The 61,314-nt window shown below is 35.2% G+C and overlaps 4 protein-coding genes across 14 annotated transcripts; 3 read left to right on the top strand and 1 right to left on the bottom strand.

The window, feature by feature from the left end:
- The first annotated feature begins 1,426 nt into the window (after positions 1-1,426).
- LOC108990577 (mitochondrial inner membrane protease subunit 1-like) lies at positions 1,427-12,310 on the top strand. 7 transcript variants are annotated; one of them, XR_004801068.1, is made up of 6 exons: positions 1,427-1,625; positions 1,710-1,934; positions 2,440-2,550; positions 10,658-10,721; positions 11,798-11,888; positions 12,185-12,310. XR_004801068.1 is itself a non-coding variant. In XM_035688062.1 (5 exons), exons 1-4 carry the CDS (start codon positions 1,500-1,502, stop codon positions 10,718-10,720), a joined length of 525 nt encoding a protein of 174 aa, XP_035543955.1. In that variant the 5' UTR covers positions 1,438-1,499; the 3' UTR covers position 10,721; positions 12,185-12,284. The 7 variants fall into 7 exon arrangements, 3 of the variants coding, with proteins under 3 accessions (XP_035543955.1, XP_035543956.1, XP_035543954.1); XR_004801069.1 differs by lacking the exon at positions 12,185-12,310 and adding an exon at positions 11,552-11,709 and having other exon boundaries at positions 1,438-1,625; XR_004801070.1 differs by lacking the exon at positions 10,658-10,721 and having other exon boundaries at positions 1,438-1,625; positions 12,185-12,300.
- A 555-nt stretch (positions 12,311-12,865) lies between these two features.
- LOC108990576 (tobamovirus multiplication protein 1-like) lies at positions 12,866-29,361 on the bottom strand. 5 transcript variants are annotated; one of them, XM_018964583.2, is made up of 13 exons: positions 29,088-29,361; positions 27,027-27,077; positions 26,420-26,453; positions 23,953-24,039; positions 23,817-23,868; positions 22,440-22,617; positions 22,192-22,287; positions 21,584-21,644; positions 19,665-19,729; positions 19,410-19,484; positions 19,234-19,309; positions 16,275-16,432; positions 12,866-13,110 (listed from the first exon to the last, which is right to left on the bottom strand). In XM_018964583.2, the coding sequence occupies exons 1-13, from the start codon at positions 29,190-29,192 to the stop codon at positions 13,087-13,089; spliced, it is 1,062 nt and encodes a 353-aa protein (XP_018820128.2). In that variant the 5' UTR covers positions 29,193-29,361; the 3' UTR covers positions 12,866-13,086. The 5 variants fall into 5 exon arrangements, with proteins under 5 accessions (XP_018820128.2, XP_035544694.1, XP_035544693.1 ...); XM_035688801.1 differs by having other exon boundaries at positions 12,866-13,124; positions 29,088-29,343; XM_035688800.1 differs by lacking the exon at positions 12,866-13,110 and adding an exon at positions 13,139-13,407 and having other exon boundaries at positions 29,088-29,343.
- Positions 29,362-37,182: 7,821 nt separating this feature from the next.
- On the top strand, positions 37,183-37,904 carry LOC109019868 (agamous-like MADS-box protein AGL62). Its single transcript, XM_019002242.2, has one exon. The coding sequence runs from the start codon at positions 37,215-37,217 to the stop codon at positions 37,902-37,904; it is 690 nt and encodes a 229-aa protein (XP_018857787.1). The 5' UTR covers positions 37,183-37,214.
- An 11,669-nt stretch (positions 37,905-49,573) lies between these two features.
- Positions 49,574-50,130, top strand: LOC108990492. Its single transcript, XM_035688850.1, has 2 exons — positions 49,574-49,926; positions 50,026-50,130. Exon 1 carries the CDS (start codon positions 49,704-49,706, stop codon positions 49,920-49,922), a length of 219 nt encoding a protein of 72 aa, XP_035544743.1. The 5' UTR covers positions 49,574-49,703; the 3' UTR covers positions 49,923-49,926; positions 50,026-50,130.
- The last annotated feature ends 11,184 nt before the right edge of the window (positions 50,131-61,314 follow it).

Below are 61,314 nucleotides of genomic sequence, written 5' to 3'. Positions count from 1 at the left end.
TGAAAAATGAAATTTGGAGAAAATCTATTGTCCATACATTTATAGCCTCTTTTATAATAGAATATAAATATTGAATTTTTTTTTAGATGCATTTAGTAAAAAAGTTAATTAATTGTTTTAACTTTAATTATTTTTTACATAATATTTAGTTTTCCATTTGAAGTCCGGATTCTGGATTGGGTATATTCGTTTATCATCCGGAATCTGGATGAACAATGCTATAAAATATAATAAATAATTTAATTTTTTTAATTTTTAAAATAAAAATAATATTTTATTTAACTATTAAAACAGCTCTGCTCTCACCTTCCGTTGGACAGTGACTTCCTCACTCTACCGCTTTCATTCTTCAAACCAAATAAACCTATCACTCAAGGCTAGCTCACCCGACGAAGACTTCTTTAGTCTGGAGTAATCTGGGTACAAAGCTCCATTTTGAATTTTATTTTCATACTTGTTGAGGTAGTATTTGAATCACTTGATTTCCGTAGATCTTTATTTGTGAGGTAATTTATTTGCCCATTTGTGAACTCTTGTATTTAGATTGAACTGAGATCATTTTATGTGAAATCGATTTGTGATTTCACTGCTATTCCGTTGTAGTGATAGAAATTTCGTTAACCACAGATAGATGTCTTCAATTCAAATACAAACACAAACAGATAAATGTACAAAAATTTAGAAATGCAAATGCAAAGTAGATACAAAAATGCACAAAAATTTTGAAAATGCAAATACAAAAAATTTTCCAAATGCAAAGTAGATGTGGTCCTTTACGTGAGGTTGAAAGTTCACAGCTTTGCTTCACGTCGGTGGGAACAAAATGCACAGCTTCGGTTTATGGTTTTGTTGGCTGCTCTTACGGCTTTTTCACCCTTTTGAAACATGAGGGGAAAATCTCTTGCGTTTTTGGTTCCCTGGTTTCAACAAGACTGAGCCCACAAAGATCTCCTGCTAAAGCCCAATCGGGGCCTTTTAAGCATGATGTAGTTGTTACCTTAAAGCATTGACATTAGACTCATTGAATGAGTGTCATCTTTAAAATTTGATAAATTTATATTTAAAATCACTGTATTAAATTTAACATATACTAAAATCTCTAATTTAGAACTACAATATATTGAAGTTTATCTCTAAATTTAAAGATTAACTGTTCATACTCTATAATAATTATTTTATTTATTTAAATTATTATTTATTAATTTTAAGTCACAATATATTTAAATTGAAAAATAATAATTTAAGTATTAAATTAAATTATTAATTAACATATAAATATAAAAAAATAAATTAAAAATATTATTTTAAAAAAATAATATTATATTATTATTTTAAATAATTCAAAGATTAATTTTATAGAAGTTTTAATACGTAATTCATCAAATTTTAGATATAAATTTAAAGAAACGAATGCCCATTAGTCCAATAGCTACCGCAAGTTTCGGTCACAACCTAATTACAAAGCTTTTTTCCAGAGAGAGAGAGAGAGGGAGAGAGAGATGGTGTTGAGGAAGCTGTGGCACCATAGGAGTATAGTAAGAGAAGCATGGCATCGAACCATGGCGGTGGCGAACTTCCTCTGCGGCCTTCACGTTACCAACACTTACCTCTGTACTGCCGCCCTTGTAAGTAAAAACAACCTGTTCCCTCTTTGTGGCAACCAAAACGGACCAGAAGTATTGAAATGATGGATGATCTTGTGCCTGCAGGCCTACGGTCCCAGCATGCTCCCGACCTTCAATCTTACCGGTGATCTGTTCCTTGCCGAGCGGCTCTCCACCCGTTTCGACAAGGTGCGACCTGGAGATGTCGTCCTCGTACGGTCCCCTGAAGATCCTCGGAAGTTGATAGTTAAGCGCTTGCTGGGAATGGAGGGTGATTCTGTCACGTACGTTGTCGACCCCAAGAACAGTTCTAGGTGCGACACTGTCGTGGTATGATCAATGTACCTTTTTCTTTTTCCATTTATTTTCTTGGGTTTTGTTTTGCCAGGTATGGTTTTCTGTTTGATGGGTTTGATCTCTTCCGCTAGTGATTTTGAAGATTGGATATGTCCTGTTTTGTCTGGGATAATCATTCGGTGAATGGGGTTTTAAGGCTGGTATTTCTCGTGTATACCCTAGTTGGGTACTTCTCATCCCTTGTATACTTCCTTTGTACTTGGGCTATCCCTCCTTCTTCTTATGAATAAAACTCTTGATTGCCTATAAAAACAAATGGTTTCTTTTTTGTTGCCTTAATGGTTTGGGAGGTTTCCACTTTTTTCTTTTCTATTTTATGTATTTTTCTGACTTTTACTTCACCGGTAAAGAGATTGTGATTTTTATTCCTAATTTATTGCTATTATTATTATTTGCTCATAAGGGGCGTATATTCTTGTTGAGCTAATAGGTTGTGCTTTGTTATGATAGTGTTGCTCATCTTCCTATCTCTCTATAGGTTCCAAAGGGACACGTTTGGATTGAAGGAGACAACATCTACGCCTCAAGAGATTCAAGACAAGTTGGGCCTGTTCCTTATAGCCTACTTGAAGGCAAAGCATTTTGCAAGGTGTATTTTCTTACTGTAGACCCTTTTGTGTTGAATTGAAGCTTTAATTAGTATAATTCACTCCAGCCACAAAAATGAAACAAAATAACAGATGGTCAGCATGGTCTTATTTATTTTCTTTGTACAGGAAGAGTCATGGACTTTCATTCCCCTTTTCATTCAGTGACATATTGAATAGCGTAGCTCAAGTAACTTACCAATTTGGTTCTGTGCCAATTTGGTTCTGAGTTTGGGTATAATCCTCTGCCTTGGTTTTCAATGAATTTACAAGGAATAAATCATGGAAGATTCAGTTCTAGTTGACAAAATTAGAATACATATTGAATTGGCAGTCTGAAGATGTACATTGTAGGGCTTCAGGATAGGTTGGCTTAAATTCAAAATATAGGAAACATTTCTTAAGTAGAAGCTCAAGCATGAATGTAGTATTAAAAACTAATGGCCAACTAATGCACATTGAAGACTCTTTTTTGTTACATCGGATTGCATGCGGTGCTTAAGCAGGATGTTTGTAATTAGAGAGTGCATTTAATTTGTTTATTATTGCTGATTACTAGTTAAAGGGAATGAAAGGATAATGTTTGCATGTGCATGCATATCCTTGTATATATATCTCTATCAACGCATGCATGCATGTTTTTTTTGTATGTAAGTAGGAATGCATGTATGTATCTGTTTGTATAGCATAAGAATTGTCTTTTGTGGAAGACCACATCTAGTCTTATACACCAAAAGGATTAGTCAATATTACAATTTTTTTTTTTTTTGATAGGGAACAAACATTTCATTAAAAGAATAGAGTTTATAGACATTTATCAAGCCAAATGACTTGAGAAAGAAAGTCTGGAAAACAATCAAACCACATTGTGATACTCTCAACAGTCCATGCATAATGGGCAAGCTTGTGGGCTACCCCATTTCCTTCTCTATAAACATGTTGTATTTGGCATTCGGTATATAAAGCCTGAAGCTTCCTAATTTCAAGTACCAGAGCCTCCAGCATAGCTGCAACTTCAAGTTCTGCATTCAACACTTGCACTGCCATCAAACAATCTAACTCCACTACTAACTTGTTAATTCCCATACCCACACACAGTTGTAAGGCTCGAAGTATAGCTAGTAGTTCAATAGCTTCCACATTAATCCCTTCCTCGTCAATCTTGGTAGCTGCCCAAAGAACTTCACCCTTATCATTTCGAAGCACCAAACCCACACCAGCTTTGTGAATATCCCCAAAAACAGCACCATCAACATTGACTTTTAACCAATCTGTGGGAGGTGGCTTCCAGTCATAAAAAGCTCGAATCATAGGCCGTGGAAGCAGACGTATTTCCTTAAAAGAATTGAACACAGATAATGCATTGTTATAAGTCACAAGAACTTCTCCATTCCAAATGTCAGATCTCATTTACCATCCTCCCCTACTAAATCTTGAGTATCGTATTCTCCCTTATTAAAGCCTTGATTTTCTCATTAGGATATCACCCAAGGGGTTGGCCCAAGTTGTGAACGCCTTGGTCTTGGGGTATCACTCCCTTCAAGGTCCAAGGTTCAACACCTCATGAGTGCAAACAATTCTTTGGAGCCATGCCCCTAGTGAAAAGCTATCGATTTAACCAGTTATGTGTAGGGAAACTTCCGAGGGTGCGGTGCACAGGACTGAGGTTTACTCAGCAGGGGTGGGTCTGAAGGGCCTTGCCTTGGAGAGGTTCCCTGACATAAAAAAAAAAAAGTTCTCGTTAGGTCTTCTCTTTTTTGTAGGTTGTACTACTCAAGTCCCACACTTTTGTTTGGAGTTGTGTAACACCCCATTCCTGTAGGCTAGGAGTGTCACGTTTTTTTCATAAAATAAACCCGACAAGAGATCTCATATTTCATAAATGAAAATAGAATTTATTTTGTAGAAAAACTGTCTAATAAATTGTCTTCCAAAATCTTAAATGAATAAACTGAATAAAATTTATGTCATAAAAATATGTCTTATTCTAGAAGGTCTGAAACTAAATCAACGACTCTCTCAAATCCTGGCTTGTCTGCTCGTATTCATCATCCTCATCTGGGTGGTTAAAAAATGAAAACAAACTAAAATGAGTTTAAGACTCAGCAAGAAATCCATCACAACGTAAACATAATAAACATAAGGTTTTCATAAAAGTTTTCATGCTGAGAGCTTAAAATCATGATTGTTCATACTATGCATGGCTTGATTTATCTGAATTAAATGATTGATCTGACTGATTTAACTGATTGATCTGACTGGCCAACACACTTAACCCTGTGTGTGAGGTTGTGCACTGACCCCACGTCCCGCTGCAGCAAGGGGAGCCGCTGATAGTATTCTGACATACTATGGTGGACCACGATTGAGTTCGTGGCTTGCACATCCACCCTGAAACTGAACTGCATTAGTACCATGCATCTGAATGGTCATCTTATTAACTGATCTGATCTTATTTTGCACTTGAATCTAATATGGCTTACGTGTCTTATACATATGAGATGCATGACATATTACTTACATAATCATAATTTCTGAATTTAAACATGATGCGGAATGAAAAAATCGTATGTTATGCTGGATGACATGTTTGCATATGATGTGAGTGGTGCATAAATAATTGGCTGGAAATGAACTGGCTTGAATAATACTTATTTATAAGCTAAACTATGATGATCCTAATTTATGATCAAATTACTTATCTCGCTGCACTTCTTGAATATCACTTTGTAACTCGTCACCTATACGCAATATTAACCATAACTAAATCTGTTTGGGAACAAAATGTACTAATATCCTACTTAATTAAATTCACAATCTAAAAGATAGTCAAGTAAATCTCTTGTTTAACACCATAATCGATAAATCCTGATATTTTAAAATTACTTAAATACTAATACATATTATAATTTAGTAGAGTACATGGTCTATTTTAAATAAGTCATAAAAACCTCCATTCTTAAAAAGTTTCATTGCTTAACATAATTATTAAATCTTATAAGAAATCTAATAAATATTAATATCATTTAATTATTCTTAACATATTTCTTTATTTTTCTATTAAAACAATAACATAATAATTTTATTAAAATCCTACTAAATCGACAAAGGAAATATTAACTAAAATATTAGGCTCAATAGTATACTTTAAAATATATTTTCAATTCTTTAAACACTTTCTTATAAAATAAGTCTAGGACTAATATATTTATTTAAGTAAAAATCCATCTTTAAAATATTAAGTCCAACATCAGAGTGCAGCCCATAAAACTACTAAACTTTAGGATAAAATTATCATAAAGGTAGAGCCCACGTAATAACACAACTCAAGCCCACTTCACAAAACTTTATGTGAACTTAAAACATGTGTTTAAAACTTTAAGGGCTGAATTGGAATTGCACCTAATCAAGGCTTCTAGAGATTTCTACTGAAAGCTATCTTGGAATGTTTAAAGGGCAGTTTTGTAAATTCAATGAAAAACAAACATGCAAAGCTTTAATGAAAAGCAAATCTGGAAATCTGTTAACGCAGAAATGAAAAGTTTCATTGAAGAAGAAAGGTATCACGCGACAGGGAGAAACCAACTCACCGTGAGAGGAAATTGATGCGATAGATCAGTGGAGACCAACGACGGTGAAGCTGAAAATGGGCTTGAGAGGAGGAGCTGACGTGCGGCAGCTCTGGGTGGCTGGGGAAAGGGTGGTCTGCGGCGGTGGCTGCTGGACAGAGTAAAAGGCTTATGGGCATGTGAGTTTCTTCGTATTTTCGTGTGTTTAAAGCAAAGGGTTTTCGTGGGATTTATAGACGATGGGAAAAGGAACGTTTGCTGATAGGATTTTAGAGTTGGTTCCGATTTGGATTTACCAAATTAGGGGATAAGGATGAGGATGAGGTTAGGATCATAAAAAATCAAGAGATGGGGTTCGGTGGAGATAGGAAGAACTAAGATTTAAATTCAAACTAAAATTCTAGTGGGACGTAAAATTTGATAATAATAATAATAGAATATTTATAGTTATGAAAAATACATAAAACCTATCTTATATCCTAATCTTAGGATCGGGTTGTTTCAAGTTGGCTGATACTATTATAAGCTGTAAGAACCAAAATTTTGAATTCCGTTCCGGTGATAGTTTCGGTTGAGGTACTGAAACAGAATATTTCGATAACGGTACGTTTCGAGATAGTCGTTATGTGGATAAATTATATATATAAAAAATTATATATATATATATATATAGAAAAATTTTGTTCCAAAATAACATCAATCCAAGTCTAAAAAATATACATACCTAAAAAACTCAATAATACTTCTCAATACAAGTTTTAAAAACATGCATATCTGAAAGTGAAAAACTCAATAATACTTATAAGTTTCAAATCTAACTGTTAAAAAATATAATCACTCATCCTCATCTAAAAAACAATAAGGATCAAAATTCAAAACATTAATCAAAATATGTTTGTCACAATCACCACCATCATCATCAACATCAAGACCAACATTATCATCATCTTCCAAAATTTATTGAGCCTAATGGCTCCTCAAGATTTGCCCAAGCCAAGTCTTCGCCATCAATAAGTTCTGATTCTTCACCCACCCATTCCTCCATCAAGTTGATATTTTCAAGGTTGATTGGATCCAAAAAATCTCTTCCCTTTTTTATGTTTCTGCCAAAATAAAAGTCGCACATAAGTAAAAATGTTAAAATTGAGTTTTCCAAGTTTGAGTTTTCTCTCCGTACGACTGTCCTTTCTCAATGATTCTTGCTGGTGTTAGTAATTTTCTTAGCATTAAGGGGTGTCATCTTTTAAGGATGAGACAATCAAAGTTGATCCTCTTAGAAGCAAAATTTTTTGAACTATCGGTGTAAGTGGTCGATGGGTGTGCATTGTAGAGAGAGGCAAAAAGGTGATGGAGGAGCTTGTATTGGGGTACTTTCACTGTGAAATGGGTAGTAAAGACATTAGAGGAGTGCTCCCGGTTTGATGAGAAGGAGTTTATAAGAACCTCTCATGATGGCAGTAGAGCCTTTATAGCATAACGTAGCTCTAATGAATATGGGAGGTATTTGGTAGTAATAGAATACAATGGGGGTTGGAAAACGAGCCATCCTTATGATCCATGAAGAAGTGGAAGGGAAGGTATGGAGGAATATGGCCTTGGAGCTTAGGGAGCTATGTGACAGAGCCCAAGAAAATAGTATTTTAGGTGTGCCAAACAGAGGAGAGGGAGAAAAAGAAGGAAGAGCACTACTAATAAGAGAAGATGATAAAGAAAAGCTTCCAATAGTAGGGGAGAGCATGGTTGCAGGAAGATCAAACAAGTCGGTGCTGGAAGATTTGACATGGGTGCAACGTCGAAATAGGGGCAAAAATGGAAATATGGAGGGTGGGGTTGTATCTGTTGGAAAGAGTACACAACACCCAAAAAGGACATATTTTGAATCGGACGTGGTTCAAAGCTCCAAGGCAAACATGAAAATCGCAACTGCCGGCTGTGCAGGAGTGTGTCCAAGGGCCTTAACTCTTTGAAAAAGCAACTGCTGGAAGTGAGAGAGGCAGTGAATAGGCTTATAAGGAGAGTGGACGACAAACTGGGCCATGGAATGGCCGTGGCCCAAAAGCAAACAGGGCAATTTAATGGTTCTGGCTCTTTGGACTCAAAACTGGGCTTGGGAGTAAAAATGAATTCAAATGGGCCCCGTTATTCATGGGCCGAGAAAGGGAAACAAAAAGTCCATATACCAATCTGAAGTTGGCGGGTCAAACTTGGGTTCACACAGCTCGAAACCGGGTCGTCCTCTGGAAAGTCTTCAGTGTTGATAACTCTCTGGGAGGGGAATGCACAATAATCATCGCCAGAACACCGTGAGCAAGTGGCTGGCACCCCTATGGATGCTTTGACGGTGATAACACTGATGACAAATGTTATGGCCGTAAAACGCAAATCCGATGTTGAAAACTCATCGGAACCAATGATAATACCGGACAAGGACATCATAGAACCGACTGATGAAGGAAGGTGAGCCAATGGCCAGTATCCCAGCTGATGTGGGGGCGACGGCGATGCCAATGAAAACCACAATGGACACCTGGCTTGTTTTAAACACAGAATTGTCGGTTGGACTCTCCAAACTGATGGGAACACCTTTGTACCACTCCAATATGTCATCGTTGGAAATGGGAGGTCTTTTGTGCCCAGGAATTGATCAAACAGAGGAGAGTCAGTCATGAAGAGTATGACACAGTGGTAATGGAAATTACAAAGGCTGTGATGGTTGTGTTTGACTTGGATGGACTTGAGGGGAGTATTTCCAAGTGTTGGGCCTTGTCTCGGACAGAGTGGGTGTGGTACAAGTGAGCCCCTTGGTAAGTGAAGATGTATGTTGGGAACCAACTCCACTGTTTTCCCTACATACAAGCAAAAACAGTAGCATCCAAATTTCATATTGGGTCTTACACAAAGCAAAGGAGGTTCAACACTGCATGGGAATCTTATGTGACGGCTTCGAGGACCAAGTCATAGCTCTCCTTGCAGCCATAAAGGCTGGATAGACCCGTTCTGCCTCACCTGGGGAGCTCACATCAGCTAAGAAGAGAGCTAGAGAACTAAAAAAGACTTGACTAGGTAGTAAATGATGGAGCAAGAGAGAAAAGCTCAAACCCTGGAAGATTGAAGGGAAGGGCAATGGAAAAATCATTTCATGGAATGTAAGGGGGTTGAATGAGAAGGAAGAACGCCTTAAAGTTAGAAATTAGCTTTGTAAATGAAAATAGACATTGTATGCTTGCAAAAAACGAAAGAGAGAGAGAGAGAGAGAGAGAGGAATCGGCAGAATGGAGATCGATGATGACCTACAGTGGAGCAAGAGGAGCTGTGACAGAGTGGACTGAGTCAATGAGTTGTTGTGGCCGGAAGGTTTCTGGCGTAGGGTAGGAGAGAAATTAGGGATTAGGAAATTGGGGGAAAGTGAAATTGATTTGCCTTCATCGCAGGCTCACAGGGAAAAGGAGAAAAAGAAATAAGAAACTTACAAGTTCGTCCCTACTATTTCAAAAAATTTACCAAATTGCCATACACATTAATTCTGGACTGAAACACATATTCCAGCCGAAACACCGGAATTCGGCCGGAATGTAATGGAATTTGACCCGGAATGGAACATCTATTTAAACTGCACCAGTTACTGATCCAGCACAGAAAATTCCGGCCATTCCCCAGAACGGAACGTAAATCAAAACTTTGGTAAGAGCTTTTGCCCTCTCAAACAACGTGGGGTTTCTTTCACCACCCGATCATTCCCGCTAGAATGAAACAAAAATCAACACTTTTGTCAAACTTCTGCCTTTCAGGCAACGCGGGGTTTCATTCACCACCCTCATTCTAAATCCAAGGTATTAGTTCGTATGTTCTATAAAATAAGGGTAGCCAATTGAGATGGATGAGGCATTACAGGAGAACTATGCAAAGGTTATAAATTCCCTGTATATTTAGAAGTTCATGAACAGACTTCAAGCTTGATATAAGTCTTATAGGATGAGGTGGCATCAACTGAAAGGAAGTGCTATATCGCCTATTCAAGGTAGTTATGTAACATGCGCTCTTCAATACGATATCTATATGAAGTGCAAAGTAAATTATGGTGTAATTCTCACGTTTAAGTACCGATCAGCTTTTCTAAATCATCTTATTTGTGATTTAACAATTGTAGGGCAGAAGTGAAGTCTTGACTTCTTCACATAATGAAAACAAGAAAAATTATCAAAGCCTTGTTTTATAAAGGTGTAACCTAAGAGGATGATTGCATAAGGTTGACAGCAAATGACAAAAGCCACTGGTTATAACCTATATTAGAGATCCTGAAAGCATGATGGCTATCGATGCAATTAGGATATCATCTTAGTTGAGTGACTGAAACTATCTCTTGCTAGATTTTAGAAGCTGAGGCCCATGTGATGACCTCTGGGACTTTCGTGTTGTAAGTTGAGGCTGCCAAAAAGACATAATATTGTGCGGAAGAGCTATCTTTTCTTAGATTTTACCATTCCAATTCTATGGTTGCAAGGGTTTTCTTTTTTTAGATCTCTGCTCACTTTGTCTGTAGATATGGCCACCTAAAGAATTTGGTTTCTTGGGACAGAGCGGAATGAAGAATCCAGATCTCTAAGGTACTCTTTATAAGCAATCATGCTTTTGAACCACCATTTAGGAATGCATGTATTTCTCTAACCTTCATTGTCAGGGCTCATGTGCTTAATTATGAGGCCTTATCGTAAAAGGTGCAGTTGCAGTTATTGTTCTATAGATAGATATAAAAGCTTATCTTCCTCACAAGTAACTATTAACAAAAAAAAAAGTCTTTTTTTTTTTAAAGTATAAACAAAAAATAAAAAATAAAAAAATCTTCACAAGTAATTATAAGTAAAATGCTTTTAGTTTTTTAGTTTGACTGTATATGCAGACATCGTCTTACACGTTCTTGCTTGCTTCTTAAAACCTCTCTTGACGCCTACAGTTCTAGTTGTTGATATTCCTTTATTTAACAGGGTGTAGAACAACAATGTTTCGTTTAGCAAAAAAAGAAAAACAACAATCTTTCTGTGAGGGATTGTCAATGTCAGAGTCTTTGGTTTTATGATGAAAGAAGCCAATGTTTTAGTTGCAGTTAGGCAAAGTATGGAAAGCCTTTTTCTGTCTTCTATCATATCACACACTTCATAATGTTAATACAATTTGCTTTTTCTATAAAAGCATTAGATCTTTGTTTTACAAAACCAAATTCTCTTTTTATGAAGAGAAAATTATGTTAGTTCTGGCTTTTAATAGAATAGTGGTTAGAGTACAGAAAATGATGTGAGGAAAGGAAGGGGCAATAATTTCTACATTTTGTGAAGTTTATTTAAAACCAAACTGGAAGGTTGGAAGGATAAACGTATATAGAGATTGCTTTGCATTGTAAATCTCTAATATTTAGAATTTTTATGATTATTATGTTCAGGATCCAAGAAAAATGGCCAATGCCATTACCTTCCCAGTGGTCGTAACGTGAAGCCCTGCAAAGTTTAAAGTTATCAATTTCTAAAGCCATTAGGACTTAAATGGAAATAAAAGTTTTAATGGTTTAGTAGCAAATGGAGATCGTGAAGAACCTGCATGGTTTCTCACCGTTTGTTTGTTCCAATCTCACTTTATTTTCTTTATCTTTCCTAACCTGAGAAATTAATTTGTCAATTGCATGTTGCAGGCTTTTGGTAGCTGCTTTCAGTGATCTGATACTATTGAGTTAGTTCTGTTTGGTGCCTAGCACATTTTTTCTTGTTAATCACATGAACCATGTAAGCACTTCTAAGATTTAGGCGACTTTCTTATGTGTCATAAAGGTTATTTTTCTTTTTCTTTCCTAACCGGGAAGTTGATTTGTCAAATGCATGTTGCACATTTTTTGTGCGCTTGGCATGGGTTGTGTTTCACGTCTCTTGAGAATCTTTTGTGAAAAAAGGAGGATAAGATTTAAAAATACGTTTTTTTTAATTGGAGTTCATTTTCTTTCAACATTAAGTATAAAATTGATTGTGGATAATAGGCTAAAATTAACAATCGATATACTCATTGAAAACTTTTGGAAATGCAGGTACCATCTCCCCTACATCTGCGGTGCATTACAGTTAACCTGTTAGGAGAGGCGAATTATCAGCTCTGTTGTAGTCTTTGGATTTTATACTATCGCAAAGGATTATATGAATATACTTAATTGTGAGTTTTTTTAAGTTTTGAGTTATTCTATTTTTAAGCTGGTGTTTAAAGCAAACCATCTATATGGTGAGATTTGATTAGTAAAATTTAAATTTTAAAATTTATCTTCTAAATTAAATTATGTTATATAAGCACTCGTTATATAACCCAGCTTAGAGTAGAATTTAGGATCAATTTTACGCAAGTTGAAAATGTAGACCTCATTTACCAAATTGTGAAAACCGAATTTGTAATTAATCTTTTATTTTTTTTCCCTTAGGAAAATGGAATGCATTTTGTTTTGGGAGAAGTAAAAAACCTTCATTATAAATGCAGGGGGCCCAACGTAAAGTTGAGAACCTCATTTGCAATCAATGTAAACCAAAACCAAGTCCAGGTTTCAAAAAAAAAAAAAAAAATGTAAACCAAGTCCATGTTTTGTCCAAGTTTTGCAAGGAGCACAAATCAGTTTATAAAGCAAGGTCCATGAAACAACAAAATATAGGAAAATCAAACAAAGACGATGGATTCCCTCATTAGGAAAAATCAGCATTTAAAAAAAATTTTGTAACTGGAGAAGTAGAAAATCCCTCGATTAGGATACTGTCACTATATACATTTTGACAACATACTGTCAGTACATGCCAATAATGTCAAAACTGCGGCAATCGGCAACCTTGAGGTCGAATTCCGACTGCCATCAAAGGATGTAACTCAGCAGTCTATTTTAATACCATCTCAGTGTCACATTCACACCATTCTCCATTCAGAAATGTCAGTCATTTGCATTCAGAAAGTCAATTATATAGGACTGGCTCTTGATATCTGCACGGGCAAACCTAAAAAATCACAAATGGTGGAGAAAAGCCTTGTACTCGTGATCTTACACATAAATGCATTGCATACATACATAAATGGAGGGGAGAAAAAAGAAAATCTTGTTTCTGGTCCATGCATACATCTAAATGACTAGACCAAAACATGCAAAATAGTATTTCACAGTTAATAAGAACGGTCTCAAAAAGCTTCTCTCCCTTTTCCTTCCCAACCTCCTACCTTTCCGGACCAACGCATCATATTGGAAAAAGCTCCTAATAGGCACCAAAGAATACGAGATATGTACTGCACCAATGCATAATACAAAAGGAATACAGGTCTATTACTTCAGGCAAACTTGTAAGAAAATAATCAACCAACGTGCTGCATCTTAACTGTCAAGTATAGAACCAAGCTTGTTAGAAACACCATGTTTGGGATCATGAGCGTTAGTCTAGATTTGTGTCTTTTCCCTAAATAACTGCAATGCTTTTAGTAGAAATACGGCTTCATTTGTAGACCTTGGCAGCAAGTCAAATGGATTTTTGTCATTGATTCAGATGTCTTTTGGCAACCATTATATCTATAGCTTACAACTTGACTCCAAGTAGTGTTGTTGCATAATCACTGCAGTGTAAAATATTGGAAACCAATCACTCTTTACTGGTTCCTTCTCATGTTTCCACGTTTTATCTTGCTTTAACACTAATCCACTCTGATATAGATGCCATTTCATCTGACTGTTGTTTCTGCTTCTAACTCAATATATTCAATCTTGTCTAGAAGAAAATATTATCATTTGTTTTGGATTCCACCATCACATACTGTTTTAACTATCTCCTCAAAGGGTGAGGAACTTAATATGGAGAGGAATTCGTTTTGGAGGGAAGTATTTTTTTTTTTTTTGATAAGTAATCAAAGATGTATTAATAAAGATAGGCAAAGCCCAAGTACACAAGATGGTATACAAGAGATGAAACCTATCTAGGTCGAAGTAAGGGAAACTAGAAAGTCATGAAAATTCAGGCCATTAAAATCTAAAGCAATGGCCCATAGAAATAAAGTACGGAAAAATAGCGTTCTAAGTTCCTCCAGGAACCGCTCTTTGTTTTCAAAAGTCCGATCGTTGCGCTTTTGCCATATACATCACATAATACAGATCGGGATCATATTCCACACTGCCTTGATTTGTTGCGCTCCTCTCGGAAGTGTCCAGCTAGCCAATAGATCTACCACCGTTGTAGGCATAACAAAGGCTAACTCTATCCGGCTAAAGACTTCGACCCACAAGGCTCTAGTAGTCTCGCAACGTAGCAAAAGGTGTTCCACTTTCTTGCAAGATCTCTTGCACATGCAACACCAGTCTAGTATAATTAATCGGCGCTTCCTCAGATTGTCGGTAGTCAGAATCTTTCCCAACGCTGCTGTCCAAGTAAAGAAGATCGCTTTCGGAGGCGCCTTATTTCTCTAAATTCTCCTCCACGGGAACAGGGTGGTGGCGGCTTGGGAAAGGGACTTATAAAAGGATCGAATTGAGAAAATGCCCTTACCCGCGGGAGTCCACCACATCCTATCGACTTGCTGACTATTTGGCTTCACAGAATAAAGAAAGCTGAAAAAAGCCTCAAAGATGTCCACTTCCCAGTCTTGCGCCGCTCTGCTAAATGTGACGTTCCACTGCACTTGATCATAAGTATGGTAGTGAGTGGGGAGGATGGTGTTCTAAGGAGGGTAGAGAGTCTTATGGAGTAAGTTTATGGAAATTTATTAGAAAGGGGTGGAACACTTTTGAAAAACATATTAGGTTTGAGGTGGGGGATGGAGCAAGAACTCGTTTCTGTTTAGATGCTTGGAGTGGGGAGAGTCCTCTTTCTATTGCCTTTTCAACTGCATTTAATTTGGCTGGAAATCAGCAAGTTGCAGTTTTAGATGTTTTGTGTCGTCCCAACGGGACGGTTACTTGGAATGTCACATTTACTAGAAATGCTCAGGATTGGGAACTTGATGAGATGACAGATTTTTTCAGCTACTTGTATTCAGCAAAGTTAGGAGGAAATGGGGATGTGACTGTATGTTGTCAATTCGCATGGGGAGAAAAAAGTTTACAGTTAAGTCCTTCTACAAGGCTTTGATAGGCTAGCCGTCCACATTCTTTCCGTGGAAGAGTATTTGGAAGGTCTCAGTGCCGTCTAAAGTTGCATTTTTTACTTGGACAGCTGCGGATGGGAAGATCTTGACAGTTGACAATTTGAAAAAGTGGGGTATGGTGGTCACGGAGTGGTGCTATATGTGTAAAAGGAATGGGGAATCGATAGATTATTTGCTTCTACATTGTGAGGTGGCTGGAGAGTCATGGGATGGTATCCTCAATAGAGCTGGACTGAGTTGGGTCATGCCTAAGAGTGTGGTGGAACTACTAGCGTGTTGAAATAGGAGGCATAATAGTGCTCAACTGGCAGCAGTGCGGCGAATGATACACTTGTGCTTAATGTGGTGTATATGGTTAGAAAGGAATGATAGGTGCTTTAACAACAAGGAGCGTGCAATGGGGGAAATCTGAATTTTTTTTTATATTCTCTCTTTTACAGTGGTTTTCTGCTATTGCACTGAAGGGTGAGAATGTCTGTGAGTTCCTATCTTCTTTTTAGTTTAATAGAATGTAATTAGGTGTCTCACTGTGTATACTTCCTGTGTACTTGGGCATTGCCTAGTTTCATTCTACTCAATAAAGATTCTTATTTACTTATAAAAAAAAAAAAAAAAAATCTATCTCCTCAATTTTATGCCACCACCAGATGATACTGGCTAATTGAAAATCCTAAACTCAATCATAATTAAATAGGTATATGTGACTACTGCAAATATGATTTACAATTTCATTTTTATTTCCTTTTGAAATACTAACCATTAATTTAGTCCAAGATGATCCTAACCAATCTTTTTTGTTTAAGGGCGGCCAGTAAGAATTTATGGATCAGCAACCAATGATGCTGACTAACTTGGTTTCTTCCATTTAGTGCCCTTTATGTTTGAGAGAGAGAGAGTCCTCATTGAAAAGATAAGCACCCCACAAATAATGTAGTTAAGGTTGAGAGTTCCACATCAGTAGTCATAAAAAATTTAGTTCATATACATTGCATTAATGAATGAACCAGCAAAAAGGATGCGCAAACCTGATTCTGTGTTGCAGCTGTCCAGCACCAAGGATGATGCACTGAAAGTGAACTATCAGCAATGAAAGCTATTGTACTTGCTTCTCGTATGTTAGCTACTACTGATGGCGGTAATTCTCTCATGATCCATAATATAAAGGCTGAGGGTATTGATGAACCTGACAGCATGATCTTCATACAATAAGTTACTGTTAAGTTCATTACTTCTTCAGAAAGATTGTATTGATTGATCCCTACTATAGAGGAGTAAGTTCATGTTATGCCCTGCTTAAATGTTGTCAACAATACCGTATTTCGTCCACTACAATGCCATAATGGTAACGTCAAAAGAAGTAGACATTGCCCATGTACATATTCAAGAGGAACACCAAATTAGAAATAGAAAAAGATACTAAGAAATCACGTAAACTCGGCCAATTAAAATTTATAGCAGATGCCCAAAGAACACCCGGCACTACTTATTTTTGTGTTGGAGCAACAACTGGCATGTAACCAGATACAATTAAAACTACTCAATCAAGTTTCATAACCAGAATAATAGAATAGCCTTCTTATTTTTAACTTCAAAATATAAGATGTGAGCTATTTGTGTTTACAGCAATTGTGTGAGGTTGAGGCAAAAAAGAATTGAAAAAAATATAAATTAAACCAAATACGCAAGGGCTTACCAAAAATTAACAATAAAGATACACATAAGTGTGAGGTGTGGTCTTTGGATCTGTGGGCTAATTTTTGCAAGAGCTTTTAGCTTTTTATCTTAATAAATGATGAAATTTACATCTTCTAGGAACGAGCTGAAGTTCTCAACTATGTATATCTAAAGTTTACACAAGCATCATTGATGCTCTATTCCTTTGAATGATTCCATATTCACTACAAACCTGGCTAAGTAATCACTCTCCACTGTACATGGGCTATGCCTATTCTCATTTATATTAATGAAACTTACTTTTTACTGAAAAAAAAAAAGTAATCACTCCCCACCTCACATACCTCTTTGGCAGACAAGTAAATATTCACAATCTTTCCAAAAGTAGATACAGATCACTGCCTCTGATTTACCTCCTGCAATTCGACAAACCTTATGAACTCCTATCTCCAACCAACTTAATTTTTTCCTCCCGTGATGATGCAACTGATCTCTTCCACAACGAAAATATTTAACTCTCTCCAAGGTAGCCTTCGCTCATTCACTCTTACATACTGCTCCTTCAAAACACTATCTTCTCTTGAAAAACAAGTCACTCTCTTGAACAGAAAATCAATCGATGGACATTTTCATATAAATCATAGTTTTTTTTAATATCATATCGAGGACAGTCAAATATGCCAATGGGTTCTGTTAATTCCTTAATTTGCACAACAGACTGCAAGGGAATAAAGGATTATCCCCGGCTCATGATGGTGATTCGGGCTTCAATACGGTGTTCTTGGCATTCATCTATAAAATAAATAATAAATAAGCGAACAAAAATAAATAGAGAGAGACACAGATTTATGTGGTTCGGCATAATGCCTACGTCCACAGGTTGTTTGGAGACGAAATCCACTATAATGGGTGATTTTACAATCTCTCATAGTTCACATATCTCACAATATAATTGAGGGATTTAGAGAAGATCTTTTGGAGTCGCTATGTGTGGTGGAGTTTGTACATAGGGAGCTTTTGTGGAGAGCCTGTGGAGAGTTCATTCGATTTGTGGGGGATCTCCTCCTTATATAGAGGTCTATTTCCTTGGAGTGATTGACTCCAACTTGCCTTGTCAAGCCTTTTCCTTTTAAGAGTACGAATCTTTTTCCTTTTAGGAGTGTGTCTTTCCTCTTATGAGTCTGAGTCAACTTGTCTTATCTCTTCTTGACTTTATCTCTTAACTTGGTTTTCGGCCTTATCTCTTAGCTAAATTATAGATTGCTGATTTGACCCCTATAGGTTGAATCCTTGACCACTCTAGAAATTGATAAGTGCAAATATAGGACTCATCCTTAAGCAGATATAAGAACACTTAGTCTAGTTTGGTTTCACAAACCGTTAAAACCATCTCATCCTATCTCATCTTAGCATCCAAACACCATTCAAACACAAACATCTTTCAATTTCAAATTTTCAAATTTTTCATTTAATCATTACCCAATCATTACAATTTTTCCAAACTTCCAAACAAAACACAAAAAACAATTCAACTTTTTCAAATCTCAAAACAATTAAAAAATTATATTCTAATAATATTTTTATTCAACTTTTTCTTTCTCATTTTACAAAACTCCATAAAAATCTTAACTCAAACTATTTCACTACTATTCACTAATTATCTCACTATTATTCACAGATTTCTCATTTCATCTCATTTGTGAATAGTAGTAAGATAGTTTGTGAATAGTAGTGAGATAGTTTGAATTGAATATTTTTTTGGGTTTTGGGAAAGGAAAGAAAAAGTTGAATAAAAAATATTATAACATTAAAATATTGTTCGAATATAGTTTTATAATATTATTTTTGTTTGAGAATTTGAAAAAGTTGAATTATTTTTTATTTTTTGTTTGAAAGTTTGAGAAAATTGTAATGATTAGTTTGAAAATTTTGTATTTGAATTATGTTTGGGAAGGAGATGGGAGATGAAAATTTTGGAATGAGATCTATTTCCAAACAAGCCCTAAGTCAGATCTGCCATAGGGTTATGGAGAAATTGTACCCTCCTGCAAAGCATAGTGCAAAATCAACCAGGATAGTTGCAGGTAGCAGAAATCGAGGGAATGCCACCAAGAAAAGAAATAAAGGAAGAACAAGATAAGATGTGAAGAGATGGGAGGATTAGTAATAATGTGAACAAAACAGAAAAGGTTCAAAATAAACCAATTCTGAAAATGCCCCATCATCATTTTCAGCCAAATCGATAACCTGGGATGGAATTTTTTTTTTTATAAGTAAAATAAAGCCTGGGATGGAAAATTAGAACCATACCTATAAAATAATAAACAATCAGTAAAAGAGACGCACAAACAACATTTACGTGATGTTGATACCAGTGATATAGCATCTGCAACCATAATGAAATTACAAAGTTAGAGAAAGTTATTAGACCAAGTTGGCAATTTTTTTAATATTGAAGGAATTTAGAGCAATAGTCAAGTCTGTACCGGAATATCAGTTAAAAGAGCTACCAAAGAACTTGAAGTGAAACATAGCACAGAAACAACAGCTACACCTGCAAACTGTGCAGAGAGAAGAATACTAGTATAACTATACAAAGACAAATTACCCTAAATACACAAGTCAATAACAGGCTTTTTGTAATACCACGATGGAGCCACCAGATGAAACTTATCTAGTATTGGCTATCGTACTCACAAAAGTAATGATAACAATACATGAAACACCAACGGATTTGATACCTTCCACATTTCAGATGAAGCTTGCTCAGATCTAACTTTGCTAATCTTCAAGCATAATAGAAGTCCTGAATGAATCTCAAAGCACAAAGTTAAGAAGAAAATTGTCAAGAAAATCAGCAACAATGGAGAGAAAAAAGATTAAAAATGAAAAGGGCAGCCATCAAAAACTAAAATTTCATTTTGATAGGACACTAAGCGGAGAGCCAAGGTGCCCTGCTAGTCCTACGACATATTGTCAGTTAAAACTAAGCCTTGCCGCTAAATCACCGCATCCTGCATACTGGTTCTTTTGTGTAGTGAAGTAAAAAATTGTATTAAGAAATGTTGATGGGAAGATAACATAGTTGAACTTTGTAATTTGCCATTGTGATGTAAATTTATCAGCTGCAGACATCCTCATTGGGAGCAATATCATTGCAACATTTTTTAATCTTATGCGGATGCTTAATAGGTTGTTCTTCTTTTGAAAAAGGAAAAACCAAGTACTAATTTGCATTAAAAAGGAAAGAAGGTTTCCATTCATCCATCCACAATATGTATCATTTCAACCATTTGTGCTTGCCAAAATCCTGTGCTGGAAGATAGTAACTCATGAAAAAGCAAAATCATTCATCACCAAGTAAGGCACTAGATGTCTTGTCATCATTGCCATCACATCCATGTCAACTATTCAATTGTCATATCAACAAACCTAACTCATATATACTTACTGACTCTTAAGGCCAAAAACCACATCCAAACCCACTTGGTGAGTAATGATCTATAATACCTTCCACTGTTTTTTTTATGAGCAAATTTTAGTTCATTATAAAAAAGGCACTATCAAAGTACTATGGGAGTATACATCAGATATACCTAACTACAGAAAGTAAAAAGATCAAGTAAGTCCTCAGAACTTAAGCTAGAGAAACTTAAATCAGAAGCCAGCCACAAGTATAGCATGTTGATGAATAAAGCTTTGATATCCTCCAATGTCCTTGTCAGCTCTTTGACACTTCAATAATTTCTTTCATGCCAAATGCACCACATTAAACAGTTTGGATTAATTTCTCATAATATTCTGCTGCATTCACTCTCAGATTGACATCTTGAGCAGGCTAATAGATCTACCACTCGTCCCGGCATCACCCATACCTCTCACTGTTAAATTATCTATATTCTGATTTTTTTGGCTATATCTTATTAAATGAGGCGGCATATTCCTAATCTTGTATTCGGTAATCCCACTCAAACATTTTAGTTTCTAAATTCCACCAACTGATTTTATGAACATGTTCTTGGTGTGCAATGTTCTATCCCTAAAGCACTGAGTTTGTTTCAGGTATGCATCATCTAGCTCCAGGAATATCTAGAAATCAACACTGACGGTTAACATTAGTCGACAAAAAGCCATGAGATATGCTACCCTCTCTTATTCCTGAACTCCATTCCCATGATTGATGACTCAATCATGAGCTCAGAATTCAAAGAAAGGATCAAATATGGACAAGGGAATATTAGATTAAGCTAATTTAATAAAAAAGGATCAAGACTATACACAACTAAATACCTAGGACAAGTGGAAAAATATGCAATAAAGTCATTATATAGTTCTCAGATTGTTTTATTTTATAAGATTATAAGGTCACATAATAAGATCCTAATAGAAAAAGAAAGGGCATATCTTAATCTAATATACAAGAGCTATGCAGGGAAAAAAACTAAGAAAGAAAAATACTGATGAAAAGCATTATGAATGAAAACAAGTATCCCACTATTGATTAATTTTTACAATTAGCATTCCGAGGAATCTTCATTTCTTATGCCACACTATACAACAGGGTGAGAGCACTTGGGCATTACATCAAAGAAAGCAACAGGCAATATGCCACATACAGAAATCGCAAGAGAAAACTGACTACTGAAATGTAGTTGCTCACCATAACATGCTAATGCTCCTCCTAATAAAAGTATTGCTATGGCAAAAAAGTCTACATACACCTGCATTGATGAGTAGATTATTGCACCATGGTTTCACTTTTAAACAAAAACCAAAACACTTCAATACCGTGTTGGAATACTCAACCTACTTTTTACTATAGGAAAAATAATTTAATTTATATTTTTTAGCAATTCATTTCACTAGCAATATATGGTTAAGTTAATAAAGTTGAGAACATATCTTTAATAAAAGTAGTTACTTTTATTTTAAACGACAAGTTATATAAATAATCACACAACCTCTCTCCAAAGTTGATATACAAAATGCAAGAGGAAACAGACTGGCCACCCAACTAATTTACGGCATTAATTGACAGTAGCTAAGTGCCCTGAATAGGTTGCTAGAAATCCTTCCAGCAGCCTGGAACAACATTATTTATATCCACACAGAATAAGTACTGGATTGAATTTTAAGTTATAAGCGTCAAGATGCCTTGAATCATGTTGCAATAGTGGTGATGACAGGCATTCTGTTGAAAAAACACTAGAGGGTGATCTTTGACAACATCAATGTGGAAAAGTAGAACTGTAATTAATGTGTCCATACCCGAGCCACAACTGCAGAATCAATAGGATTCTTTCCCATCCCAATCCAGATTATAAGAGCACATGCCATCATTACAACAAAAACTAGAACAGTAACCTGGTAAATAAGAAGTGAGTTAACAGAGTTGAATAAATTGATCTCTCTGATGAATAGATACTCAATAAGCAGTCTGTATTAAGAGGTATAAGTAGATACTCAAAGGATTTTTTTTTAATAGGTAACAAGGGATTTTTCACTGTTGGGCATACCAATATCACGATCTTTTGGCGGCTTCCAACATTGAAAAAGCGGAGGGGAAAACACTTTCTATGACCATCTGTTTTTGACGAACTTGGTTTATTTAAGGTCTTATCCAATAAAGCTTCCTGAGAACTGCTTTCTTCATATTCATCATCCTCATCGTTTGCCTGATGGCAAAGGTCAACCCTATAAAAAGCATCCACCAGAGAAACATAGAAAATTGTCATAGGAAACACTAGCCTGAAAGAAGTCTTTTACATCGATCAAATGCAATGACAATATTTCACATACAATGGAAATATTCAAAATCAAACAATTGATACAATACTTTCACTTGTCAAACAATTGATACAAGATGACAAATGAAAAACAATTTACAGAAATTTGTAACTGGCATCATTCCCAAACTCAACTTCACCCAAACTGTTTCCTCTCCCCCCCCAAGGCATACATCTAGTAGCACCAACATTGTTGATGGAACTTAATTGAACAGATAATGACTTTTTTTTAACAAAATCTTTCCAGTACTTTAGGTGGCTTCGTGAAATGAATGACCAAAAAATCATGTGCACCATGGAAAAGGAAAAATAAAACAGATACATCATCCAAATGCTACTCCTTTATATATTGCAGAAAAAAAAGAGGTCATTGGCTCCAAATTGTATCCAGCAGCATGTGATAGTGCTAGACAATAGATAGCACTTCCCTATCAAAGCAATGTAGGATACACAAACAACTACATAATTCATTTAGCATTATTGACTGCCATAGCATTTCAAGCAGAACTTTGTGAATTGTGGACAAAAGCAAAGTAAGAAATTTAAAATAAACAGAAAAATTTGTGCAGAAAGCTCCAACCAACAGAACCCCAACCTCAAGGTGAAGGAATCAAGAAAGATAGACCACCCTCCAAAAGAGCTTTGCATTTCAGTATCCATCAAAGATTAATAAAGCAGATAATGAACATTTAGGGAAACTGGCGACATTACTAGAAAATGTCTTCCTACCCAAAAAAATTGTCCTTGAACAGTCCTTTTCAAATTCTATGCAGGTATAGATAAAACATGGAAAAAATATCTCCACTCCCTTCAGTTTTAAGATAAGGTGCAAACTCTGGGACAGATTTTTTTCCTTGATCAGAAGGTGGGTAGTGGAGATTGATTACTTCCCAGATTTGCCATTTAAAATTTGTGAAACAAAGTCCTACTGAAGTTATTGGTGATTCTTCTTCTTTTAAGGAACCCTTTTGGATGAAAGATTGTACTTTCGACATTCAAAGATTGGTGATTGCATTCATGACTCAGAGGAAAACTAATGAACTCCAGACTTTCATGACTATTACAGATAAATTTAGAATAACCAAATGATAAAAAGGAGAAACATACCAGAATGATAAAAGTAAAAGAAACGCCGCAAAAAATAGAATTTTTGGGAAAGCTGCAAAGAAAAAAATTTGCACGATTCAATACTTCACAATCCTTAACATGGGTATCAAGTCAGTAATTAAGATTGAAGGCATACCCATGACGATAAAACCACAAGAGTTAGACCAACACAGCCAACCCTTGCAAGCAGCAAGGAGAGCTAATACAAAATAAATGAAGTAACCTGCAATGGTGGAAATTCATCTAAAGCTTCAGTTTAAATCAAGGATTTAATCAAAATATTAAGGCTATCATAAACTAATACCAGGCATATCTTCGAAAATGACAACTAAAAGAAACAAGGGAAGAGGGGGGAAATAAGCAATTAAGCATGCATGAAGGTCTTGCAGTGTCTTAGTGATGCACAAGTAAATTCCAAGCTGTTCAAAATCATACAACAACGTTAACCAAAACTAGTAAGATATGAAGAAACAAATGGTGATGATATGATATTCAACTGAATCAAATATGGCTAATAGTCCAGAGAGAGGGGTATCTTGCCTCCCTCAGAAAAACACACAGCAAGGGCAATTTTGCACAGAAGTAACAAAAAAAAAAAAAATTCAGAATTGAAGTCTTCGCTGCCAAATGCAGTATAAGGACAAGCATATGTCTAGCTTATGAAAAGAAGTGCTTAGTGTCAAGGTATAAATAAAAGCAACAAAAGAGCAATAAAATATGGAAAGAAAGAATGTAGGGGAAAAAAGTATAATCTGCAGGTCCATGTACTCTGGAAAGGTAAGATACTAAAGTTAAAGCACCTAGTATGAAGATGCTTCATGAAGTCATGATGTGAAAAATTCTCAAGTTCTTTAGAACAGAGATATTACAGTAAATTAGTTACCTGGTATGCAAAAACTACTTGGAGACCCTGAAGCATGTGTAATATCCAAAAATAGTAAAGGACATCCAAAGTCCTTAGGAAGCAAGAGACCAGGATTTACAGAGTTGCAACCTATATTTAACTAGTAAGTTTCAACTTCAGGAACCAGAGACAAGAAACTGATTCTATTTATGTTGAGCGAATAAATCTAGTATGGAAGAACTATTGCCCATCATTTTACATTCATACAGAACCAAGGGGTTGGCCCAAGTGGTGAAGGCCTTGGTCTTGGGGTATCACTCCCTTCAAGGTCCAAGGTTCAACACCTCATGAGTGCAAACAACCCTTTGGGGCCACACCCCCCGGTGAAAAGCCAACGATTTAACCAGTTCCGTGTAGGGAAACTTCCAAGGGTACGGTGCACGGGACCGGGTTTACTTTGCAGGGGTGGGTTCGAAGGGCCCTGCCTTGGAGAGGTTCCCAAACATTAAAAAAAAAAAAAAAATTATTACATTCATACAAGACTCAGTATACAGGTAGTGCATCGGGATCATCATCAAAGCACCAAAACGGTTGCCAGCAGTCCCCTAGATAAACTAAAGATTAAAGAGATCAGGTCATAGTCTATTCCTTTTTTTTAATAGATAATCAAAAATTTTATTCATAAAAACAAAAGGTTTAGCTCAATATACACGCATGATGTGTAGCAGTACAGGACTATTCTTATTTTTAGTGTGTACAAGGCTATTCCAAATTATTATTATCATTAAATTATTCATATGCTTTCTTTCTATCTAGCATCTACGTGGACATCAATCATCATCATCATCATCATCATCATGAGTTCGAACGGCATAAATACACAAGAAATGCCAAGCTATTAAAAGTAAAGACACCCAGAACATTCTGATTTTTTTATGAGTTCGAACATTCTAGAAACTAAAACTAAAGTGACAAAAATGTGCAGCAATCAAGTGATACAAAGTTCAGCGCACGGAAGTCCACAATCTTCGAATTAACGGCCATATATTTCTCTCCAAGGGCACAAAATTGAGCATATTGGAATCATTTTCCAGTGTCTTGCTTTGATAGCTGCCAAATTTTCCTTCCAAATCTTGGAATTCAATGACACTTCAAGGCATAACTCAAACTAGTCTGAAAAGACCGAAGATAAAATTCCACAGGGAGTTGGCTACTTCACAATGGAGCAAGAGATGGTTCACTGATTACCCGTTCCTCTTGCACATGCAACACCAATCTAAAACAAATACTCGTGAATTCCTCAAATTATCCAAGGTGAAGATCTTTCCCAAAGCGGTCGTCCATAGAAAGAAAGCCACTCCCAAAGGGACTTTACTCCGCCACATATTCTTCCATGGAAAGGTGGAGCTCTTATTGAAAATAATTGATCATGCTGATTACTGGATAAATTCAATCTATCTTTTTATCTTACTTATAAAAAAATCAATCTATCTTTACCAGCCCACACTCATCAAGCATGATGTATGATGCACTTAAAACAGTCATAAAACTAGTATTATATGCTGAAAGCAATTATCAAATGAACTTTTAACACAAAATTGAAGATGGATTAGAATAAGATGGCAAAAAGGCTGATTATATTCATAAAAAAGAGGCAATCATAAATTAAATATCATCAAAGGGTCACAGTGAACAATTTACAATAGAAGTAAAATACAAAACGGAGAAGGCGATAGAATGAGAAAACACAATCGCTTACCCATACTAGAAGATCCAATCATTAGGTGAAACACCTGCAGTTTTGACAGTCATAAGTATCAAAATATGCCAATTTGATTAATTGGAACTCAATATATAACTAGTTATATTTGCAGGTATACAGATTCATAAATGTCTACATATGTGAGTCCACATGCACATATGTATGTTGAAGAGTTAAGTCTTAACCATACACATTCATCATATATCAGAGATTCCTCTTAAACTAAAACAGCATTTACAGACAGCACCATTTAATTTACCTTACCATTAGTCATCTTTCCCATGTCTATCCATCTATCCCATGAAGATTGTGCACAACATAAAGTGATTGGTGACTTCAATTGTTAACCTAAATCTTGAAATCAATATTTATGACATGCATTTAATATCTGAGATTAGTCCCAATCCCATCAGGACAAATAGATTTCCCAAAATTCTTCAAATTTAGACAGGAAAGTAAACAAATTATGCATCATTGATGTGCATGTATCATAACTCCTAGATTGATCTAGCAAGCCTGTTGATTATTAAATTATAGATACGCATACATATTAACACAGACAATTGGAGGTGTGTGGTATGATGATATGTAGCATATCACTCACTTTTTGGCGAGTCCAGACAACTTGTGAATTCCTTAAGTGAATCCTTATCAACTGGATCACAATCAGGCAAAATGACAATCAGAAAAAGAACTTCAAATGACATGCAGGATTAACATAACATCTTCAGACTACTAACATTATACCTCAAAACCTTTACAATTAATGACAACTATTGCTATTCTTTGTAGACATTAGAAGTATGTGTTCCAATAATTTTTTTATTTTATTTTTTTATAGGTAATCAAGAAGCTTTATTCATAGAATTCTATACATGAGAATAACCTAATTAGAGTTTACAATCAAAAGTAGAAGATCATGGACATTTAGCCCATTACAAACTATAGCCCAATAAAGTTTTGAAAAAGAAAACTTTAAGCTCATCCAATGTTCTCTCACGATCTTCGAAGCCTCTATCATTTCTCTCCTGCCAAATGCACCGACTAAAACTGATGTAAATAATCAATCAACAATCAGAAACAAATGAGGGTAAAACTAAAACTGAAAACTTCCAGCATGATGGAATCAGCACTGACAGCATAATTGTGCCTAAGCAATAAATAAAAAATGAGTACTATATTAGGTGAGGCAGTCCCTTGTTGACAACATGATCCTAAGTGCACTTACCATTGTAATTTTAGAAACTCAATACGCTAATAGAAAGTAGAACTTTTTCAATGAAATTTTAATTAATCATAATTTTTGGAATGACAAAAATATATAGAAAAGTCCAGCCAGAACCCTAAAATTAAATATCTCTCGGCCAACCCAAAATGAGAAGGTGGACGGAAAAGAAACTGAGTTGACATGGTGGTCCTTTAAACTCACGATACAAATAATTCAACAGGAATATATGATCCCGAAATAAATTACATGTAAAGCAAGGACAGCATGGCATACCCTGTGATTTAAGCCTTTGTCAGCTGGGGAGAGTTCTTGAGAAAGCAAATGGAATAAGGGGACTTTTATTGGTAAGTTACATGTGCATTCAATGGATCTTGAATCCACAATTCAACTCTCCACCTCTTTTATGGGTTAATGGGCAGTCATTTGAAACAAAGCTCAACGACACAAATGGAATAAGAGTATGTCCCAAAAAGAAATCAGACACCCGACCATAGTCTTTCTTGTGTTGAGTGAAGTGGTTCTAAATGCCATGGTCACAACAATAGCGAACATTTCTACACAATCAATTATTTGGTATTTCTTCAAGGTCCAGCCCAGCAAACCTCAAATTGCATCTCTTGTATTAAACACATTGACTTTCAGGCTGTCAGGACAAGATCTCAGATGGGTTGAGTATTCCAAAGATAGCTTATCATATATCAATTAACAAATAATAATAATCCTCTGACTGGTACTTTAACAAATAGATAAAGAATATAGCAAGCAGGAAATACCGAACATATAATGCAACCAACCACCTAAGAGCCAACTAAAGTCGGCTAGCAAATACAGTTTCCAGGTGGCATTTAGCATACACATATCACATACAAATAAGAATGACGAGGTTATTCTTATCAGGAATACCAGGCTTTACGATTCTGTCAGCAGATATAGCCACTGCTAATTCAAATTGCACAGTCTCCTTAACCCACTTTCAACACTTGAATGGCAGTTCACTCAATTTCAAATGGAAGTCCACTAACTTTTTACATAAAATCCCTTACTTTCAATTGAATGTCATAAAATCAAAGCAAACCCTCCCTCAACATGACAAATACTCTTACTCTTTCACCCAACCGTCCCAACCATTAAAATGAATGGTACCCGCATTCACAATTTATCATACAAACGCAAAAGGCCCAGCTCAAACTCTAAACCACCCAAACCGACAAGCAAAACCAATTTCTTTTTATCAAATTCCACTCTTTAACACTCTAAAACGTTCACACTCACTCTGCAAAACCAACTCCATCAATCAAGTCCCACTCCATACAGATTTACTATCCACATTCCGTATCATATCATCTTATCCAAGAAGCAAAGAAGACACAAAGGACTCAAATTTGAAAACGCAAGAGAAAAAAACCTAAAACCGAAATCAAAAGGAGCAGAACAAACCTGATAAAATGCAAGAACAGCAATAATGGCATCAACTAGAGCAAGAACCACATTGACACCCACCAACACCCGTGGCAAGCAGGCGCCTCCTCTCAATTCAAGCATCTCTTTCTTTCACAATGACTTTCTACGACAAGGAATGAAGAAAGTGTCTGATGGCGACGCTTTTCCTTTCAAACAGTCGAGCGTACGGCCTGAAATACAAGTCCTTCCAAAGGTATATGTCATGGCAGATCTGCTGCGCGATTTTATTTGCTTCCTTTCCTAGGATTTCACAGGACTTGGGGGGAAATCTTGAATTTCGGATAAGTTGGTGGGTACTAGGGGAAATTAGCTGAAATTTAAGAGGTCAAATTAGTAATTTGGGGGAGATATTTGTGTGAGAAAAAGATACGGTATTTTGCCTGATACTGACACGCTGGTGTCCTCCAGCCGTTGAGAAATGAGGTGGTTTTTGACTTTTTGACTTTCTAGTTTGACCTGTGAATACCCCTAAATTATTTTTGAGCAACACATCAACCAAAATTTGTGCCGAATGTGTTTCCATAAAAGTAGATTTTATATATATATATATATATTTTAAATCATCATAAATATTTAAAAAATAAATAAAAAATTCACAACTTTATTAAAAAATATTTTCTTAATTATTAAATAAAATAAAAAAACTTCGAAACACACATTCAGGATAAATTTTCGATAGGTTTAGTATTTCTTATTATTTTTAGGGAAATGTTTTTCCTAGATAAGGTAGTCACACTGAAGGTGGCCACCGAAATTTTTTTAAATTTTTTTTCTTAATGATTAAGTGAGTTTTTTTAATGAATATGTGATTTTTTTATTTTTAAAAAATATCAAAATAGTTTAAAAAATGGTGAAAGTACCAATTAAAAAAATAAAAAAATATATTTTAACTAATCGGTCAAGGATTTCGGTAGAAATCCTCTGTAGATGTAGCAACGTCCTTATTTTTATATTTTGATTAGATTCGTTTGAACAGATGAAATCTTATCTCATCTCAATGTTCAAACACTATAAATATAAATACTTTTTAATTTAAAATCTTGAATTTTTTCATCTAATTATTACAATGTTTTCAAACTTCTAAACAAAATATAAAAAATAATTTAACATTTTCAAATCTCAAAATAAAAATAAGATTAAAAAATTATATTCTAACAATATTTTAAATTTATAATATTTGTATTTAACTTTTTTTCTCTCATTTCTCAAAACCCTATAAAATATTTTAACTCAAACTATTTCTAACTCATCTAATTATCTCAACTCAAACATCTCACTACTATTTACAAATAATATCAATTCATCTCATCTCAATTCATTATCCAAACCAGACCTCAAGAAGTTTTTACATTTGAACGCAAAAAATTATCCCCATCAATATCAAGAATTTTCTTAAAAATGATATTTGTAAATTTAGGACACATAAATATTTCTACAGACAACCGTGAAGTGCGTAACCGCCGCGTAATCACTTTGAAAAAGAGTGAGGTCCACTATTAAAAAATTAATTTTTTTCATGTAAGTCTCATGTTTTATTCATTTTTTTCAAAGTGATTACGCGGCGGTTACGCAATTCACGGTTATAAATATATTTTCTCTAAAAGAAATAATGTTGGGCATGCATTGAAATAAAAATAATGATATGGGTACAATCTTTTTCATAATCATGTTCTAAATTAAAGATATTTTTATAAAATGATGTCACTAATTTTATAAGTTATTTTACAAAAATATCACTCATTTAAAATATGGATATGAAAATAGTAGTATGCGTATCTTTTTTCTTCAAATAAATATTTCAAGACGAGATGGCAATTAATGGAGCACTTTAATAGGTAATTTAACTAAGCCGTAAAGTAACGCATTATATAATAAGTGCTAGGACTAATACATTGGTACAAGTGGATATATATCCTTTGTTAATTCTTTTTAAGAGTGTTACAATTTTGGTTCTATCCTTAGAGCATTGGCAATGGCCTAACCATTGCCAAGTCCAAAATTTAGCTAGAATCTCAACTTTTAACTATGACATCAACTTTTAGCTAGGTGAACCCACATTGGACTAGCCATCTTAAAATTAAAATAATAATATTATATTATATATTTTAATAATATTTGACAATTTATTTTTTTTATTTTTTTTTATTTTGCAAATACTCTTCATATAATACATTTTGCCAACCCTTCACACCCAAGAATCATATATACAAAGATGCCAACCTTTCTTCTACCCAACCCTTCAAAGAGTTGTTACTGTCACAGGGAAAGATGAATCCATGATATCCAGAATTATACATAAAAGGCTCAAAATCTGTAGAGGTCCCCTAAAACCACCTTTATTATCAAAGTTCACGAGCTGCCTTCTCAAGAAATTCCTTGGCAGCTATTTGAACCGATTGTTTTTCAGATGATTGATACTTCCGCTTCTATTGGACACTCCTCTAGATACTTCATCTTTGGCCCCTCTCCTCTACTAATATTTCTCATACTTAGCTTCTGGTGTACAAAAAATGAGCAATCCCTCAATGCAAAGAGCTAAAAATGGTTAAAGATTCATGAACATAAAAATTAGAAAAGAACAATTTACCTGGGGTTAGGTCAGGGAAAGAATGCTCAATAAAACGTGTTGCAGCCTGATAATTCAAGGTAGTAGAGGGTCGAAGTGGTGCTTGAAGAAAAAATTCAAAATCATGCAATGATCAGTTAAGAGGAAAATAAACTACAGCCAACACAAGAATATTGTCATTAGAAAATGAGATTCTAAAAAAAAATCAAATTTGAGCATATGATAGTATGCTCTGCATATTAAATGACCCAGCCCAGTCACTTTCATCTTAAAATAAAGTAAAATCTTCATAGTAAGATTAAGAGTGCCCTTGCACTTGCAGCACCATTCACGATGACATTTTAAGATGAGAAATTTACAACAAATGTCAAAATTTCAAAGAGACAAATGTACCTTTACTCAAGTCTATGAACCTCTCTAGTTTGTCCTGATACAAGCTTATATTTCCTACATCACATGGGCAGGGGAAAAAACAGTTTTAGCAAGACCTAACGTCAAAAGTTCAAAATAGTTTGAATCAAACAATCAAATCCAAAAAGCAAATTATACAAGTGCAAATAATGAGCCCTTTATCTCCCAAATGTACAGACCAACAGAGAAACCAGAGCATTATGATAACCATACTCTAACATCAAATACAAATATACAAATTATCATATGTTGAAGCAAAGAATCAAACACAAACAATCGGGCACCAGAGCTGTGAAGATTAATTAGCAAACTAACCTCAAAAGGGAAAAAACAATAGGAAGAACAGATGCTAACATATAAGAGATTGTTTCATATCACCAAAAATGCAGTCAAAACATATTTGTTGAGATAGTATTTTAGCAGCTTTAAAAGAGACATTATTATCTAAAATCACCAAACAGAGTTCTGCATAAACCCAACATAAAGCTGAACTTTTTAGAAATGGACTGTAGAAAACCCAAGAGCACTAAGGTAATGGGTCTTTCTTTCTGATTTGGTCAGACCAATAACCACCATCACAAGAACACTGTTACTGGAAGAATGGTATAATGTTCCTACATGCAAAACTTTCTTTCCTACAGTTTCTTTACATATCTTCACACATGTCTTCAGACGTATTTACACACATATCTTCACACATGAAAATGAGATGGGATATATATGTTTTAAATATTTTTCTTCAGGTCAGCAAACAGAAAAATGCCCATTTCTAGACAACAAACAGGGTTGGTATTTTCATCTTCACTCTTGAAACCAGTAGTAGCATGCAAAATTAATTAAAAACCATACACTCAAGAAACAAATAAGAGCTCCACTATAATAAGACACTTGATTCACCACTAAACTGCATCAAACAACCACCTGCAGCCACTTTTCTAGGACTATCCAATATAAATAGCAGCATATTATACACCAAACAGACACCAATCATTCACAAAAAAAAACAAACCCAACAAAGTCAATTCCCTTATCTCAAGGTGAACCACATTATTAAATTAGTAGAACATGCATTTGTGTAGTTCTACTTCATGACTTCATTATGGACCTAGATTGAATATAATTAGTACTGACTAGCAAAATATAATTTTTTATTTGTATATATGTGTGTGTATATAGTTCATCAGAGTATTAAAACTTTGGAGGTGGATATTTCATATATATGTGTGTGTGTGTGTGTGTGATGATGCTGGAAGATCACCAAAAATCCATGAGCAATGAGCATGAATATCAAGTAAGAGGCCTCTGATCTTCTGTTTGATTAACTAGCTCTCAATTAATTTAATCTGGTGGTCCAAAGACTATATATACAACTTGATGGCAGATTACAGCTCGATCGAGCTGATCATGGCATTAATTTATGGGCGTACCCTGATCACGACACTGTTCTTAACCCATATGCACAGATATATGCAGCCTAGCCAGTAGTTATACATATTAATCTTAGAATTTACTTAATTTTCAGAGATCCAGCCGTACTTACGTTTCGTGGATGTTGTATAGGGTAGAGCCCAGCCGATTTGTGGATGAATTTGTAGTGCCTTCTGGACGATTCGTGGAGCCAAGCCGATTCAATAATTATTTGTCCTGGGTAGCAAATTGGCAGGTGATTTACGTTGAAGAATCGGAGAAGAGGGAGAGAAGAGACGGCATGGAGAAGAGGGAAAGAAGAGTGAGGAAGAGAGACTTACGTTGAAGACCACGAAGACGACGGCTTTTGGCTGGAGAATGTGACCACTGGAGAGAAGGGGACGCTGCGGGCTGGGGAAGAATGGGGCTGAAGGAAAATTTCTTGCGGAGAAGAAAGGAGCGAAGACAGTTTCGGGAGAAATAAAAAAATATAGAAGAAACGAGGGTTTTGAGATGAAGAAGAAAAAAACCGAGGGAATGAAAGAGCGGGCAGAGAAATGATAAAAAATTAATTTGGTGTGTAAACAGTCGCTCTCCATACTTGGCGAGCTGCTAACAATTACTGTAGCAGATATGTTAAACTTTGTAAGTTTAGCTAGGCCAATGCTGGAGTTTTTTTACACTTTCCCTCTTTAATTTGAACTTGCATTGGCAAATGGCTAGGCCATTGCCAAGCTCTTAGGGTTTTGATTGGATATTATAAACTGGTATATAATCATAAAATTTTATCTATGGAACGAGCTCTCTATAATAAATTTAAAAAACTAATAAAGTTTGAACATGTCGATTAAAAAAAGCGAGTGAAAAAAAAATCAATTTCACCAATAAATCAGACCGAGCTAGTGGGTTGGATCCAGTACTAGGTTCAGTTCAGTCCGATACTAGTTTCATTTTTCTCAAAATCAATCAAAATCGATCTGATTCCGATTTTTCTTTTTCTAACACTAGACTGGTTCATATGTATATATTTTGATTTTTTATATTGTATAAAATATTTTTTATATTATATATAATTATATATAAAATAATTTTGTATTATATGATAATTACTGATTAATATAATAATAAATTTTAAAGTCCTATATAAATAACTATATATTATCATTATAATCTATTTTATTAATAATTATACTAATACTATATCATTATATATTATAATATATTATAATGTATTATTATATACTATAATATATATTTATATATTATATAATATATAATATATTGAAAAAATCGGATTGAATTAGACCGAATTCAATAAAATAAAAAATACCAATTTAAAGATACAATCAATGCAACATCGATTCTTCAAATTTTATAACCGGTATAATATCGATTCGATTTTAAAATATGTCTAAAATTAGACCAAACGAACCGTCTTAAAAAGCGATTCTTTGGAAGCAATAGCTTTCCATAATAAATTTGAAAAAGGAAGAAATTTATGTGCAACTCATGACACAATTGATTAGGCTGGAACGTGTAAAAAATATTAAACAAAATCAGATTTAGAAAAGGAATGAACCAATAGAAGAGAGGCCGATCTAGTTAGTCTACGTACAGTTCTCAAATAAAAAATGTTCATGTAAGTCTATACGATTATGTTTAAAAAAAATTTAAAATTATAATAATATATTTTTTAAAATAATATATTTTTTCCTTTTATCTATATTTATTAATAAAATTGCATATATAGTTTCATTGCAAATAAAATTTTTACTCCCTATAATAGTTGAGAGAATTTCCCTTCCATGATGGATACGGGATGGATGGTCGTCGATTCACTACAAGAAAATTGTTTATTTGTAACCATTTAATTTCAGCGAAATGACTATTTACAACTAAAATGAGTATGTTTTGATCACAAATAACATTTTCGTCGCAATTAAATAGTCACAAAAATCCATTTTTCTTGTAGTGATTATAAGATCTACTACTTACCGACGGTCGGCCCTCACCCTAGACGTCCTCTAAATGCGAAGAAGCGATTAAAACTCCCGAAATAGGTTAAGTAAATGAAGCAAAAGCAAAAGAGATAGCAAAACAAAGAGCCGCAAATAGAATATTCGGGGAGATTGAAAGGAGAATATATAGTAAGAGAAGCTGGAAGGAGACACAAACTCATGCATGGTAGGGTGACGGCTCAACGCATGATCTACATGCATCACCAAGAGCTAGGGTGAGATCAGAGATCATGAGAAGTCTCAACATGATCGACGAGGCCAAAGGTCTAAGTGTAAAATATTTTTAATATTATCAAAACTATCAATATATATTTCTCAAGGATCTTGATACTCCATGATCACCACTACAATAATATTGAATCTCTTAAAATAATATGAAAAATAATTAACATATTTCTCTTTAATTATCAAAGTTAATGACGTTAGAGAATTGATCTAACAATAAGTTAAATTGGTTTTTTGATCGTCAAAGAAAACAAAAAAGGTCATTTTTTTTTAATTTTTGAAAAGTATACCTCAATTCTCATTCATATCATTTACGTACATAGTCACTCATTACAATATTTCTCCTGCTGTAATGTATTAAAAAAACTCTATAGGGCCTTCTTCAATCCAAACCCTTTCTATAGGAAAATTGAAAGCTAATCTAGCAAGCTTATGAGCAACGTTATTGGCCTTCCTATGTACAAACCTCGCTCACCTTCCAATCCACTCTGGTTTTTAGTAGACCTCTGATCACCTCATCCACCACATTCCCATAATCTGCAAAGAGAGATTCACTACTGTTGGCAGCCTTGACTATAACTTGTGAATCCCCTTCTAGTACAATCTTGAAACCAAGCTCACCACAAAGCAAAACAGCCCTTCTCAGTGCTAAAGCTTCCCCATTAACCGAAGGATCTTGCAAGCACTAGTCCACCCCAGATCAATTCAAGAAAGCCAGAACCTCCCCTTCATCATCCCTTAAAACCACCCCAATTAATACCCAATTTATTAAGAGAAGCATTCACATATGCATATATCCCAATTAGCCTTAATATCAGGATTTTCCCATTTATCTTCCCTACTGCAACTTATCACAGACCCTGCAAACACTGCCTTTGCTCTTTTGTGCAGCAGCATATTCTGAAAAAAGGGCATTTAATTAGTTCCATATATAACTCATAATATAAAATCTTTTATTTAGGTTAACATAAACTCATATAAATATTATATTAATTAAGGATTTTTAACTCTTACAATTAGAAGGTTGTATATGTTATACCATGAGTAGTACGTACGTACTACTTGAATTGAGTGGGAGTAGTCGTACGTATATACGTGGGATTATGAAGAGAGAGAGAGAGAGAGAGAGAGATGCGCGCATGTATAAGATAATGAACTGTGCAGAAATGAACATTTATTCCAGGTGGGAAAGACAGAAGCAACATAATTAATATCTCATGATGACATGGGTAAACAGAATTAAAAGTGCCAACGAAAACCATTCATTCTGCATGCATTAAGACAGTACTACTATGAAAAGGGCAACTTGAAAGGGAGAATTACTATACGTACGGACTCACAAACAATTTAATTAATTAATTGCCCAAGTTTTCCCTTTTTCTATATAAACACCTTCAACCAATTAACCAGAAGGGCCATCAGTTCAAGACATACAAAAGGCCAAACTCACTTTCTCTCGTGTTTTCTGCAGGAGTTATGGCAGTGGAGGGCAAAAGGACTAGGGGAAGACAGAAGATCGAGATGAAGAGAATAGAGAATGAAGATGACCGCCTAATCACTTTCTCAAAACGCAGATCTGGTGTCTACAAAAAAGCAAGCGAGCTGGCCACCCTGTGCGGTGCTGAGGTGGCAGTGGTTGTCTTCTCACCAGCCGGAAAACCCTTTTCATTTGGTCACCCTTCTGTCGAGTCAGTGACCAGCCGTTTCCTGAATCAAAACCCTGATCCGCATGGTGACAGAACCCACCCGCTCGTTGAGGCTCACCGGCGAGTGAGAATAAACGAGCTCAGCCAGCAGTACACCGAGCTCGTTAGCCAACTGGAAGTTGAGAGGGAGAGAGGAAAGGAGCTCCAAAAGTTGACAAAGGCAAGACCGGGAGACGACAAGGGCTGGTGGGAGGCTCCTATTGAGGAGCTTAGCTGTGAAGATGTACAGAAAATGGACGCGTCGCTAAGGGAGCTTTACAATACTGTTTGCAACTGTATGAAGGAGAAGCATGCTGCGATTGCTGGGACATTTCCTTCTTCCTCAACATTTCTTTCTGGATATTCTGCCCAAGGAACGACGTCGTCCAACCCCTTATTTGCTGCTAACAATGCCAGTGGAGCTGATCCTTCTGGTTCTGGCTTTCATCCTGCCTACGGCTATGGAGTGGGGCACTTTTGAATGAATCTACCTAGCTATATGTGTGTGTGTGTGTGTGTATATATTTGTTAATATATATACATATACACACACACACATATAGCTAGTGTTGTCTCTCAATAATGTTTTGGATCGTTTTATTTGAAGAGAGAACAAATGGGAGGTCTTTTTGTTTTTGAGGGAAATTTTATGTTGGGATAATCAAAGATATCTTATGATTTGCAGATCAAACTTCCATACAATATCAATTCTACCAAGTTCATGTGATGTTTTTTTTACCATCTGTGATACTCAAAAACCTTTATAGTACTTGATTTTGATCTGTTTTGTCATGTCTCTCGAAAGTGATAGTCTTAATAACATACTAACAAAAGAACAAAAAAGCAGAAAAAAGAAAAAGACAAAGGGACCGAAGAAATCAGAACTATATATAATACAGCACAAAGGAAATTAATGAAAAAGTAGCTAGCTAGCAGAATTATTTAACCGATGGAATATTGCCGATACAAAAAGATTGTACCTCTCTCACGACCACGCAGAACATGACTAGATCAACAGTGTCCGGATCCATAGTATCATTTAACCTAGCCATACTACCGAAAATTATATAAATATATACAAGCATTTACATATATATATATATATATATATAAGCATTCCTTTACCACCATTAATGCATGGTGGTAGAGTACTACAACTGAACTGATGATTTCAGGTATAATATTATATATTGTTGGTAAAGGAGACGTGTGTATATATATATATATATCAATTTTTGAAATGACCAATTAATATGCAACCCCAATACCACCTCGTGATTTCCAACCTCGAATTTTGAATCAGTAACGTACTCAACCATTCATGATTACTGCATCATCCTAAGAAAATTTGAATTGATTTCTTAATTTTGTAAGTAAAGGTTGATTGATCTTATCTTCTTATAAAGTACTATTTGTCAGACTATTATTAGAGATATTGAAGGAGAAATATTGACTGCATGCTTTGAGTGCTCATACTAAAGTTTAACTCCCAATTAATTACCTGTTCTTGCCGAGTGTAAGGCACTCATGTGGAGAGCGAGCTAGCTTTGGATCGGGTTGTGTGCAGACTTGCAGCTCGGAATTGTTAGTAATAGATGTTTTAGAGCCCATTTATATATATATATATATATATATATATATTTTTCATGACTTGATACTCTCAAAGTTTGGATAAAAACTAATTGATATAGGACTTAATATATTTATCCATGAGTGTTCGGAGAATCGATGAGATGAGGTGAGATGGTTTTCCATCTCTGTATCCAGACGAACCCTTAGTTTTATTGGGAAACAATAGTACCATTTATAGTACTCTTCAACTGGTGGGTGTTTTTACATGAATTTGTATCCTAAAATATATCATCATTAGCATATGAACCATCTAACTATAAAAAAATAATTGGTACACTCATTGAATTCTAACCTTAAGATGAATAAGAAATATGTGAAAATGCCTAATATCATTACAAGAAAAAAGCTTACTTCTAGCAAGCCTCTTTGTCGGAAATAGCACTAAAAGTTGCTGGAAGTGTCCATTTCCGGCTATTTTGAGTCACCAAAGGATCGCCGCTATTATAAAGCCAAGTAAAATTTTTTTCTGGCAATTCTGAGGGCAGTTGCAAATAATAAGCCTTTTTCGGCGATTTATCTCGCCGAAGAAAGTATCATATATTGCCAGAAAAGGAAGCCAAAAAGTTTCTAATTTAGTCTTAGAATATTTCTGGCAGTAAATGTCTATTTGCGGCACAAATAAGATCTAAAAACAAATCCAACGAGCAAAGCTCGTCGAAAATGGTCTCTTATACTATAAGAAATAACGTCTTTTCCAGCGATTTTACTATCGCTGCAAAAAAAAAAAAAAATCGTTGCAATTAACCCTTATTTGCGGCGATTTTCTTATCGTCGCTGAAATCTAAAGCAATGTATACGAAAATCTGGTGTTGCAATTACTGTTCACTCATTTGCGGCGACTATTGGATATTTTGCGGCGATTTTTTATCGCCGCAAATAACATTAGAACTGTAGCCATATTTTAATTGTGGTAAATGGGAAAATCGCCATAATAGCTAGTTTTGCGGCGATTAAAAAATGCTGGAAATAGTCTTCTAGAAAATTTAGGCATTTCCCAACGATTTTAATATCGTTGCAATAAAAATACCACTAATAAACATTATTTCCAACGATTTCTAAGTCGCCGCTTACTTTCCTTCTCAAATTTTTGAGCTAATGGAAAAGAAATTACTTTTACCTTTTGCAGCGATTTTAATATCGTTACAAATTGAACAACAGATACTATTTGCGGCGAATTCACTTTGTACTAAGACAGATTAAATACATCAAATATTGTTTCAAATACTATTATGAAAATAATTGACTTCCAATACTTACAGCAGGTCGTATAAAGGACAACAACAACTTTAAATGAGGCACTCAGGTATGGCACCTGCATTGTGGCAGTGCTGCATTATTACTACTAGATAGTGAAATGTATCCAAAATTGAATGAGTCGGGCTACACTGCCACCCAGAGTAGCCCGCTCGGTTTGATCGCACAGTATTAGGGTTGAGGTGCACAGTATGGGCTGGGACAAACAGTGACACTCAGGTCAAGGCTCGGGTATGATGCCCAGGTCGAATCCTGTTCACAATGAGAAGCAAGACAGGAAATGCAGGCGAGGCTTGAGAGGGAAGGAACCTAACACTCAATACCAGACAAAAAGACTTGCGACGGTTTACACCTAGCATTAATGAGAAGGCATGCCGCATTCAATACGACCCAGAGCAGAAGGCATGCCACATTCAATGCAACACAAGGCCCGAGCGATACACAACAACCCTGAGCACTTCATAGCTCGGTGAGGTGACAGCATAAGGGTAGCTCGACGAATTGACATCACAAGCATATTATCTCATGCTATGCAACACCCCATGACTATCGTGGAGACCAGGTCCGTAACTAGAAATAAGACACTACCAGTAGCAAACAAGGTAATCTATCACTATCACCATACATTCTTGTCTTTACTACTATTCATCATCTCTTTCACCAATAACTGACTTAAGCATTGTAGGATCAATAGATCCCAAGGTCACCCCTTTGGTTACTGTGTAGGTGATCGCTTTACATTGCCTGCGTGGAGTTGTCCAGGCCCGCGAAATACAACGTCAACAGGTGGTACTGTCGAGACGACGACTGGGTTGCATAAGGAAGAGAAACCCACAAGAAAGAAAGATAGGAGTACTCGGCTGGGAGGGAAGGAGAGAGGGGAAGAAAGAAAACACAAACCTTCGAGATGAGGAAAAAAATAGAATGTGGGATTTTGATATCGTAACTTTTTTCGGCAACTATTTGTCGCCGCAAATATACCTTTGTAATAAGTGTTTTCCCACTAGCCAAGTATCGCGTCATAAAAAGGTTATTAATCGCTGCAATAAGTCTCAAAGAAAATTTTCTCACTGCAAAATTTCATCATATCGTTCCATTCCCAGCGAATTTTTTTGTGGAGACAAAAAGTCACTTCAGTAAGTTGCAGTGAAAATTTTATAATCGCAAAATTTCTTCATATTGCCTCATTCTCAGCGATTATTTTTGCGGTGACAAAAAGTCGTAAAAAGTCAAATTCTTGACAATTAATTCTTAAAGCAGGTAGTACTATACATTAAAACCATTTAAATCCTTAAATATTTCTTGATTTTACACCATGACCACTTCCCATGAGTTTAATTTGTAAGCAACAACACCAAAATTAGATCACAGTCTTTTTTTTTTTTTTTAATGAAGAGCCGAAAGTCACATGTCCAATTGTGACTCCGTCCCAAATTTTATTAATCAACCCTCACTTGTGGCGGAGGAAAACCGTGGTTACAACCCAAGGCCTGGGGGCTATAAATAATATAATAAAACCAAAACCCAAGCCTAAAAACCAAAAAACTCAACCACTATACAAAAACCTCCAAAAAAAACCTTCAAAGAACAACCTGCAAAAACAAAATCTGCACGAACATAGAGTGAGAAATAAATGATCAAATGCAAAAAAAATACATACCTCTCAAACAGCCAGCTCACAAATCTTTTAATCAACTACTTCGGATTCTACGTAAGTAAGGGAGACCCCCTCTATCCAGCCTAATGTTACCTCTAATAGCAGGAGGCAACTCAGGAAGAGACAACCATGATCCCGAAATACCATTAGCACCCATTTTAGCTAAACCATCCGCAACCGAATTACATTCTCTATAACAATGAACAAATGAAACATTAATACCAGCTATACGACTCTGAATTTCATCCCAATAGTCTTCCATATACCATAAGCCACATCTCTGATTCTTCAACCAATTTTGAACTATCAAAGAATCTAGTTCAATTTCCACAAATAGAAAACCCATCAAACCAATATATCGAAGCCCATGAAGTAAACCCATTAGCTCAGAATAATTGTTCGAATGATGCCCCATAGCAATAGCAAACCCACAAAGCAGATTACCTTTTTCATCTCGAATAATACCTCCCGCACCTGAAGGGCCCGGATTACCTAGAGAACAACCATCAACATTCAGATTTACCCAACCTTGCTTAGGCTGATTCCACTTTACCGGAATGACAATCTCTTTCCTCATGACATTTAACGGCATATTAAAACATTTTAAAATACCTTCATCTCGCCGATTGAACAAATTAACCTTGTTAAGTTTAACTGCAATCCAAGAAATCCAATATTTGATGGAACACCAAACTTGTTGAACCGATTCCATTATTCCTTCCATCCGGACTTTACAACGACGGCCCCATAACCGCCAAGTAATGATTGCCGGAAGAAGACCCAACAGTTGACCAGGACGATTAAAAATGACTTTCGAATAAGCATTCAATCCAGCGGGAAATTATAAGTAATATTGCACGATGCAAAGTAATACAGATCTTTATTACATTTTTTTTAATCTGCATTCATTTTCTAAAAAATATATATTACAAAATATCAACTGTAACCTTTAGATTACTTTATTTTCTTCCTTTATTTTTTCTCTTTTATCTTTTTAGTTATTTAACAGAAACTTTTTTTATTAATTGTACTCTCGCATCCTTTTCCACTTAAAGAGAGAAGTTTAACCAAATCAAGGTTAGGGAATATAAATTAAACAATTAAATTAAATTTATATCTTTTCGTCAACTTACACTTTTAAGACAAGCAACAGATTAATATAACAGTATCGAAATAAAGATTCTGAGTAGCGTCTTGAATTTGACAAAGAGATTAGAGATAGGGGATATCATTGAGAGAATTAATTACGTGTCGGAAAACTTATTTTGTCCTCTTGATGTGTCTTTATATGAAAGTAGAGTTGACGAGCATTATAACCACATGTAGTACTGTTCATCCGTGTTCTAGTCTGAAAACCCGAGTATACCTAGACTAAAACCCGGGTTTCAAAACCGGGCCGGAACCCAGATTGAAAACCAGTTTTTAAAAATCCAAAACTTGAGTTCCCGGGTTGTACCCGATTTTTCTTTAAAAAAAAAATAAAAATCAAATCTTACATGTTATGAATATTTTTTTTATGAAAAAAATGGTTATGCAGCATTCAAACTCTATTTATTTAATTTTTTAAATCAAGACCTACATGTTCCTTGACTACAAATAAAAAGCCATGTGGAGAAGAGAGTAAAAAAAAAAATTATAAAATGGATAATTCATTGGACATAATATGCACTTTCCTTTTAAGTTTCTATTTGTTTAGTTGCTAGAAAGAAAAAAAAAAATTCAAACCGGGAAAAAAAAAAAAAAATGCCCGGGTTCCGATTTTAAAATTCTGTATTCGGACTGGGTGTACTTAGATTTTTCTATGTAAATACCGGTCCGGATTTGTTCCGTGCCCGAATCCTATTATTCGGGTTCTTATTGGATCGGGAAAAAATCCGGTCCGGATTAACAGGCCTCCACATGATCTTGGTTATATTATTCCCTCGTTGATCTTTTGTCGAACAAGTTATTGGCGTCCAAATGGCCAATCTAAGGGCCCTTGCATATATGATGCATGTGGGCGCTGGCCAGAAGGTAATACTTACTATTTGCCCAGTACATAAATTTACCCACAATCGGCCCTTATAAATTATAACCTCCAACACAAATATATATATATATATATATATATATATATTTGTATATTCAATTTTAACTGAGAAGGCATTCGAATTGGAATAAGATCGATGGCTACACAATCGCATCAGTAACATATTTTATCATTCATCTCTTATCTGTACTCGATCGTAGCGAGTGGTTTATTTACGTACTGATTTACAAGTACTGAACAATATTTTAAAAGGCCAACGTCTAGCATTAAATTCTGCCAGCGATAGGTTTTACAAGTTTTATAATGGTACGTAGCAGACAACTATAAACCAGAAGAGAGTCACAAGCTTTCCATACTAGCAATATTTAATTCAAATAACTTAAATTAGATAAGTGCTGATTTAATATGATATTTTAGGCTGGGTGGCAAGCTCCCGCAACCTGACCCGTCTACCCAATCGGTCTGTTCCACTAGAGGGCAGGAGGGCAACTTGTCCACCCTAGATGCATGTGCGGGTGGGTTCAACACTCAGAAAATTGGGTGCGGGTGCGGGTGCGGGTGTGGGCGGGTGGGTACCCCACCTGTCCGAAATTTAACCCACCCATTGATCATACACTTTAAAAAAAAAAAATATCCTAACTATAATTTCACAAATTTTTCTCGCTCCTCTCATTTATCTCATTTCTCTTAGCATCCATTCATCTACTCTTCTCTTCTCCACCTCGTCTTCTCTTCTCTATCATTTATCTTCTTGTCTCTTCTCTTCTTATTCTCCTCCTCCTCTCAGCCTGACTTCTCTTAGCACGATCACAACTTGGTCGTGGGTCTTTACGACTCAAGACCACGGTCATCATTGTGGATTTGTAAGTTAAAGACCCAAAGGTGCAATTGTGGGTCTGTAGGGTATCTATCCACAAATCTTCAAATTTATGTGATTTTGTGCAATTTGTTAGATTTATTGAGACTTTTGTTGGATTTGTGCGATTTTCTAATGTATAAGTGATTTTATTGGATTTTTTTTTTTTTTTTTTTGTGAAAAATATGTTGTCGAATGGGGTGGATGGACAATGGTGGCATCAATCCACCCGCTCAGCAATTGGATGCGGACGGTCAGAGATATGAGTGGGGAAGGGATACTGCGGGGGTCAATTTAGTGAGTGCAGGATGAGCGGCTATCCACCCGTAGCACCCTAGATATTAGAGCAAGAATTTTGAGTTTAAATTCCAACTTTATAATTTATCTAATTTAATTAAATATTTTACATATTGACTCACTCCTTAAATATTTATTAAATGGGAAAGAATAATGTCGGAGCATACAACAAAACATGCACCTTAATGAGGGCCAAAAGCTGAATAGTAATGTTGATTCTTCATCGATGGATGTAAATGTGGACAGTCTTATGCGCATCAAAAGGGCACCACTATATATATGTAAGACCTGATCTCTCTAATCTAGAAAAGAGAGCAAGGTATCCAACTCTTATGCGCGTCAAAAGGGGCACCAGATCAGACTCATGTACTTTTCCTCAGATTCTTCTACAAAGCATGCACCTGTAAAGAGTATCACTTTGGGATCAGTTCACATCAATTAATATTAATGCCTTTGATTTGTTTCATATCGAGAAGTTTCACACGGATTAGAAATAAATTTATTTTAAATTTTATAAAGAGATACATCACTCTTCTTATTAAGTCTTTTATAGAAAAATATATGTTTCTATATGGCATTAGAATAGGTTAATTTGTGACTAATGATGTGCTCCTGCGATCTATTCACGATGATGGTATCGAAAATACCGACTCACACGTGAGACAACATGTTGAGAAGTCTCACACGATTTAGGAACAAATTCATTTTGAATTTTATAAAGAGTTACCTCATTCTTCCTATTAGACATTTTATAAAAATAAATAAATGTCTCTATATTTCATTATATCTCATTTAAAATTAGAACAAAATCAAATCAGTGCAGATAAAATTAGGACGGCGATCTTGTCTTTGGACGGCAAAAGTAGAGCCACACTAATTCGTGAGGAATTAAGGAATTTTAAGGTTAAAAAAAGAACAAGAAAAAAAGGAAGCGCACCTGGAAAGAGAGGTTCTGTGGGCAAATGCTGGCAACGAGCATCGAATATTTTGAACTACTCTTTCGTGAGATATACTACTGTTGGCAAAAAAATTAATTATTAAATAATTCTACGTATAATAGTAAAATATGTAAACGTCGTATAATTTTTATAAAAAAATATAGTCTATTATTAAAAAATTAATTTTTTTATACAGATCACATATTTTATTTATTTATTTTAAAATAATTATATAATAATTATATAATTTATAATTATAAATATATTTTCTCATTTATGAGGTGCACGTACGTTATTCCTTGATCTGTATGTGTATGAATCCAGCCTGTCGTTTATACAATATTGGGCTGACTTTTTCATTCAAAATTTCTCTCATCTGGTCGCCGATCATAACTTTCTCCTTTAATCGCCGATAACTCGTGTAATTCAGCCTACTTTTGCCATCACCACATTACTACCGTTCTTTTTAGGCGACGCATCTTGGAAAGTACTCTTTTTAGGCGGCTCTTTAAGTTATATTTGGTAAGTGAGAGTATCTCAAGTATTTTTATTTTTATTTTTTATTTTTTTATTATTATTTAATATTTTATTTTTTTTTTATTATTATTCATAAATATTTTTAACACTTCTCAATACTTCTCACTACTCAAACGAATCCAAAACTTTTATAATTAAAACGGTCACTTTGAAGTCTTCAACTCATGAATCTCAGAATAAAGAAAATAATTTGGTTCAATTCGTTTTTAATTTTTTTCATTACCTTACCTGTCCCACTGATCTGTCAAGAATAAATAAGCCTGAATTTGACAACTAATAATATTATTATCCTTTTCAGTTTAACATCGGACTTCTTATCTGAATTAATGTAGAGAGTTTTTTTTTTTAACATTCAATTTTGGAGATTGGATGTTATGCTAATTAGATTACAAGCTTTTAATGAAACGTAGAGAGTTAAATATAAGAAATATAGATATTATTATTTATAATATATATGAATACTTAAATAATATTAAATGTTTAATAAATATTAAAAAAATCTACTTTACTAGATTTTCTTTTAATATCTTTCTCTTTGGTTTGCTCGGAAAAACTTCAGAATTTACAGTAAAGAAAATATCGATTTATTATGAAAAATAATTTTTTAAGAAATTAAAATTTATGAATTAAAAGTATATCAGTGGTGTAAGTATATATGAATCGAATATTGCTGGTTTTCAAAGTTATTCCATCTTTTTTTTTTTTACCTTTCGGTCAATGGTGTGGGTAGATTGTCCCCTCATGCAGAAATGCTAAACTTTCGAAAGTTGGATTTTGAAATTTTTTATTTTTATTTTTATTTTTATTTAGTGATTAAAAAAATATTTTTTAATAATATTATAAATTTTTTATTTTTTAAAAAATATTTATAATAATTAAAAAATATATAAAAATAAATAAAAATAAAATATGATATTCAGGACACTTCTTCGAGACATTTCTTCGGCAGCTGCAGAAGGACCCCACCTTCATGTGTCGTCCACTTCTCTCTGTTTTTTTTTTTTTTTTTTAAATTTGATCGGCCGTACAAGAATAGACAATTGAATTGACCAGCAGCCACAGTTTGTCAAATGCAAATAAATTAATATAATAATATTCCTCCTTAGTTTGTAGTAATCGGAACAAAAATCTTCCGACGTTGCCATTTATTTTCCATTGGTGTTTGGTTGGTAGGAAACATCCTAGAAATCATGTAAGCCCTGTTTTTATTTTTATTTTTTGTTAGTTTCTGTTTGTTTCCTTCTTAATAAAATTAGAACATCTTATAAACAGTCTTCGCACATTTGAAACGTTTGACGATAAGTCTACAAATGTTGTTGTTCGATAAAATCCTAAAAAGGGTATTAATTGACTCAATTATTCAAGATTGTAGTTGAGTTTAAGGTCACTTTGGACTTTCAAGATAAAAAATCGTAGAATTTTAAGATGTAGAGGATGGATATTAGAAAAAATATATTTATAAATTTCATTTTTTATACTTTTAACATGTTGCTGATGTGAAAGCATTCGTCACTATTAAAAAATATTAGTATTTTGGATATTTTAAAATTATAATGAATCTCACTATAAATGATACGTTAATATAAATTTGTGTATAGCATTAAAGGAAATCATATCACCTCATTTTTCAAAATTTAAAGTGGCTTTAATTCCAAAAAAGAAATAACGATACTAATTTACTAAACACGATTAAATGCTTAATATATATGACTTTATTCATTTTCTGTATTACCGGAATAAAATATTTTTATAGTAATTTTAAAATGGAGTAATATTATATACAATTTTAGAGTGTGCAAACCTCACGCTTTTTATTTAAAAAAAGTGAGATTTATTATTAAAAAAATAATTTTTTTATGTACATCCAAAATTTATCTACTTTTTCAAATAAAAAGCGTGTGAGACTTCACATCCTAAAACTATAAATATCATTTTTTTTAAGATATGAGGTGAAAAACATAGAAATATAACGTGAAACAAACAATATTTACGACTTTCATATATATATATATATATATATATATATTTTAATCATGATAGATATTAATCAATAAATTTTGTAAGATCTATTTTTATATAAAGAAGTGTTATCGTCATAGAGAGATATGTCATCAAAGTAAACTTATAAATTAGCGTATTTGTATTTCTCTTTTATATATATATATATGTGTTACTCAAGTAAAGTTATAAGTAGGGGTGTAAAAATCAATCGAAAAACCAAACTGGACCTGAACAAGGGGAATTGATTTTTTATAATAGATTTTTTTTACATGCGTATTTTTTTTTATAAAGTAGATTTTTGTAAATAGTAACAGATTTTTCTTAAAACAGATTTTTGTAAATAGTAACAGATTTTTTATAACAATTTTTTTATAGAAGATTTTTTTTTATAAATTTTTTTTAAAGCAGTTTTTTTATAAATATATATTTTTATGATAAATTTGCATTTTGTTAAAATTGAAAAATCGAATCGAACCAGACCGAAATCGGTAAAATTAAAAGTACTAATTTAGGAGAGTAATCAATACGTAATCGATTTTTAAAAATATAAAATTAATACAGATTCAATTTTAAATTTTATCTAAAATTGAACTGGACTGGAGCGAATACACACCTGGTTATGAGGAATCTTGCATGGACTATCTTCGTTCGTCTCAATGCCTAAGAGGAATAATAGACTTTAGAAATTGGCCTCGCTTATATTCTTTCTAGACACTTGTAATGTCGCACAGCTCATAGCCTCATAGATCCACTTCTCCACGTTTATACGACACTCCTTTGCTGACTTCAACCTTCAAAGTTCCATTCCATGCCGTCGAACAAAACGCGGAGCGGTTTTTCTTCCACTCGGTCCACTCCTCTTTTCGAAAATCCCAAAAACACCCCGATCCAGCCTTTCATATCCCCAACCCATCCATTGTACGAACCAAACCGTATTCCTTGAGAAAAACCGAACCTTCCACAGTTCCCTGCTCTGCTCCCACGATATAACCAACACCTCCACCCCCCTTTCTCTCCTCACGACCAACCCAGAAGGAAGATTTCTTTTCAGAAAGAGCTGACAAGATTAAAGTGATCGAATGGGACTCAAGAAGAATAGATGGATTTCCTTCAAGAAGCTGAGGGGGCAGAACTGGAGATGGAAGTTCTTCTTTGGGTCTGCGTTCAGGTGGAAGAGGCTGAATCTGAAGCTGTCTTTTGTGGACGACCTACTTTTTAGGATTGCGTCCCTGTTCGAGGCTATTGTTTTGGTTGCCAGGCTGTGTTTCTTCTATCTCTGTTGTGGCTGCCATTTTTGAATCTGTATGGTTTTGTTCTCTGACATCTCTGTGTTTGTGTGTCCATTTGACTCTGATTTCTGTTAATATATGCATTCTCTGTTTTGAGAGATGGAACATGAAGGTGTGGATGCGAGATGGGGGCTTGTTCGATGCCAAAACTACCCAAAATATATGGCTAATGTATATTTTAATGTTCAAATGTAATGTTCCAGAAGTTTTTGTTAAAGAATAGTCTCATGAAGTTGTTCGTTGTCTCTTCTATTTATAATTTATGCCTGTCGATTTGGTTGTTTTCCTTTTCTGTTCTTGTTCCACCCCCTCCCTCCCCCCTTTCCACTCTCTTCCTTGTATGTTGTTCTTGAAAAGAACGAGAAACACAAAAAGGAAAGGCATTGCAGACATGCAGTTTCCAACCTTTGTATGGAATGAAAAGCTTTTGAAATTGATTCTTCAAATGAACAACCTGATGTTTGTTGCTTGGCTTGCTGTGGATAGATGGAGATCAGCCGCCCATCCTAAAGTTTCTGTCTAATATTTAAATGTTTGTCGACAGGCCAAACCGAACTGTAATAAACCCCTTTATAATGCCATTTGTCAGTAAAGACGTGAACTTTTCATAAAAAATTATGCAGATCATGCGATATAATAACAGAAAGTTTAGAGGAATATTGGAGTTTTTATGATCGGTTTGGTTTCTACACCTAATCTAGACAGACCGAGACTCCCTGTTAGCCGTGAGGCTGTTCAACGGCCATTAAAGGGCTGTTTTTTTTCACTTGGGCATTAAGACTGCATTTAGTTGTAAGATTCAGCTTGAGTTCAATTTAAATTTAAATTGATTATAACATCTATACATCAAACTTTTAAATTATTAAACTCATTTAAATTTAAAATCTCCTTACATGTGAGACTCACAAATTTTTTTAACTTAACATATCTTTATACATAGGATTCATAATATTTTTTAACTTTCCATAAAAGTATTAAACTCATCTTTACATTCAAACACACTTTAAATTTAGTTTAGATGAGCCTTACATTAGTCTATCTACTACTCAATTCATTACCATTCATAAAAAATCGAGCTCAACTGCTCAACATCCAAACGTAGTCAGTATTTAAAAGAATGCTTAGCTCTTCTACAGTAATATTTACCTCTTTTTCTCTCTCTTCATTCTTTCTAATATCAATTATCAACGGCTACGGTGCACTTTTCATTGAAATATTTAACAAAAATTAGTCCCATGAGAAAGACTGGACACCACATGAACAATGACCATATATAGAAAGACGCGGAGATTGAATATGTGGTCTCTCATATATCTTAGGTGATGAATTTTCGTCAATCATATTCGTGATGGAACTGTGGCAGTGACTGACTATCTTCCTCTTATTATTATTCGAATTATTTTTAAACAAGCTCGATATATTATATTTAACCGATAGCCAGACCAATGAATAAAATTTAATTCTTGACAAACATCCATTCACAATTAGTACAACACTAAAAATAAAAAAATAAAAAAAAATTTGTGAATAAATAAGCGCTCGTTTAGATAGTGAGATGAGATGAGATGAGATCGTTTTACATGAGTTGAATAAAAATTATTTTTTAATATTATTATTGTTTTAAATTTAAAAAAATTAAATTTTTTTTATTATATTTTGTATAAGAATTTAAAAAAGTTATTATTATGAGATGAGATAAGATGAAACACTTCTTATATCCAAATCGAACCTAAATCAACACTTAACATGAATATCTAATTATGCCGACTACATACCTTTGAAAAAAGAAAAAATAATCTATTTATTATTTATTTTTATATCATCTTATAATGTGATATTAAGAAAATGATGATAATTAAGATGACGAGTAACATTACTCGCTAGGTATATAGGTGGCCTTCTTCAACCAATTAAGGCTAGCTGCTTAGGTTCTCTTAAAAAAACTCTTTAAAAAACAAAATAATTATCACACATTTTCAGCAAATTCAAAGCCTGTCAGCTTAAAAGCATGCAGCAAGCACCATGGCCAAAAGTATATATAATCACTCTCTACTTTGGAAACAAAATCAACTCCGTTTTGAAAATAAAATCATTCTTGTTTGACCAGCTGTCAAGTCGTATCCTATTCTTCGGCAGTCTCGATTAATCATATCATTATCAATGCTTGGATGATCCTCTCTTCTCGCGTGGTGGTAGTACTTGAAACGCTCATTTATATCTTACTTAATTATAAATAACTGAAAATAAAAGAGACAAATTACATGGTTTGGTACAACTATTCTGCACAAGTACTCCAATAGTTCGATCTCTCTAGTCTTCTGGGGCTCTCTAAAGTTTGGCTAAATATCAATAAAATGTCTATATTGGAATTGTCAAAATGAGGATCAAGCTCTACATATGAGTTACAGTATCACTAAAATTTTCTTTAAATTTAGAGATACACTGTTTATCTTTAAAAAAATTATTTTATTCTAAAAATATACACCAACTACATATTGGGACATTGCTCACTTTCTTACTATTCGATTGAGCCTTTCACATTGGGATGTTGGATGAAATATTAGGTTATTAAATTATTAATTAACATATGATTAGTGTAGTTATAAAATGTGAAAAAAAAAAGTTAAAAAAAATATTATATTATTATTTTATAGGCTAATCCAATATGGAGTATATAGTTATATCTTGTATGATTTTGATTTTATGCAAATTATGTACTTTTATCTAAATTTTAAAGATGAGTATACGAATCGGATTTACCCACTTATATATTTTACTACTATCAAAATAATTCAAAACTGGGAAAAAAAAAAATAAAGAAAGAAAGAAACAGCATACCCTCCATGCGTGTTTCGAAATAATGAACTGTGAATTGCGTGAAGTTATAATGATTGTGTCTATTCATCTGGAGAGGAAAAAAGTAGTAGAATCCGAAGGTGTAATTCACTAAATTAATAGTCTTCCATCATTTCAGTAAATTCATTTACAATCCGAGTTGTTTTTACTTTTCTTCCGTTTTTTTTTTTTCTTTTTCTTCCAATTGTTCGAAGAATGGATCAAATATTGACAGAATCAAATTTCACAAAATTAACAATTTCTTGATATTAAGAAATTTGTCATTTAATTGTAATTATTTAAGAAATTTGTTTTTAATTGTAATTCTTTCCTTTTTTATAATTACCATAGAAAGACTAAGCATGTATCTATTTATTTTCAGACGCTCTTACACTGTAAGTTATTGTTTTGAGAAATACAGAGTTGAATTCTTGACATGGTATCAGCCAAACAACGTTCCTAAACTTCTCACCCAACGCCTTCCATGGCCACTTCCCCCAACCCCCCTCCTTCCCCTTATCTCCTTCACCCATCTAATTCCCCTAGCCTCATTCTAGTCTCTGGCATCCTTACTGGAGACAATTACCCCAAATGGTAAAAAGCCATGACCCGTGCACTCAATGCCAAAAATAAACTCAATTTTGTTAATGGTTCTCTATCCCCACCCGACACAGATTTACCAAACTATACTCAGTGGAATCAAACCAAAGACATGGTTCTTACCTGGCTTCTTAACTCCATTAGTCCCCCATCGCAAACTCTCTCGAATTCCATACTGATCCTCATGAGGTGTGGCTTGATCTTCAATCCCCTTTTTGCCATGGGAATAACGCGCGGGTCTATCACCTTAAACGAGAGTTATCCTCCTTACACCAAAATACCACATCCATTCATGAATACTACAACCAGATCAAACAACTCTGGGATGAACTAAGTCACCTCCAAAAATGCAGTGACCTTAAAGAATTTCAATAACAAGCGGAGGATGAACGTATTTACCAATTTTTACTTGGCCTCAATGATTCATTCTCTCAACTGAGAACCTAGATTTTGGCACTGGAACCCTTTCCCCCATCACCAAAATTTTCTCTATTTTGTTTCAGGAGGAACAACAACGGCTTCTTCAACTTCGCAATCCTCCGTCCAAGCTCCATAGCTTTGCCGCCCACTCCAGTGGCTCTCACAAACCACCACTAAAATGCTCGAAATGCAGCTGGAATGGACACGTGCGTGATCGATGCTGGTGTCTCATCGAGTATCCTCCAGGCCGTGAGCCCCGCACGAAATTGCAACCCTCATTTCTTGGCAAACTGCCTCCTATTCCACTGCCGATGGCTCAGCAGGTGTCATCCTCCACCGCGAACCCACCGACGCTTAGTCTCACTCCCGATCTCTACCAAAAGCTCATGAATTTACTCAGCCCCTCAATCCCGAACGCCAATTTCGTGGGTAACGTTTCTGACTCTCTCTCCTCTGCTCAAGGCCGAACATGGGTCATCAATAGTGGAGCTAGCCACCACATGTGCCATGATCGGACCCTCTTCACTAAACTTTCTTCTCCTTCGCATGCTCCGAATGTTTGCTTACCCACTGGTGTTTATCTTCCAATTGAAGGGATCGACACCATTCATTTGGCCGATTCCCTCATTTTGTCTAATGTCTACTTTGTCCCTTCCTTTAATTTCAATTTACTTTATGTACCCCAACTCACCACTAATGATACTTGTCTTGTCATTTTTTCCTCTACTCATTTTTTTTTTAGGACCCACAGTCGATAAAGCTTATTGGAGCGGGTGAGTTTTGCAATGGGCTTTATGTGTATCGGCCTCAACCTGTCACGGCTTTTTCTATTCAGACTCTTACTAATAAGATCCTATGGCACCAACGCCTAGGTCATCCCTCTCATTTAAATATTCCCACTCTTTTCAATAATAATCCTTGTATTATTTCTGATTGCGATGTTTGTGCTCTGTCGAAACATACTCGACTTCCTTTTCCTTTAAATGCTAATAAAAGTACTTTTGCTTTTAATTGTATTTTTTGTGATATATGGGATGGTTACCATACTTCTTCTATCTGCGGTGCCCATTATTTTCTTACAATTATTGATGATTTTTCTCGCTCTACATAGATTTATCTCATGCGACATAAATCTGAAGCATATACTCATCTCATACATTTTTTTGCACTTATCCAGAATCAGTTCAACACCATGATTAAAATTATAAGAACTGATAATGGACAAGAATTTTTATCCCATAAATTTCAAAATTATCTTCATGACCACGGGATCATTAATGAGCGTACCTGCATTGAGACTCCGCAACAAAATGGTGTTGCGGAGTGCAAACACTGGCACCTTCTGAATGTCGCTCGTAGTCTTCGATTTCAAGCACATTTACCCTTAAAATTTTGGGGTGAATGTATTCTCACCGCCGCTTATCTTATTAATCGCACCTCGAGTCGTACTCTTCAAAATAAATCCCATTTTGAACTCCTCTTCAATATCTCACCAAATTACGCTCATTTACACGTATTTGGATGTCTTTGTTAGCTTAAATCCTCCATGCTTCCCGTAATAAATTCTCACCTCGTGCCTCAAAATGCGTATTTCTTGGGTATCCCGGTCAACATAAAGCTTACAAGCTTTACAACTTGGACACCCAAGCTATTTTTTATTCTTGTGATGTTACTTTTCACGAACAAACATTCCCATTTCAAACCGCTTCTTCCCCTCCCGATCCATCACTACCCATCATTCCTCTCCCTATTCCTGAACCCATAGCTTCTCCTACCTCCTCTACTTCTATTCCCGACCCACCCCCACCTCCACCACCTCCTCCTTATATTCGTCCTAGACGCACCACCACTCGCCCTGCAAACCTTCAGGATTATGTCTGTCCAACCATACACATGGAGTCCACTGTATCCTCATCTACTGCATCAGTCTCAGGTACTGCTCATCCTTTATCTATTTTTTCTTTCATATTCTCGTTTTTCTCCTTCTCATCTTACCTTTATAACTGCTCTCACCACATCTGTTGACCCTTCTTGTTACTCTACTGTCATTCACCATTCTCATTGGTGCGAGGCCATGGTTGCTGAAATCCGAGCCTTAGAGGATAATGTCACTTGGACTCTTGAACCTCTTCCTCTTGGTAAGAAACCCATTGGATGTAAATGAGTTTTCAAAACTAAACTCAAAACTGATGGATCCTTCGATAGGTACAAAACTCGACTAGTTGCTAAAGGTTACACTCAAGTTGAAGGTCTTGACTACCATGAAACATTTGTTCCAGTTGCTAAAATGACCATTGTCTGCTGCTTACTGGCCGTCGCTGCCACAAAAAATTAGGTCATCCAACAACTTGATGTTCACAATACTTTTCTACATGGTGATCTTGATGAAGAAGTTTATATGACCCCCCCACCTGGATATTGCCCTAAGGGGGAGACTCGTGTGTGTCGACTTCGGAAATCTCTATATGGCCTCAAACAAGCCTCCCACAACTGGTTTTTTAAACTAACAACTGTGCTTCTAGATGCAGGTTTTATTCAGTCTCAGGCAGACCACTCTTTATTCACTCTTATCACTCATGCTAGAATCACCATTGTCCTCATTTATGTTGATGACTTCTTAGTTGCTGGCAATGATACTTCCCAGATCGATGTTTTCAAAAGCATTCTCTCTACAAACTTCAAAACAAAGGATCTCGGCTCCCTCAAATATTTTCTTGGTCTTGAAGTTACTCGCTATCAGAAAGGCATCTTCCTCAATCAACGCAAGTACACACTTGATATCCTTATTGATAGTGGTCAACTTGGTGCCCGGACCGCTCAATTTCCCATGGAACAAATTTGAAGCTCACAGATTGTGATGACTCTCTTCTCACCGACCCTGGTGCCTATCGACAACTGGTTGGATGTCTCATTTATCTAACTTTAACACGTCCTAATATTGTTTTTATAGTGAATATTCTCAGCCAGTTCATGCATGCTCCTCGAGATCCACACATGCAAGCTGCTATCCGCGTTCTTCGCTATCTCAAAGGTAGTCCCGGTCAAGACATTTTTTTTCTCATCATTTAGCAATTTACATGTTACCGCTTACACAGACTCAGATTGGGCCAGCTGCCCCACTACTCGAAGATCCACCATAGGATTTTTCATTCAGCTCGGCACGAGTCCCATTTCTTGGCGGACAAAAAAATAGACGACAGTGGCACGTTCCTCTGCTGAAGTCGAATACCGCACCATGGCAGTCACTACTTGCGAACTCACCTGGCTGAAACAGCTCCTCACAGATCTTAGTATCTCTCATTCTGAGCCTATCAGTCTTTATTGTGACAATCAATCCGCTTTACACATCGCTCACAACCCTGGCTTTCACGAGCGCACCAAACACATTAAGATTGATTGTCACATTGTTCGTGATAAAATTCGGGCAGGCTTCCTTACAGCCGTTCATACCTCTTCTCATGAGCAACTTGCAGACATCTTCACCAAAGTTTTGGGACATGAACTTTTTCACCACTTTCTCTGCAAGTTGGTCATTACGGATCTCCATGCACCAACTTGAAGGGGAGTATTGACAGAATCAAATCCCACAAAATTAGCAATTTCTTGATATTAGAAAATTTGTCATTTAATTGTAATTATTTAGGAAATTTGTTTTTAATTGTAATTCTTTCATTTTTCATAGTTACCATAGAAAGACTAAGCATGTATCTATTTATTTTCAGACGCTCTTACACTGTAAGTTACTGTTTTGAGAAATACAGAGTTGAATTCTTAACAGTAAATCCTATGCCTCTATATTGATTTCTAGATCTTACTTTTCTTTATATCATGTACAGTGTTGCTTGTAAGAAGAATGAATACAACCAAGCTGTTACTAGACAACAAAAATAGCTAGAAAACAAAAAAATTTACAGAAAGAATATTATATCCTATAACAGAAAATGTGAGTTATACAAGCAAAATAGAATCTTTTAGAGCCTTCAGGTATCATCTAATTCCTCTTTATTTCCACACGTTTCTTTCTTATGTTTCTTGAACAACCAGCAGTGCATGTTGATGTGGCTTGGGCTGATGACTGTACTAGCAGATCACTTGCCAACTGGTAAGTTTGTATCTCATTCTTTAAAAGCCCCTCGCAAGGTGGATAATAGATATATGCTACTCCCATATTGGCCATATGAAAATAGAAACTTGAGGAGCTTAGACCCTTAGTCATAATGTCTGCAACTTGGGATCAATATGCACATACTCAGTGACAATACTTCCACCTTGTATCTTATCTCGAATAAGATGGCAATCAATTTCTATATACTTAGTCCTTTCATGGAAAACAGGGTTATTAGTAATGTAGATGGCTGATTTGTTATCACAGTATAGAGTAACTGCTTGATTATGTTCAATCTGTAAGTCCTTGAACAAATACTTGAGCCAAGTCAACTCACAACAAAGATTTGTCATTGCTCTATATTCGGCTTCAGAGAATGATCTTGAGATCACATTTGTTTCTTTGACTTCCAAGATATTAGAGATGAACCTATGAATACATAATAAGCTGTCACAGATCTTCTGGTATCTGGACATGCCCCCCAATCTGAATCTGAATATCCTTTAGCTGGATATCAAATTTTTATGAGTAAAATAGGCCCTCCCCTGGAGCTTTCTTATTAGTGTACCTGAAAACTTTGTGTGATGCATGGAGATGTGCTGCTCTAGGCCTATCCATATACTGGCTTAGTAATTGGACATAATAGGAGATGTCAGGTCTTGTTATAGTTAGATATAACAGTTGCCCAATCAACCTTCTGTAAATGGAAGGATCAGGAAGTAGGTCCCCCTCATCTTTGGCTAACTTGACATTTTGATCAAGAGGGATTCTTGTTGGTGTTGACCCTATAGTGCCTAAATTTGCCAAGATTTCTAGAGCATATTTTCTCTGACATGTGTATGCCCTATTGTGATCTGGCCACTTCAATACCAAGAAAATACTTCAATTTTCCTAGGTCCTTAATTTTGTACTTGGCATCAAGGGAAGTTTTGAGACTATTAATAGTTTTCATTCAATTTTTAGCTATGATTATGTCATCAACATAAATCAAAATAGTCGTGAATGAGTCTTGAGTTGACCTGGTAAACAAACTGTAGTCAGCCTTAGATTGTGTGAAGTCATGCTGAGTGATGAAGCTAGACACCTTTGAATACCACTACCGTGAGGCTTGTTTGAGTCCATACTAACTTTTGTGAAGCTTACACACCTTTGGACTACCATCCTTAACATAACCATGGGCAATTGCATGTATACTTCCTCATCTAAGTCACCAAGCAAAAAATCATTGTTGACATCCAATTGATACAAAAAACCACCCTTTTATGGCTGCAAGAGCAAGTAAGGTAAGAACAGTAACAGGTTTTGCCACTAGGGAGAAAGTCTCATGGTAATCTAATCCCTCTTATTGTGTGTAACCTTTTGCCACCAATCTAGTTTTGTATCTTTCAATGCTGTCATTAGCATTGAATTTTACTTTATATACCCATGTGTACCATGTTGCCTCTTTATTAGGTGGTAGATCAACAATGACCCATGTATCATTTAACTCAAGTGCCTCTATCTCAGTGGCTTGATACCATTCAGGAGAGTTTATAGCCTCTTGATAACTTCTAGGTTCATATTGTGCAGTTATAGAAGTGACAAAGGCCTTATGAGAAGTGGATAACCTATCATAGGACATGCTAGCACTAAGAGGAAAGGGAGTACCTGAGGTGATGAAGCCTTTTTTCTTGTCCAAGTTCTGTAATGGAGTAAGTGAAGTGGCCTGCTGACATATGTAATCTTGCAGATGTGAAGAAGCTCTCCTGATTTTGGTAGATCTTCCAGGCAAATGATGAATGTGTTGATTTGTTTCTATATTAGAAACACGCAGGCCAGATTGGAAATTGCTTGTACTAGCATTTTCATAATTTTCTAAGGGACTAGAAATGGGTGCAGATTGGTCTTCAAGTTGTGTGGATTCAATAGTTAAAGTGGTGCAGGTTGATCTTCGAGTTGTGTAAAATTGTTTAGTATAAAGACCAGAGGGTTTTGAGGAAGGTAAGGATCAGTGGAATTTAGGAGAGGTGTTTCTTTGCAAGGAAAAATAGTGTCATGAAAGACTACATTCCTAGATATGAACACTTTCTTGGTTTCCAAAACAAGCAATTTGTATCATTTGATCCCAAAAGGATATCCTAAGAAAATGCATCTCCTAGCTCTTAAGTCAAATTTATGTCTGCAATTTTTTAGAGTGCCGGAGATCAAGTACAAAATGTGATGGATGTCCCATTCTGTAGTGCCAGAGATCAAAGTCTTTGATGTAATTGAAAACAGAAACTGAAATGGTGGAAGGAGTAGTCATTTGAGTAAAGGTTTCTTGAAGAGTTGTAGGAGAGATCACTGATTGCAGCATATGATAGAGACCAGACTTCACTTCACCCATTCCAATCGTTTTCTAAGTCAAAGGATCTTGTATGAAACAAAGATTAGGAAAGAAAACAACACATCAATTTAGTTCTTGAGTGAGTTTTCTAACAGATATCAAATAAAAAGAAAATGAAGGAACACATAATACATCTTGAAGGACCAAGGATTTTGTGAGGTGAACTCTGCCAATGTGAGTTACTAGTGCATTAGCTCCATCTAGTAAAGCCACAGAACAATGGACTTGAGGCTTAGCAGAATAAGAAAAATATATAGGTGAACAAATCATGTGATCTGTTGCACCCGTATCTAAAATCCAAGGAGCAATGGGAATATCAAAAATTTTAAAAGTAGAAAAACAAAAAGATGTACCAGAAATTTTAGGAATGTTAGAAGCAATAGTGACAATGTTTTGGACTTGATTTGCTGAAAGAGTGAAGGGTTGATTGTTTGGCGGTTGCAAAAAGGCCATGAGTTGAGAATACTATTGTTCAGTCATGGATACTTGAGCCTTGTCATTCTGTTGTTCCTGTTCGAGAGGCCTAAGGGCAAAAACTTGGTTTGCAGCTGTGGTGTATTTGTTCTTTCCTTCAAGTTTATGGCCAGAGGGATATCCATGCAATTTGAAGCATCTTTCTGCCGTGTGACCAGGCATTTAACTGTGAGAGCACACAGGCATGTTGGGGTTGGCCTTGAAGCACCTTTCAAGGGAGTGACCTACAACTTTGCAATAGGTACAGTAATACCTCTCTTTCTTTTGTAAAAAATTATGCATGCCATTTTCTTTCAAGTTTCCCTTAGCCATTAAGGCCATTGTTTCATTAAGAGAGACATCAATTGAGATTTGTCTCATTTTCTCCTCTTGTTGGATATTAAAGTAAACCTCATTCAAAGTAGGAAAATGTTTTATCAAAATGATTTGAGCCTTAATGGCCTTGTAAGACTCATTTAATCCCATTAAAAATCTCATAAGCCAATCTCTCTATTGGTTTTGAACTACTACTTTCAATCCTCTACAAGTGCAATTAGGAATAGACTCATAGTTTAGAAATTCATCAAGAAGAGTTTTCAGCTTAGAGAAATAGACACTTGCAG

This window comes from Juglans regia, chromosome 3, assembly GCF_001411555.2.
Source record: "Juglans regia cultivar Chandler chromosome 3, Walnut 2.0, whole genome shotgun sequence".
Lineage (NCBI taxonomy): Eukaryota > Viridiplantae > Streptophyta > Magnoliopsida > Fagales > Juglandaceae > Juglans > Juglans regia.
The sequence above is the reverse complement of the archived record's forward strand: the minus strand, read 5'-3'. Positions and strand labels throughout refer to the sequence as shown.

Coding starts and splice junctions, on each gene's coding strand:
- LOC108990577 (XM_035688061.1), top strand. CDS start 1,500: ATGGTGTTGAGGAAGCTGTGGCACCATAGGAGTATAGTAAGAGAAGCA. Junction 1,626..1,709: donor ACCTCTGTACTGCCGCCCTT/GTAAGTAAAAAC, acceptor TTGTGCCTGCAG/GCCTACGGTCCCAGCATGCT. Junction 1,935..2,439: donor CTAGGTGCGACACTGTCGTG/GTATGATCAATG, acceptor ATCTCTCTATAG/GTTCCAAAGGGACACGTTTG.
- LOC108990576 (XM_018964581.2), bottom strand. CDS start 29,192: ATGCTTGAATTGAGAGGAGGCGCCTGCTTGCCACGGGTGTTGGTGGGT. Junction 26,454..27,026: donor TTGTCTGGACTCGCCAAAAA/GTGAGTGATATG, acceptor TCAAAACTGCAG/GTGTTTCACCTAATGATTGG. Junction 21,645..22,191: donor ATTCTGCAGTTGTGGCTCGG/GTATGGACACAT, acceptor TCATCAATGCAG/GTGTATGTAGACTTTTTTGC.
- LOC109019868 (XM_019002242.2), top strand. CDS start 37,215: ATGGCAGTGGAGGGCAAAAGGACTAGGGGAAGACAGAAGATCGAGATG.
- LOC108990492 (XM_035688850.1), top strand. CDS start 49,704: ATGGGACTCAAGAAGAATAGATGGATTTCCTTCAAGAAGCTGAGGGGG.